Raw genomic sequence first — 72,089 nt, forward strand, 5'->3', positions numbered from 1 at the left:
AGGAGAGATTTTGGATTGCCTTGGTTTCAAGAGGGAATTTTAATGCCTAGAGTCTAGACGCCTTAGCTAAATTTAAAATTCTGAATTTACTGAAGTAGAGCACATCTATTGGTCTCCTCTCATCAAAACATAGGGCATCGAACAGTACAGCAAAGTGCAGGCCCTTTGGCTCATGCTGTGTCAACCTAACCCTATCCTCCCACACAACCCTCGATTTTTCTATCATGTGCTTTATCTAAGAGTTCATAAATGCCCTCTGCCACCACCCCTCGCAGCAGGTTCCACACATTACCACTTTGTTAAATTTTGTTACCTCTTCAAAGAATTCCATCAGATTAGTCAAGCCGGATCTGTCCTTGAAAAAGCCTTGCTGGCTTCTCATTGCTCCCTATCTTTCCAAGTGATCATTAATTCTCTGCCTCAGGATTGTTTTCCTTGTCTTTCTGACCACTGATTTCAGACTGAGATGTCCTCAGTTGCCCGACTTTTCCCAGCCACCCTTCTTTAAAAGTGGGACCATGTTTGCTGTCCTCCATTCATCTGGTACCTCAGTGTGTCCAGTGAAGATTTAAAAATCATAAGCATCTCTTCCCTTGCCTCCTACAGCAGCCTGGGATAAATCCCATCCGGTACTGAGAATTTACCCACCTTTAAATCAGCCAAAGAATTAAATATCCCCTAATTATTTAGAATAAAGAACAGTATAGCACAGTAGAGACTCTTTAACCCACAAAGTTGTGCGGATCTTTTAACCTACTCCAAGTTCAAGCTAACCCTTCCCACGCAGCCCTCAAATTTTCTTTTATCCATGTGCCTTTACAGGCTCTTAAATGCCCCTAATGTATCTTCCTCTGCCACCATCTTGACATTGCGCTCCACACACGCACTGCTCTGTATAAAAAAATGTATTTCTGATATCCTTTCTTCCAATACCTTGAAGTTATGCCCCTGGTATTAGCCATTCTGGGAATAAGTCTCTGACTGTCCCTGTCTATATTTTATCACCCTGTACACCTCTATCAGTTCGCCTCTCATTCTCCATTCTCCTTAGAGAAAAGTCCTAGCTCGCTCAACCTTTCCTCATCAGACATGCTCTCCAATGCAAGCAGCATCCTAATAAGACTCCACCACACCCTCTCTAAAGTTTCCACATCCTTCCTGATGCACCATCAATAACTCACACTGAGACGTAAGGCGAGATATCGGCTTTTATTGACTGGAAGAAGGAACCAGGAGTGAGTGACCATCATACTATGTCCTGGAGACTGAGGCCGAGCGTCAGGCCTCAGATCGCCTTTATACAGGGGTCTGTGGGAGGAGCCACAGGAGCAGTCAGCAGGGGGCGTGTCCAGACAGGCACACGTAGTTCACCACACTTCCCATAATGAGGCGACCAGGACAGAACACAACACCCAAATAACCTGCAGATACTGGGATCCGCAATAGACCTTCTCCTTCACCTTATCCTTCATCAACAAAGCCTGGTTTGTTTGTGAACACCAAGGAAAATTATTCACTTTGGACCTCTTTTACACCATGCACTGATTTAGAGATTAGTTTAATTTGTCACTCCAAAGTTCAAAGAAAATTTATTATCAAAGTATGTATATGTCACCATATACAACCCTGAGATTCATTTTCTTGTGGGAATGTTCATTAAATCCAACAACCCTAATAGTATCAATGAAAGACATCACCAACTTGGACGTTCAACCAGTGCGCAAAAGACAACAAACTGTGTAAGTACAAAAAGAAAGAAGTAATGATAATAAGCAATAAATATTGAGAACATGAGATGAAGAGTCCTTGAAACTGAGTCCATTGGTTGTGGAAACATTTCAATGATGGGGCAAGTGCAATTGAGTGCAGTTATCCCCCTTGGTTCAAGAGCCTGTTGGATGAGGTGTAGCAACTTTTCCTGAACTGGGTGGTGTGAGTCCTGAGACTACTGTACCTTCTTCCTAATGGCAGCAGTGAGAAGAGAGCATGACCAGGTGGTGGGGGACCCTGATGATGTATATAGGAAATCAAAACAAACAGTGAAATGCGTTGCTTGTGTCAATGACCCACACAGTTTGCCCTATCCTTACCATCACCACTTACAGGTTAACTAAATTCAAATTTCCTGACTGCACTGGTGGGGTTCAGACACACTCCTGGGGTACAAGTTTCTATGTTTTGTTACTTTAGCTGAATGTGGAGATGAAGAGTTCCACCCACAGTTCCCCCACACCCACAATCCCCCCACACCCACAGTCCATGCATCTAACAGAGATGTATGGCCAGTTAATTAATTTCTGTTACCAGTATTTCCTCATCATTAGCTCAAGGCCTCACTCTGCCCAGCCTGTGCTGTAAAATGGAGATAAAACAGATTTTCGTTACATGCAAAGTTCAAAGTAAATTTATAATCAAAGTATATGCTATAATACACTACCTCAAGATTTATTTTCTTGCAGACATTTACAGGGGAAAAAGAAATACAATTGAATTTATGATACCTATACATAAACAGACAAAGGCTGACAAACCACAAATGTTCAAATCAAGACAGACTCTGCAAATAAAAAAAATACTGAGAGCATGAGTTGTAAAATTTCCTTAAAGTGAGTCTGCAGGTTGTGGAATCATTTCAGAGTGGTGGTGAATGAAATTATCTGCGCTGGTTCAGGAGGCTGATGTAGTAAGTGTTCTGTTTTCAAACTGATTTATTGAGACACAGTGTGGAATAGGTCCTCCTGGCCTTTGAAGCCAGGCTGCCCAGCGGCCCCCTATTTAACCCTAGACTAATTACAGGACAATTTACAATGACTAATTAACCTACCAACTGGTACGTCTTGGAGTGTGGAAGGAAACTGGAGCACCTGGGGGAAACCCACGTGGTCATGGGGAGAATGTCCCAACTCATTACAGACAGTGGTGGGAATTGAACTCAGGTCACTGCTACTGTAAAACCACTTTGCTATCGTGCTGTGGGACCTAAGGCTTCCTTACCAGGGCATTTTCAAGGAGTGATTCCTTAAAAAGGCGGCATTTATCATTGTACACCTGATAGAAGTGTACAAGATGATGAGAGGCATTGATCGTGTGGATAGTCAGAGGCTTTTTCCCAGGGCTGAAATGGTTGCCACAAGTGGACACAGGTTTAAGGTGCTGGGGAGCAGGTACAGAGGAGATGTCAGGGGTAGGTTCTTTACTCAGAGAGTGGTGAGTGCGTGGAATGGGCTGCTGGCAACGGTGGTGGAGGCGGATACGAAAGGGTCTTTTAAGAGGCTTTTGGATAGATACATGGGGCTTAGAAAAATAGAGGGCTATGGGTAAGCCTAGTAATTTCTAAGGTACGGTCATGTTCGGCACAACTTTGTGGGCCGAAGGGCCTGTATTGTGCTGGAGGTTTTCTATGTTTCTAAGGACCCCCATCCCCCAGGACATGACCTCTTCTCATTGTTACTGTTACAGAGGAGGCACTAGACCCCGAAGACACACATTCAGTGATTCAGGAACAGCTTCTTTCCCTCTGCCATCTGATTTCTGAATGGACATTGAACCCGTGAACACTACCTCACCACTTTTTTATTTCGACTTTTGCACTACTTATTTAATTTAACTGGTGGTGGTACTGAGAAGGGGGCACGTCCTGGATGTTGAGGGTCCTTGACGATAGATACTGCCCTCTTGAAGACGTCCCCGATGGTGCGGAGGCTTCTGCCTGTTTGGGAGCTGGCTGTGTCTACAACTATCTTCAGGCTCTTGTCTCGGATGTTCGCCACACGTCGGGAAGTGAGTGAGGCCAGTAAAGGGTTAAGCAGTGATCCTCGACTTGTGGTTTTAGACAGGATATGTGTGAGGGTACGTGTTCTGGACAAGAGATACTCACGTAGTTTATGATAACAACCTAACACGGTGAACACTAGACAGAAGTATTAGGATTAAATGCTGAAAGACATTGGCATACTCCAGATGCATTGCATAACCCTGGTTTTGACACTCCTGACATTTTCTGTGTTACATCCTTGCTAATGTTGGCAAGTCTGAAATCACTCAGATTCAGATCAGTTTATTATTGTGTACAATGAAGTGCAATGAAGTTTGTGTGAAGCATTGAGACGGGTTTGTTGGCCCTTTGAGTCTATCCCTGTGCTGGCTTTCAAAGTCATCTGTGATTTGTATTTTGTTTGTCCCAGCCTTGTTAGTTGACAATATCAGTCTAGGATCATGGGGTCATAGAATTATCGAGCCATAGTGACATAGAGACATCGTGTCATGGCGTTATCAGGTCAGTGAGTCCAGAGTCATGGGGGTCATGGGATTGGTGAAGGGTATCATCCTGACACGTCGACTGTTCACTCTTTTCCATAGATGCTGACTGGTCTGCTGAGCTCCTCCAGCATTTTGTGTGTGTTGCCAGTAGGTAGGTGAAACTGGGTGGGTGGGGGGGGGGGGATGATGAAGTAAGAAGGTAGGAGGTGATAGGTGGAAGAGAAAAGGCTGGAAAAACAGAATCTGAGAGAAGAGTGAACTGTGGAAGAAAGGGAAGGAGGAGGGGAACCAGAGGGAAGTTCAGTTCCCTTGGTTGCCTGGGTAACCTCAGGAATTCCCTCCCTAAACCTCCGTCTTTCTCCTCTCAGACTTCCCTTCAAAACGCTTTCTTTGGCCAAGACCATGTAATCTGTAATATAACCTTCTCAGGACTCTGAATGTTATATCTAGTTTGAGAAGGCTCTCGGCTTGTTGGATGGTTTATTTGGTTAGAGACACTCGATAGATTCAGCCTAATGCTTGCAGAATGAACTATCCCATCTCGTTCAACTAACTAGACAATTTGCTGCCTGTGCCTTGAGTTTTAGACTAATGTGATTATCCGTTAATGGAAATAGGCTCCAGTTCGTGACACACAACTAAACAGAGGGTGACAAGCCAAACGATTCTACCAGCCTCACTACAGAGATACATTCCCCAGCAGCTCCATCTTCCGTTACCGGAGCCTGTGCTGATTTACCAAAAAAGTAGAATCTAAGAGCATCATTTGGTCTCCATTTCCTAATTCCTACGCGATATGTTGGGTTAACGAACCTGCTCCCAACCTCACAACTATTTCACAAATGGAAGGAGAGAAGCAACACTTCACCTGCAAGTCTGTCAGGGCCGTCTACTCTATCTGGTGCCCCCCCCCACGTAGAATGAGCACCTTCACTCCATCCATAACAGGCAGGGTTTCCCGGTGACCAGCCATTTAAATTCAACTCTCCTTTCCCATTCTGACATGTCAGAATCAGATTTACTATCACTTGCATATGTCCTGAAATTTGTTGTTGTGTGGCAGCAGTATATTGCAAAACATAATAATAAAAACCATGAGTTACTTTGCGATGTGCGACTCAAACAACCAAGTCCAGCCCCTGGCCTTCATGTGTGGCTTAGCTACTAAGCCTGGCAGAACCATTTCTACCGACAGGAGAAGGGGCAAAGACGGGTTACTGGTGCCATAAAACCAGTCTTTTTGGGCAGATGGGGCACAGCAGCTGTGGTTGGCAGCTCATCTTAGAGAAGGAAAACTCTGATATTGAACCTCTGCTTCCTTGCAGCTATATCCACTCATGGGAAGGTTTCAGGAGTAAATCCCGAGGAAAAATCCAGAGCTGGGGTCCCTAAGGCAGTCTTATGTTGAGTTCTACGCTGATTGGCAACTCCTGCAATGCTGACCATACCTAACTGAATCGGCCTCTGCCGTTCCTTCGGGTTCATCAGCTGCATGGAGAGGGGAGCTTGTTACATGGCAGCAGCTTGCTCTCCATATCGTTCTGCCCAGGCTTGCGTATCTAGACAGCTAGGATGCAACATCCATGGTCAACACTGACTGACAGAGGGTTGTTATATATATCAAGTTAAATGAAATAAGAAGTGTAAAAAGAGAGAAAAAAACTAGTGAGCTAGTGTCCATTCAGAAATCAGATGGCAGAGGGGAAGAAGCTGTTTCTGAATCACTGAGTGTGTGTCTTCAGACTCCTGTAACTCCTCCCTGATGATAGCAATAAAACGAGGAGATCCCATGGCCTTCTCTACTGCCAACCACCTTCCCCCTCACTTGGCTTCACCTGTCACACTCCAGCTTATCCTTCTTCCCCTCTTCCCACCTTCTTATTTTGGTTCCCCCCCCCCCCCCCCCCGTTCAATCCTGATGGGTTTCGGCATGAAAAATTGACTCTGTATTTCTTTCATAGCTGCTGCCTGACCTTCTGTGTTTCTCTAGCATTTTGTGTGTGTTACTCTGAAGAAGAGAGTTCAGGATGGCATTGCCATCACTGAGCCCCTGACCATCAAAATACTAGTGGAATCACCGCTGACCGGAAACTTAACTGGATCATTTGTATGAATATCCTGACTAGCTGATCAGTAGCTGGGCACCCTACGGTGAGTCACCCAAGTTCTAATACCACAAGGACGTTCCACTATCTACAAGGTATCTCCGGAGAGTGATAGGACGCTTGATAATTGCCAGGACAAGTTCAGAACCAGGTTTGTTATCACTGACGTACATTATGACTTTGACTATGGAATTCTGGAAAGAAATTGATCCTCCAGGTAGACACAGCAAAAGGCAGGTCCTGTTTGACAAACTTACTGGAGTTCTTTGAGGGTATAATGAGCGCAGTGAATAGAAGAAAACAGGTGGACATTACTTACTTGGATTTCCAGAAGGTGTCTGATAAGGTGCCGCATAAAAGACTTATCCATAAGATAAGGATGTATAGAGTTGGGGGTGATGTATTAGCATGGGTAGAGCACTGGTTAACCAATAGAAAACAGAGAGCTAGGATCCATGGGTGTTTCTCTGGTTGGCAATCAGTGGTGAGTGGTGTGTCACAACTGTTCACGATATACATTAACGATCTGGAAGAGGGGACCGAGTGTAGTGTATCTAAGTTTACTGCTGACACTGAATTGAGTGGAAAAGCAAATTGTGCAGAGGATATGGAGAGTCTGCAGAGAGCGATATGGGTAGGTTAAGTGAGAGGGCAAGGGTCTGGCAGATGGAGTACAATGTGAGGTCATCCATTTTGGAAGGTAAAATGGAAGATCAGATTATTTAAATGGTAAAAAATTGCAGCATGCTGCTGTGCAGAGGGAATTGGGAGTGCTTGTGCATGAATCACAAATGGTTGGTATGCAGGTGCAGCAGGCCATCAAGAAAGCAAATAGACTGTTGGCCTTCGTTGCCAGAAGGTTGAATTTAAGGACAGGGAGGTTATGCTGCAATGGTACAGGGTACTGGTGAGGCCGCACCTGGAGTACTGCGTGCAGTTCCGGTCTCATTACTTGAGGAAGGATATACTGGCTTTGGAGGCGGTGCAGAGGAGGTTCACCAGGTTGATTCCAGAGATGAGGGGGTTAGACTATGAGGAGACATTGAGTCATCTGGGACTGTACTCACTGGGATTCAGAAGAGTGAAGGAGATCTTATAGAAACATATAAAATTATGAAAGGGATAGATAAGATAAAGGAAGGAAAGTTGTTTCCACTGGTCGGTGAGACTAGAACCAGTGGACATAGCCTCAACATTCAGAGTACAGTCCCAGGCAACTCAAATTTAGGGTGGAGATGAGGAGGAACTGCTTTTCCCAGAGAATCTGTGGAATTCTCTGTCCAATGAAGCAGTGGAGGCTCCCTCAGTAAATATATTTAAGAAAAGGTTGGATAGATTTTTGCATAGTAGGGGAATTAAGGGCTTGGGGAAAAGGCAGGTAGGTGGAGATGAGTCCATGAACTTACTAAATGGCAGAGCAGGCTTGATGTGCCAGATGGCCTAGTCCTGCTCCTTTTTATTCTGTTCTTATGATTGTTGGTGCCATACGGGTGATTTGAGGAACTGCTGATCTCCTGGGGTTTTCACACACAACAGTCTCTAGAGTTTACAGAGAATGGTGCAAGAAGCAGAAAGCATCTAGTGAGTGGCAGTTCTGTGGGTGAAAATGCCTTGCTAATAAGATAGGTCAGAGGAGAATAGCCAAACTAGTTCAAGATGACAGGAAGGTGACAGTGACTCAAATACCCAACATTATAAAGGTGATGTGCAGAAGAGCATCTCTGAATGCACAACACTTTGAATCTTGGAGTGATGTCTACAGCAGCAGAAGACCATAAACAGGTTATATTCCTGTTCCAATAAAGTGCCCACTGAGTTTAAATTCCATTAATAATTCCCCTTGCTCTCGCTAAGTCTGACCAATTCCTTCCCTTCCTACATTCATAGAGAAGTGTACAGAAATAGTCCACACCAAAACCATTTAAACTATTCACCTAATTCCTTTCGAAGGAGCTCATGGAATCCGTTCCCACTCCTGTCAGATAGCATGCTCTCAGTCACAAGCTGCTGATGGGGAAACTCCTCCTTCTGATTTTCCATAATTTCTAATTGCTCCTCTCCTTTGGTTTCCAACACGTCCTGCCAATGGGGGCGAGCACTCCCGAGAGTTTTCAATGGCCTCCATCAACGCACACAGAAAGTGCTGGAGGGACACCAAGGCTCAGGCAGTATCTATGGAGAGGAATTAATGCTCAATGTTTCGGGCAGAGAGACTTCATCAGGACTAGAGAGGAAGAGGGAAGATTTCCAGCCCCTGCAGTTTCTCTTGCATCTCCATACATCTCCACGAGTAGTGAGGTAAACGTTATTCCATTCTGAATGGCAGCCGATGGTTTCCTTCTAATTGACGGAACATCATAGAGTCATGTCAGTGAGTCATGCAGCCCAGCTGGTCCATGTTGACCAAGATGCCACGTTCAAGCTAATCCCATTTGCTAGTGGCTCATAACCTTTTAGACCTTTCAAATCAGTACAACACTCTCGGTCGTTCGAAGGAGAAGATAAGTCAGTGAATTGTGTGTGCAGCAGGTTCCATTTTCAGGAAAGAGGATTGGTTGACTTACAGGAGGGAAGAGCGGGAATAACGTAGCATCACTATGGTAACTGAGAGATAAGCACGTTGCTATTGCAGCTCTGGGCAATCCGGAGTTTGGAGTTCAATTCTGGTGCCATTTTGTAAGGAGTCTCTGTAGGCCTCCCCATGGGATGCGTGGGTTTTCTCTGGGTCCTCCGGTTTCCTCCCACAGCCCAAAGATGTACCAGGTAGCTTAATTGGTTATTGTAAGTTGTCCCGTAAATTGGTTAGGGTTAATCGGGTTTTAGGTGCATATAAGGTACGTAGCCAGGGTGATTATATGTATTGCACTGTACTACTGCTGCAAAGAACAAATTTCATGACAGATGTGAGTGATGATAGACCTGATTTGGATATGGTTCTCCATTGTGGACTGAGATTGGGAAGTGGGCTGGGAGAGGGGTATTATAGTTGGGAAAAGCAGAAGAGAGAGGGCAAGAGAGAAGGGAAGGGAGAGGGGAGGGAGAAGGAAGCACCAGAAAAACATTCTGTAATGATCGATAACCCAATTGTCAGAAATCAAATGGCCTTGTCTGGTGTCTCTGGCACCTGCACAACCCACTGCACCAACACTCTTCTCTGCCACCTGTCTCACACCCCTCCCGTGGCACTCCATCCTCGCCATTCCCAACGTCCTTTGCTTCCGCCTGATTTACAAACTCACTCTCTGCTCCACATTGACAAATGCAGTATAGTACAAATGTCTCAGGCACCCTAGCTGTCTATCTGTATCGGTACCTAATTGAGCTATACATATATATCACACGGTATATAGATATATACAGTATATACATTTTTTCTCACCTCTTATGTGCGGTGTGTATATGTATTTTTCCCTCCATCTCAATTCCTTAAGCCTGGGAGCTTCAGGGTACGGTGCAGTATTCTTGCTGTTCCTTGTAGTGCACCCTTCTGGACTGAGATCTCAGATGTTGTTCCCAGGATTTGTTGGAGTCACTCTCCCAGTCCAGGTGTCACGGCTCCAAGTGCTCCTGTCACCACCGGGATTACTCTGGCTTTAACCTTCCACATCCTTTCCATCTGCTCTTTCAAACCCAGGTATTTCTCCAGCTTCTCATATTCCTTCTTCCTGATGTTGCTGTCATTCGGGATTGCCACATCTATCACTATTGCTTTCTTCTGTTCTTGTCCAGTGTTACACTGCCTGGTTGGTTGGCCTGTACCTGCTTATCAGTCTGTATCTGGAAGTCCCACAGGATCGTAGCTCTGTCATTCTCCACTACCTTCTCATGTGTCCAATCCATATGCAGCACAGATGTTCCTGTACACGATTCCTAAAGCTTGCCCGTGCTGTTCAGTGTGCTCTGCCCCTGCCTGCATCTTGCACCCACACCTTGCTACCATGTGCTGGATGGTTTCAGTGGATTCTTTGCACAGACAGCATCTTGGGTCTTGTCTGGTGTGATAGACCCCTGCTTCTACTATTCTTGTGCTCAGCACCTATTCTTGTGCAGCCATGAGCAGTACCTCAGTGCTATCCCTCAGCCCTGCCATTTCCAGCCATTGGTAGGACTTACAGTCAGCCACCTCTGATATCTGACGATGGTACATCTCGTGCAGTGGCTTGTCCTGCCATGGCCTCTGGTCCTCTAGCTTTGCTACACGTACTTCCATTTCCATGTCCCCTGCCTGCTGTCTGAGGTATTCTTCAAGCAGGCTGTCGTTAGGGGCCATCTTCCTGACATACTCATGGATGTTTCACATTTCTTCCAGTACTGTGGCCTTGTCACTTCCAAGTCCCCGTCCTCCTTTATTCCATGGGTATACGGTCACTGGATGTTGGACTTTGGATGGAATCCTCTATGTACTGTTAGCAGTTTCCGGGTCTTGTTGTCAGCAGCTTCCAGCTTGTTCCTTGGCCAGCACACTATAGCAGCTGGGATGACTGGTGGGGCAAATGTGTTGATGGCTCTGAGCTTGTTCTTCTCATGCAGCTGGCTTTCAAGGACCTGTCTCACTCTTTGGAGGTACTTGGAATTTGTAGCCTTCCTTGTGTTCTAATCGTGGCTTCCATGCACCTGCGGGATCCCCAGGTATTTGTAGCAGTCTTGTACATTTCGTATATGGCCTTCAGGTAACTCGACTCCTTCAGTCTTGATGAGTTTGCCTCTTTTCACTGCCACCCGGTCCAAATGGCATACCCGATGTCTCTGCTGTACACCCTTGTCAGGTGGATTAGTGAGTGAGACGTTTATACAGTACTCTACATGTCACCACATACAACCCTGAGATTCATTTTCTTGTGGGCATTCACAGTAAAACAAAGAAACACAGTGGAATCAATGAAAGAATGCACACAACAGGACAGATAAACAACCACTTTGCAAACGGCAACGAACTCTGCTAATACAAAAAGAGCAAAAACAGAACAACAATAATAAATAAATAAGCAATAAATATCAAGAACATGAGATGAAGTGAGTCGGGGTGTTAGTTTGTTTTTGTGGGAACCAGTCAGTGTTGGAGTGTGTGAAGTTGAGTGATGTTTTCTCCTCTGGTTCAAGAGACTGATGGTTGAGGCCCCTGTACCTCTATCCTGATGGCAGTAGTGAGAATGGCCTGGGTGGTGGGGGTCCCTGACGGCAGAGCTTCATGTGGATGTGTGCCAGATGATTAAAGAAAGGTGTGAGCTCGGACAGTACTCAACAAGGGAGCACCTTCACTGATGGTCTGCCGTGGTTCAGCAAGGAAGGTCACCTCTTCTCAGGGGGCAATAGGGGACGTGCGATAAATGCTGGCCCTACCAGGGATGTCCGTGTCTCCTAGTCCATTTAGATAGCTGTGGCAGCGATTATTCTTCTTGTCACGAACACTGTGCGCTTTAGAAATCTGGGTTCCAGCCCTGCTGAATAATGAAAGGATGTATCGTAGGGGCGATGAAACAAATTCTCTGGTCTCTGGGTCCTTCGAGTAGAGCTTTCCCTATGAATAATTGAAAAGTGCATTAAGGGACGGATACAATGATCTCAGCATTCTGAAGACAGCATGTGTTTCAGTACTGCCTTAGAGGAAGACAGCTCTGTCTCATTTGTGAAAGTACTGTCCAAGTTCACATCAATTTTCAAACATCTTGTCAGCAAAACAGTCCTTAGAAAAATTCCACTAGGATGTTATCCATATTTAGGGAAACATGTTTTTCTCTCTGTTGTTAGATTGATTGGCAGAACACTGTTGGTGTCCATGAAGAGAATCGCAACATCACACAATTATGCTTGAGAAGGAGTGAATTGTCCATGCTACAGCAGTAACACCATTGGCAACTTCTCCCATCACCTCTCTCTGGTGCCCCTCCTCCTTCCCCTTTTTCCTGTGCTACACTCTCCTCTCCTATCAGATCCCTTCTTCTTCTTCAGGCCTTTACTTCTTCCAACTATCACCTGTTGGCTTCTCTCTTCATCCCTCCCCCCTCACCTGGTCCCACCTATCACCTTCCACCTTGTACTCCTTCCCCTCCCCCCCCACCTTCTTATTCGGGCTTCTTCCCCCTTCCTTTCCAGTCCAGATGAAGGGTCTCGGCCTGAAGCATTAAGGTTCAAAGGTCAAATTTAATGTCAGTGGAATGTATACAATATATATCCTGAAATGCTTTTACTTCGCAAACATCCACGAAAACAGAGAAATGCCCCAAAGAATGAACGACAGTTAAACGTGAGAACCCCAAAGTACGCCCCAGCTCCCCTCCCTTGCACGTAAGTGGCTGCAAACAACAATCCCCCGTCATCCCACCAGCAAAAATAAAGCATAGCCACTACCAAGCTCAAGTGTGAGCTGAGTGATAGCAAAGACACAGACCAAAGTTACCCCAAAGGCTTCACATTTCATCTGGATTTCAGCAACAACTGGCAAGGGAGAGGGAGGTGTCCCCCATTTTCACAGCAAGCGGGAGACGTAACAACAACCCGCCGGTTTACGATGTTAAAAGTCCGTATTGTTGCTTTTCTCGAGCTCTGTGTCCGAAGATCGCAAAGACCTGGGATCTTCGCGCCCACGGTGACAGGTTTTCTGACCTCCCTGACGACCCTTGCTGTGACACCGACCCTCGAGAGCCCCGAGATCTTCGGCTTCCAAACACGATCAGGACTCTCAGGCCAAACCCTTGGCATGTCGATTAGCAGCCAGTCGTGGAACCCCAAGAATGAGCCCCATTCTTGCAAAGAACCAAAGCCTGCATATAACTCCATGTCAGGGTCTTCAAAAGAACCCTGAAAAGGAAAAATAAAGATATTAAAGTAGCAATAGAATTGTTCCCAAGATGTAAGCAAAGGAGTGGCCGTCATTCCTCCCAAGCTTCCCCTCCCCCCCATACAGTTAATAAACATTAACTGTTTATTCCTCTCCATCGATTCTGCCTGACCTGCTGAGTTACTCCAGTACTGCGTGTGTGTGTGTGCTACTCTGGATTTCCAGCATCTGTAGAATGGCTTGTATTTATGATTTGTGGCACCTTCCCACTGCTGTTTCTCCATACCATGACAAGCTCCCTTCTGACAGACCTGCTTAATGCAGGTTCCACAACCCCTACGGACTATGAGAAATAGTCTCAGTATTATAGAGTTGTTACAGTACGGTAACAGATCCTGCAGCCAACCACATCTCTGATCCCTGTTGCTTTTTATTTAAGTTTATTGCCATTGGCATTCATACCCGGGGTAGAAACGTCATGAAAACTCGCTTTCTTGCACGGAACTTTACAAATATAATACACATAAAATGCATAAATTTAAATTAATATAAATTATACACAACTTGCATCAAAGAATAACCAAAAATAAATATAGAATATAAAATAATCAGAATCTGAATCAAAATCAGGTTTAATATCACTGGCATGTGAATGTGAGGAACATGGAGGGGTATGGACATTGGAGGATTAGTGTTTGGGGGCATTTGATTTACTTTTAGCTGGTTTGGCATAACATTGTGGGCTGAAGGGCCTGTTCTTGTGCTGTACTGTTCCATGTTCAATATTTGTCTTGAAGTTTGTTGTTATGTGGCAGCAGTAAATTGCATACATGATAATAATAAACTATAAAGTATGGTAGGCAGTGTAGATACATATATATAAAAAAAGTTAAATTAAATTAAAAAAGAGAAAAAAGGGAAAAATATAGTAGTGAGGGAGCCTTCATGATAGTGACCAACAAGTGTAGGCAAGGGTTTGTCGGGGGTATGCAGGCAAGTGTTGGTTGGGGTGTGTGTTAGGTTTAGGGTTAGGATGTAATTATGTGGGCAATGGGAAAATTATCCCTCTTGTGTTTCTTGATCTCATTCTAGGAGATTCAGTGTGACTTGACCCTGACCCACGCCTTTCATTAACCTGGTTCAACACTATCTGGCTTTATTAGCTTGGTGTGCACTGGGACACACCATTGTTATAACTTGGGGTCCTCAGCTGTTTTGGGTCTTTAAACAGCAGACATCCTCACCCAGGTGACCCAGCCAGGGTTGATCAGGCCCGGCCTGTGTTTCTCCCATGGACCTAGATAATAAAGGGTTTCAAGGGTCAGGGAATTTTAGATTTCATTGTTTGGTTTTATTTTGACCACTTGGGGAGTAGATTATTTTGAGGCCTAGTTATTAGGCTTCATCTCAAAATAAGGTGTAACTTCCCTACCTTTAGATTACGTTGATCTTTATTTTGTATTTGGGTGTGTGAGGATCCCAGGATTAAATTAAGAGGGTTTACTGGAGATTCCACGTCACTCAGCCCTGCCACTTTGAGCTTAGTGGTGGCCTGGTTTCTGTGGTCCCAGCTTGGGTTTAACTTTCTGCTTTCTTCTTGGTGTGTCGGCCTTTAATTGTAGATTCGTGGACCGAGGTAATATGTGGGCAGTGGGAAGGTGTTCCCTCTTGTGTTCCTTGATATCATTACCAGAGATTCAGTGTCACCCAACACTGCCATTTTGTTCTGGCCCATGCCTTCATTAACCAGGTCCAATCCTTCCCCAGGCTGTGAGACTGAACTCCCTGCTACCATCCAGTTCTCATCCCATATGCAGCACTAGTAGCGTTATACTGTTTACTTTTTATGTTGTAAATGTACCTTATTAGACTATAGAACCTTAAGACCTTAGATATAGGAGCAGAATTAGGCCATTTCTGCTCCACCATTTCATCATGGCTGATCCATTTCCCTCTCAGCCCCTGTCTCCTGCCTTCTCCCCGTATCCCTTCATGCCCTGACCAGTCAAGAATCTATCAACCTCTGCTTGAAATATATCCAATGACTTGGCCTCCACAGCTGCCTGGGGCAATGAATTCCACAGATTCCTCACTGGCTGGCTAAATAAATTATTTGTTAATTTATTTGTGGTAGTATTACCCTCGGCGTTGTCTGTGAATTATATGTACTGTGTTGATCCGGAGGGACACTGTTTTGTTTGGCAGTATACATGGATTTGACTGAATGGCAATAAACTCGAAATTGAATTTGAATTTGAGGAATTCATTCTCACCACTCCAAGCACTTCATCTCAGTAGATGTAAGCGCTACATCCCCTCATCCCATTTCAAAGTTCATAGGCAAGTTATTCCAGTCCTGAAGAAAGGTCTTGGCCCAAAATGTTGACTGTTCATTGACATAGATGCTGCCTGACTTGCTGAGTTCCTCCAGCACTTTGTGAGTATGGCTTTGCATTTCAGGACCTGCTGAATTTCAAAGGTTCAAAGGTTCATTTATTGTCGATGTACAGTACAACTCTGATATTTGTCTTTTCCAGATAGCCGTGAAATACACAAGAAAAGAAAAAGAAACAAAACTCTCAGACCCACGCCCTCCCCTGCAAAAAAACAGTGACCATAGCAACAAATATCCACCTCCTCCCTGCAGAAAAAATGTGACAATATAATCCCTGACCCCCTCACCCGCAGAAAAAAGACAGCGACAATAGCAAAACATCCCCAGCCTCTCCCCAGAAGGAAAACATCAACAATACCAATCTCCAACCCCCTCACTCACAAAAAAGAACAGTGACAGTAGCATCAAAAAATCCCCCCCCCCACCCCCACTCACACACAGCAAACCAACAGGTCACCCACCTGGTAATCGGCCACGAGAAAGAAAACACTGAAAAACTGAAAGAGACCAACATAAAGTACAGTCCAATCACATAAATCTCAGAGCATTGAACTGTCTTTCTGTGACTCAGATCTCAAGCCTGGTCCAAACAGTGGCCCCCATTGGAAACAATCACTGATCGTTTAGCCTCCATTGTGTGCGATCACCCACTGGGTCCAAACACCACCAACCCAGTGGTTTCTGTTGGGAGCGATTGCTAACCCCCTCCCCCCTCCACATTTACTTCAATGCTTCAATCTTCTTCATCGCTTCAAGATGGAGTTGTTCTCATCTCTGGTCTTTTCCATGAGCCAGCTCAAGTTCTCGCTCCTTTTCAGGCCCCCTTCCTCTCCGACCCTTTACCTTTCCCGCCCACCTGGCTTCACCTATCACCTTCTATCTATCCTCCTTCCTCTGCTTCGCCCCTTTATTCTGGCATCCTTCCCCCTTCCTTTCCAGTCCTGATGAAGGGTCTCTGCCCAAAACACTGACCATTCATTTATTTTCATAGATGATGCCTGACCTGCTGAGTTCTTTCACCATTTTGAGTGTGTTGCTAAGTAACTCTGAATTGGATTTTAGTGTGGGGGTGAGCTCTGATCACCCTAATGGATAATGAGCTTGAGGAAAGCTTTGAATCTGTCTCCAAGGCTCCGCTCTGTCTGCCTCTCTATTGCTTCTCTGTCCCTGAACCAAAAATATTCCCTCATCAATCAATATTCCTGCATGTGGTCAGTGCCACCTTCTCTTGCTAAAACCTCTCTGACCTTTGAGCTCGGACTGAATGCCTGGCCCAGTGAGTATTGTGGATTTGGATCTTCCTGGGGTTGAAGGTCAGCTTGGCTAACCTTACCATGATTATCTGCTCCGTGTCCCAAGAAGAATTTTAGCCGTGCGGAATTGGAATAATAAAGTTTTAATGGAGGTGATTGAGGCTCTAACTGGTTTCATGTAGACAGGGGTTCAAGATTCAAGATCTAAGATTGCCATATGTCATTCCTAGTGCACAAGTGTGAAGGAAATCAAAATAATTGCTACTTCACATCTAATGCAGCACAAAATAATGCAATAGTAAAAACAATAAATTAAATCCATAAGATATCTTATATACATGGATCAATTATATGTCCATAAAGTGATGCTAGGCACAAGAGTGTCTGTATGTAAGGTGACTGACAGGAAATGATAAAGTAGTGGTGGTTGGGGGTGTGGAGGGGTGGGCTGGTGGGTGGAGGTGTTGGTTAGCCTGATTGCTTGGGGAAAGTAACTGTTTCTGAGTCTGGCGGTCCTGGTGTGGATGCTACGTAGCCTTTTCCCTGATGGGAGTGAGACAAACGGTCCACGAGCAGGGTGGGTGGGATCCTTCATGATGTTACTGGCCCCTTTCCTGCAACTTTCTGCATATATCTCCTGATGCCAGGTAGACTGGTGTTGGAGATCCACTGGACAGTGTGAACTACTCGTTGTAGAGCCTCCCTATCTGCCACAGTGCATGTTCTGTACCATGCAGTGATGCAGCTTGTTGGCACCTGTAAAATGACATGAGTACTGATGTACAAATTCCAGCTCTCTTCAGCTTCCTCAAAAATTAGAGGTATTGGTGAGCTTTCCTGACTGCATAGAGTGTGTTCCGTGACCATTAGAGGCTGTGTGGGATGTGCACTCCCAGGAGCTTGAAGCTGCTCATGGCTTCCACTTCTGTCCACCGTGAATAGTGTGAGTTCTCCTCAAGTTCATAACAATCTTCCTTTGTCTTGTTGACACGGAGGAAGAGTTTGTTTGTCTGGCAGACACGACCAAGGCCCATGGGAAAGAATAAAGCATATACGGCAATGGACATAACTCAGGTAAATGCTTCCCATCGTGGACAATCGATGTGACATTGCAGGTTGTGATGAAGGGTCAACATGCAGGATTTTGGCCTGAATTGTCAGCTGTCTAATTCCCTCCGACCCTCAGAGTTCCTCCAGCATCTTGCGTGTTTGCTTTAGATTCCTGCATCAGCAGTCTCTTCTTTCCTTCTTTCTTTATTCAGAGATACGGCGCAGAACAGACTCGCCCAGACCAACAAGCCACACCGCCCAGCGTCCCACCTATTTAATCCTAGGCTAAGTCACTGGACAATTTGCAATGACCAATTAACCTATCACTCTGGATGTCTTTGGAGTGTGAGATGAAGCTGGAGCACCTGGACGGAAACCCACGCAGTCACAGGGAGAATGTACAAACTTCTTACAGTCAGAATTGAGCCCCGAACTCTGACGTCCCAAGCTGTAATAGCATCGCCAACCCCATTATGCCATCCATCACAAACTGGCGTGTTTGGATGGTGGCAGTTTCTGTTCTGTACGTTTTACAAAATCCTGTGAAAATGCTGGGGGTACTTGGTAGGTCCATGGAGAGAAAACACAGAACTCTCTTCAGGTTGATGGAAGGTAATTAAACTGAAATGTAGTCTCCATTTCTATTGTGAATAATACTAAGGTAGGTGATGTTGTAGATAGTGTGGAAGGTTATGAAAATTTCCAGGGGAATTTTGATCAGCTGGGTATGTGGGCTGAGAATTGGCCAGTTCAGAGAAATGTGTGGTATTGGATTTTGCAGATCAAACCAAAGTAGGCTTTGCAGTACAAAAGTGCAAAAGTCCTGGGCGCATCCTGTATATACTGTACAGCTAGGGTGCCTAAGACTTCTGCAGAGTGCTGTATTTGTCAATGTGGAGAGGAGAGCGAATTTCAGAATCAGAATCAGGTTTATTATCACCGGCCATTGTTGTGAAATTTGTTAACTTTGCAGCAGCAATACATAATAATATAGAGAAATAAGTAAGTAAATCAATTACAGTAAGTATTATATGTATATTAAATAGATTAAAAATTGTGCAAAACAGAAATAATATATAAAAAAGTGAGGTAGTGTTTATGGATTCAATGTCCATTTAAGAATCAGATGGCAGAGGGGAAGAAGCTGTTCCTGAATCCCTTCAGGCTTCTGTACCTCCTTCCTGATGGTAACAATGAGAAGAGGATATGTATTGGGTGATGGGGACTCCTTAATAATGGATACTGCCTTCCTGAGGCACCGCTCCTTGAAGATATCTTCCATACTCCAGAGGCTACGACAGAGCTGAATAATTTTACAACTTTCTGTAGCTTCTTTTGGTCCTGTGCACGAGCACTCCCGCAGCCCCCACCTCCCTCCACCCGCCCACACCAGACACTGATGCAGCCTGTCACAATGCTCTCCACGGTACATCTGTAGGAGTTTTTGAGTGTTTAGGTGACAAAACATATCTCCTCAAACTCTTAATGAACTATAGCTGCTGCCTTGCCTTCTTTATAGCTCCACTGAAGTTACAGTAGATCCTCAGAGATCTTGACACATAGGAACTTGAAATTGCCCACTTCTGACCCCTCAATGAGGATTGGTTCATGTTCCCTCGACTTACCCTTCCTAAAGTCCACAATCAGCTCTTTCATCTGTTATGAATGTGCCACAACTCTGAGGGGCCGAAGGGTACAAAGTAGCCGCCTCCTTTGTGAGAATCGCAAGATCGCTATTAATTCGGGTCTGGGACCCAGGAAATGAGAGAGAATCCTAAAGGTTTTTGGAATGTGTCCTGGCCCCTCAGCAAGACAAAGCCACAGATAACGGCCATTGTCTCTTGGAGACGGAATTGTGTATTGAGTACTGTACGTCATCGAAGCCCTCAGGGAATGAACAGAGTGGTCTGGTTGAGGGATTGCATCATCCCAACCTGATTGACATCTGAGACCCCGTGAGTAAGGATAAAAGAGGGGTCTGGGGGAACAACCCCTTCAGACGCACCAGGAGAAACGCTAGAAATCCCGTGACAGCGTTTAATAACGACAGCCGGTGAGGGGCCCACGCGTGTCCTTTTCCTTTGCTTAGGAATTGGCAGGTTACCACGGAAGAACGGCTTAGCTAACGAAGAGGCCACCACCAACGAAATTTCGAAGGATTGATATCACAAAAAGGAAAAGCTGGCAAGTTTCTAAAATCTGTCTCTCTCCAACAAAAAAGCTGCAGCCTGAATGAACTGAGTGACTTTTATATTTCCATCGGACAATACATTATCCCCTAGACAACGACAGAGCTATTTCTTATTGATTATTATTATACCCGCGCTGTTAGATTTAGTATTGATGACATATATTATCTGTATGTCTGCATTGATATTATTTTTGTGTATTTTTATCAATAAATACTATTAAAAATAGTACCATCAGACTTCAACGGACCTCTCTATCTTTGCTGGTAAGTGACCTAGTTACAGGGTTCGTAACACATCTTACTGACATTGAGTGCTAGGTTATTGCTGCGACACCACTCTACTAGCTGGTATACCTCACTCCTGAATGCCCTCTTGTCTCCACCAGAGATTCTCAACAATGGCTGTATCATCAGCAAACTTAAAGATGGCATTTGAGCTATGCCTAGCCACACAGTTGAGAGAGAGTGGAGCAGTGGGCTAAGCCATAGCCCTGATGTGTGCCAGTGTTGATCGTCAGCGAGGAGATGTTATCAGTGTTGATTGCCTGTGAGGAGATGTTATTTCCAATCCGCAGAGACTGTGACCTTCTGGTTAGGAAGTTGAAGATTCAGTTGCGGAGCAAGGTACAGAGACCAGATTCTATAGCTTCTAGATCAGTACAGTGTGAATGATGGTGTTAAACGCTGAGCTATAGTCAATGAAAAGCACCCTGATTAGGTATTTGTACTGTCAAGGTGATCTAAGGCTGTGTGATGAGCCATTCAGGACTGTGTCTGCCGTTGACCTATTGTGGCGATAGGCAAATTGCTGAGGGTCCAGGTCCTTGCTGAGGCAAGTTTGTTAATCTGGTGGGAGCAAAAGGTGTTGGGAATGGTGAGGGTGGAGTGCTGTGGGAGGGGTGTCGGCCAGGGTAGAGAAGGAATGCCAGGGGCAAGGGTGGTGTGGGTTCAAACAGCAGGCAATATCACTCGATTCCAAACAAATGGTTTATTGATCATTACCGAATGCCTCTCTGGTGCTGCCTGCTGCCTCCCCTCTCCCTTCCCCCTTCCCACTCTCAGTCCACAATAGAGACCCATATCAGAATCAGATTTATCATCATTCACATCTGTCATGAAATATGCTCTTTTTTGTGGCAACAGTACAGTGCAACCACAGTCTTAGGCACTATAGCTATGTATACAAGACTTTAGCACAGAGCCCTGGAAGATGTTAAGGAACAGGGGGATTTAGGAGTACAAGTTCATGGTTCAGTGAAGGCAGTGTCTCAGGTAGACAGGGTGAAGAAGGTGCCTGGGACGCTGGGCTTCATCAGTCAGGCTATTGAATATAGGAGCTGGGAAGTTACACTGCTGTATAATAAGATGTCGGTGAGGCTGCTCTTGGAGTATTGTGTATAAATTTGGTCACACTATTATAGGAAAGATGCTATTAAGCTAGAAAGAATGTAGAAAAGATTTGCCAGTATGTTGCCCAGACTTGGGGGCTTGGGGGTATGGGGGGGATTGAAATAAGCTGCAGAAAGTTGTAAACTCACCCAGCTCCATCTTGGGAATTAGGTCCCCAGCAATGAGGATGCTTCGAGGAGCATTGTCTCAAAAAGGCAGCGTCCATCATTAAGGACTCCCATTACCCAGGACATGCCCTCTTCTCATTGCTACCATCAGGGAGGAGGTAAATGCATGAAGACACACACTCAGTGAGCTTCTTCCCCTCTACCATCCGATTTCAGAATGGACATTGAACCCATGAACACTACCTCACTACTTCTTTTTAATTTTTGCACTATTGATTTAATTTAACTTTTTAAATATATAGAAACTACTGTAATTTACAGTTTTTATTATAATATATTGCAATGACAAATTTCATGGCATGCCAGTGATATTAAACCTGATTCCAATGCTCAGTTACAACGAGAAACACAAAGTACACTGCAGTGCATAGTAAACACAAAGTACACTGCAGTGCATAGTAAACACAAAGTACACTGCAGATGCTGGGGTCAAAGCAACACGTACAACACGCTGGAGGAACTCAGCAGGTCGGGCAGCATCCGTGGAAACGAGCAGTCAACGTTTCGGGCTGAGATCTTTCATCAGGACTGACGAGGGAGGGGGCAGGGGCCCCATAAAGAAGTTGGGGGGAGGGGGGAAGGTGCCAGGTGAAGAACCAATCAGAGGGAAGATCAAGGGGTCGGGGAAGGGAAGCAGGGAGGGGATAGGCCGGAGAGGTGAAGAAGGCATCTAAGGGAAGAAGGCAGAATCATGAGATAGGTGATAGGCAGCTGGAGGAGGAGGCAGAGTGAAACTGGGATGTGGGAAGGGAGAGGGAGGGAATTACCGGAAGTTGGAGAATTCATTGTTCATGCCAAGGGGCTGGAGACTATCCAGACGGTATATGAGGTGTTGCTCCTCCAACATGAGTTTGGCCTCATGGCAGTACAGGAGGCCATGTATGGACGTATCCGAATGGGAATGTGAAGTAGAGTTGAAGTGAGTGGCAACCGGGAGATCCTGTTTGATGTGGCGGATGGAGCGGAGGTGCTCGACGAAGCGGTCCCCCAATCTGCGTCGGGTCTCGCCAATGTAGAGGAGGCCGCACCGGTTGCAATAGATTACCCCAACAGACTCTCAAGTGAAGTGTTGCCTCACTTGGGAGGACTGTTTGGGGCCCTGAATGGTGGTAAGAGAGGAGGTGTAGGGACAGGTGTAGCACTTACGCTTGCAAGGATAAGTACCAGGTGGGAGATCTGTGGGGAAGGGTCTTGGCCCAAAACATTGACTGCTCATTTCAATGGATGCTGCCCGACCTGCTGAGTTCATCCAGCTTGTTTGTACGTATTGAAGTTGCATAGACTAGGATGCCTAGAAGATGGCATGGTAGCGTAACGCTTTACAGTGCCAACTATTGAGGGTTCAATTCCTGCCGCAGTCTGTAAGGAGTTTGTACATTCTCTCTGTGATCTCTGGGTGCTCTGGTTTCTTCCCACAGTCCAAAGGTGTACAGGTTAGAGTTAATAAGACAGACAAACATACTTTATTGATCCCAAAGGAAATTGGATTTTGTTATCAACCAAGAATAGTGAAGAAATATAGCAATATAAACCCATAAATAATTAAATAATAATGTTAATCATGCCAAGTGGAAATAAGTCCAGGACCAGCCTATTGGCTCAGGGTGTCTGACACTCCGAGGGAGGAGTTGTAAAGTTTGATGGCCACAGGCAGGAATGACTTCCTTTGACGCTCAGTGTTGCATCTCGGTGGAATGAGTCTCTGGCTGAATGTACTCCTGTGCCTAACCAGTACATTATGGAGTGGATGGGAGTCATTGTCCAAGATGGCATGCAACTTGGACAGCATCCTCTTTTCTGACACCACCGTCAGAGAGTCCAGTTCCACCCCTGATGCACCATCAATAACTCACACTGAGACGTAAGGCGAGATATCGGCTTTTATTGACTGGAAGAAGGAACCAGGAGTGAGTGACCACCATACTACGTCCTGGAGACTGAGAGAGAGCACAGGCTTCAGATCACCTTTATACAGGGGTCTGTGGGAGGAGCCACAGGAGCAGTCAGCAAGGGCATGTCCAGACAGGCACACATAGTTCACCACAACCCCCCACAACGTCACTGGCCACAACATCACAATAATAAGCTGTGGGCATTCTACGCTGGCACCAGGACTGCGGCAACACTTGTCAGCTGACCAGCACAACCCTTAGAATGTGTTGGTTGTTAACGCATTTCACCGTATGTTTTGACGTTTCTGACAAATGAAGCTTCTCTCATCTTCGAGGCCTGTGGATACCTACTCATTCAGTGTATTGCTTGATAGACAGCTAAATCCTCAGGGGGACAAGGCAATATGGGGAGTGGGGTATGTGGATCGTGAATAGTGGTGGGAATTGAGGTCCAGGATCTGAACAAATGGTGAAGTAGACTGAAGGTGTCCTGGGTTGATTTCTGGCTCCCGTCCTAATGACTAAACCTGTGGATTTTAAAACTGTGTTTTAATTGATCTTTAATTGTCGGTGAGATTGCTTCAGGGAGTGGAGTGATAGCGCTGGGCACAGCTACACACACAGGCAAATCAAACAGAAAAGGAATGTGTGACAGAGCATGAACGGCCCCAAGGAGAAGAAATCTAGGCAGGGAAGCTGAACAGTGATTGCATCTCGTAAATTATTAGTCCACATCTGAGCATCAGATGATAGTGTCGGCCTTCACACTCAGTGGCCAGTTTATTAGGTACACCTGCTCGTTAATACAAATATCTAACCAGCCAAATACGTGGCAGCAACTCAGAGCATAAAATCATTCAGACACGGTCAAGAGGTTCAGTTGTTGTCCAGATCAAACATCAGAATGGGGAAGAAATGTGATCTGAGTGGCTTTGACTGTGGAATGATTGTTGGTGCAAGAAGCGGTGTTTTGAGTATCTCAGAAACTGCTGATCTCCTGGGATTTTCACGCACAGCAGTCTCTAGAGTTTACAGAGAATGGTGCAAAATACAAAAAAAAAAATCCAGTGAGCGCCAGTTCTGCAGGTAAAAGTGTCTTGTTAATGAGGGAGGTCAGAGGAGAATGGCCAGACTGGTTGAAGCTGACAGGAAGGTGACGGTAACTGAAATAACCACACGTTACTACAGTGGAGTGCAGAAGAGTGTCCCTCGGTGCAGTGCAGATCGAACCTTGAAATGGCAGAAGACCATGAACATACACACACAGTGGCTACTTTATTAGATTCAGGTGGGGCCCAATAAAGTGGCCACTGAGTGTATGTTTTGTTTAATAATATATTGAATTTCTCCTTGGTTTTCTGTCTCCATGGCATTTATACAAAGGACAGTCAGAACTTCTATAAAATGTCATAGAATGGTAGATTTCTACAGCATGGAAACAGGCCATTCAGCCCACAATTTCTACCTTGTGTAGCCGTCCATACTAATGCCCTTTTCCAACAGAATGCCATAGAGTCAGAGGTGAAATATCGAAGATCAGTTTTATTTGTCACTTGTATGTCGAAACACAGAGTGAAAATAGTCGTTTTGAGTTAATGACCAGCTAAATCTAGGGACGCGTTCGGGGCAACCCGCGTCTGTTGCTAAGCTTCCGGCGCCAACATAGCATGCTCACAACTCACTAAGCTGTACATCTTTTTGAAGTGGGAGGAAATCGGACCGCCCAGAGGAAACTCTCACCACCACAGGGAGTACTTCGAAACACCTTACTGACGGCAGCAGGAATTGAATCCTGATCTTCTCATCACGAACTGTAAGCTATTACGCTAACTACTTTGTACTCTTTATAGAGTCATGGGTGTAGGGTCATAGAGAAATCCAGCACAGAAACAGGCCATTTGGCCCATCTAGTCCATGCTGAAACCATTCAGGGACCTGCAATGGGACCATAGCCTTCCATACCCTTATTATCCATGTACCTATCCAAACTTCTCTTGCACGTTCAATCGAGCTCACATGCACCACTTGTGCTTGCAGTTCACTCCACACTCTCTTGATCCTCCTGGTGAAGTTTCCCCTCATGTTCTCCTTAATCTTCTCACCTTTCACCCTTAACCCATGACCTACCCAACCTCAGCGGAAAAAGCCTGTTTGAATTAATAGTGTCTATAGCCTTCATAATTTTGTATACCTCTATCAAATCTCCCCTCAATCTTCTGTGTTCTGAAGAATGAAATCCTAACCTTTTCAATTTTTCCTTATAACACAAGTCCTCTTGGCCTGGCAACATTCCTGTAAATCTTCTCTGCACTCTTTCAACCTTGTTTACATCATTCCTGTAGGTAAGTGACCAAAACTGCACCCAATACTCCAAATTTGCCCTCACCAATGTCTTATGCAACTTCAACATAGCTGTTCTCTATGTGCTTTGTATTCCATGCTAGAGTTTATTATGATAACGAGTCACATGAGTGGCGGCATGGTAAAAGCGAAGGGGATAAGTGACATATTCCTGCTTATTTTGTGGCAGTTTTGTGGTGGTCATATTTTCTTTGGCAGTTTAACGGGGGCATGACCGCGCAAGCACATGTAAGTCGGACCGTGAGGCAGAGGGAGTATTTAAAGGGAGAAGTTAGATGGAGTGGGCGACGGAGTAGAGGGGGACAGAGAAGGAAGGCTTTGTCTTGAGAGGCTGAAGACGAGCTTCACTCCAAGTGAGGTAAGGCCGGGTAAGTTTCTTTCAAAGAAGAAAGTTTCAAAAGTTGAGGCAAGTATTGGGTAGGTCATGGCAGCTGAGATCAGCCCCATGGTTTGTTCATCCTGCAGCATGTGGGAAATCAGGGATACTCCCAGTGTCCCTGATCACTATGTGTGCAGGAAATGCGTCCAGCTGCAGCTTCTGGCAGACCGCACTGAGCGTCTGGAGCTGCGATTGGATTCATACTGGAGCATCCGCGATGCTGAGAAAGTCGTGAATAGCACGTTCAGTGAGTTGGCAGGTAAAGGCTACACAGGCAGAAAGGGAAGGGGTGGCCACTAGACAGCGTAGCAGTAGGCAGGTAGTGCAGGAGTCCCCTGGGGTCATCTCCCTCCTAAACAGATACACTGTTTTGGATACTGTTGGGGGAGATGTCTCACCAGGGGAAGGCAGCAGCAGCCGAGTTCATTGCACCATGGGTGGCTCTGCAGCACAGGAGGGAAGGAAAAGGAGTGGGAGAGCTATAGTGATAGGGGATTCGATTGTAAGGGGAATAGATAGGCGTTTCTGCGGCCGCAAACGAGACTCCAGGAGGGTGTGTTGCCTTCCTGGTGCAAGGGTCAAGGATGTCTCTGAGCGGCTGCAGGACATTCTGGAATGGGAGGGTGAACAGCCAGTGGTCGAGGTGCACATAGGTACCAACGATACAGGTAAAAAACAGGATGAGGTCCTACAAGGTGAATTTAGGGAGTTAGGAGATAAACTAAAAAGTAGGACCACAAAGGTAATAATCTCTGGATTACTACCAGTGCCATGTGCTAGTCAGAGTAGAAATAGGAGGATATTTCAGATGAATACATGGCTTGAAAAATGGTGCAAGGGGGAGGGATTCAAATTCCTGGGGCATTGGAACCAGTTATGGGAGTGGTGGGACTGGTATAAACAGGACGTTCTGCACCTGGGCTGGACTGGAACCAATGTCCTAGGGGGAGCGTTTGCTACTGCTGTTCAGGATGATTTAAACTAATGTAGCAGGGAGATAGGAACAAATGCAGAGAGACAGAGAGGTGTAAAATGAGGGTAGAAGCAAAAAGTAGTAAGGTGAAAAGTAAAAGTGGCAGGCAGGCAAATCCAGGGCAAAAAGCAAAAGGGCCACTTTTCAACATAATTGTATAAGGGCTAAGAGTGTTGTAAAAACAAGGCTGAAGGCTTTGTGTGTCAATGCGAGGAGCATTCGTAATAAGGTGGATGAATTGAATGTGCAGATAGTTATTAATGATTATGATATAGTTGGGATCACAGAGACATGGCTCCAGGGTGACCAAGGATGGGAGCTCAACATCCAGGGATATTCAATATTCGGGAGGGATAGACAGGAAAGAAAAGGAGGTGGGGTAGCATTGCTGGTTAGAGAGGAGATTAATGCAATAGAAAGGAAGGACATTAGTCTGGAGGATGTGGAATCGATATGGATAGAGCTGCATAGCACTAAGGGGCAGAAAACGCTGGTGGGAGTTGAGTACATGCCACCTAACAGTAGTAGTGAGGTTGGGGATGGCATTAAACAGGAAATTAGAAATGCGTGCAATAAAGGAACAGTAGTTATAATGGGTGACTTCAATCTACATATAGATTGGGTGAACCAAACTGGTAAGGGTGCTGAGGAAGAGGATTTCTTGGAATGTATGCGGGATGGTTTTCTGAACCAACATGTCGAGGAACCAACTAGAGAGCAGGCCATTCTAGATTCGGAATTGAGCAATGAGGAAGGTTTAGTCAGCAATCTTGTTATGCGAGGCCCCTTGGGTAAGAGTGACCATAATACGGTGGAATTCTTCATTAACATGGAGAGAGACATAGTTAATTCAGAAACAAAGATTCTGAACTTAAAGAAGGGTAACTTTGAAGGTATGAGACGTGAATTAGCTAAAATAGACTGGTAAATGATGCTTAAAGGGTTGACGGTGGATATGCAATGGCAAGCATTTAAAGATCACATGGATGAACTACAACAATTGTTCATCCTAGTTTGGCAAAAGAATAAACCAGGGAAGGTAGTGCACCCGTGGCTGACAAGGGAAATTAGGGATAGTATCAAGTCCAAAGAAGAAACATATAAATTAGCAAAAAAAGCGGCACACCTGAGGACTGGGAGAAATTCAGAGGCCAGCAGAGGAGGACAAAGGGCTTAATTAGGAAAGGGAAAAAAGATTATGAGAGAAAGCTGGCAGGGAACATAAAAACTGACTGTAAAAGCTTTTATAGATATGTGAAAAGAAAAAGATTGGTCAAGACAAATGTAGGTCCTTTACAGTCAGAAACAGGTGAATTGATCATAGGGAACAAAGACATGGCAGACCAATTGAATAACTACTTTGGTTCTGTCTTCACTAAGGAGGACATAAATAATCTTCCGGAAATAGTAAGGGACCGAGGGTCTAGTGAGATGGAGGAACTGAGGGAAATACATGTTAGTAGGGAAGTGATGTTAGGTAAATTGAAGGGATTAAAGGCAGATAAACCCCCAGGGCCAGATGGTCTGCATCCCAGAGTGCTTAAGGAAGTAGCCCAAGAAATGCATTAGTGATAATTTTTCAAATTAGTTCCTGAGGATTGGAGGGTGGCTAATGTAACCCTACTTTTTAAAAGAGGAAGGAGAGAGAAACTAGGGAGTTATAGACCGGTTAGTTTGACATTGGTGGTGGGGAAAATGCTAGAGTTGGTTATCAAAGATGTGATAACAGCACATATGGAAAGAGGTGAAATCATCGGACAAAGACAGCATGGATTTGTGAAAGGAAAATCATGTCTGACGAATCTTATAGAATTTTTTGAAGATGTAACTAGTAGAGTGGATAGGGGAGCCAGTGGATGTGGTATATTTAGATTTTCAAAAGGCTTTTGACAATGTCCCACACAGGAGATTAGTGTGCAAACTTAAAGCACACGGTATTGGGGGTATGGTATTGAGGTGGATAGAGAATTGGTTGGCAGACAGGAAGCAAAGAGTGGGAGTAAACGGGACCTTTTCAGAATGGCAGGCAGTGACTAGTGGGGTACTGCAAGGCTCAGTGCTGGGACCCCAGTTGTTTACAATATATATTAATGATTTAGACGAGGGAATTAAATGCAGCATCTCCAAGTTTGCGGATGACACGAAACCGGGCAGCGGTGTTAGCTGTGAGGAGGATGCTAAGAGGATGCAGGGTGACTTGGATAGGTTAGGTGAGTGGGCAAATTCATGGCAGATGCAATTTAATGTGGATAAATGTGAGGCTATCCACTTTGGTTGCAAGAACAGGAAAACAGATTATTATCTGAACGGTGGCCGATTAGGAAAAGGGGAGGTGCAACGAGACCTGGGTGTCATTGTACACCAGTCATTGTAGGTGGGTGTGCAGGTACAGTAGGCGATGAAAAAGGCAAATGGTATGTTGGCATTCATAGCAAAAGGATTTGAGTACAGGAGCAGGGAGGTTCTACTGCAGTTGTACAAGGCCTTGGTGAGACCGCACCTAGAGTATTGTGTGCAGTTTTGGTTCCCTAATCTGAGGAAAGACATTCTTGGCATAGAGGGAGTACAAAGAAGGTTCACCAGATTGATTCCTGGGATGGCAGGACTTTCAAATGAAGAAAGACTGGATCGACTAGGCTTATACTCACTGGAATTTAGAAGATTGAGGGGGGATCTTATTGAAACATATAAAATTCTAAAGGGATTGGAGAGGCTAGATGCAGGAAGATTGTTTCCGATGTTGGGGAAGTCCAGAACGAGGGGGTCACAGTTTAAGGATAAAGGGAAAGCATTTTAGGACCGAGTTGAGGAAAAACTTCTTCACACAGAGAGTGGTGAATCTGTGGAATTCTCTGCCACAGGAAACAGTTGAGGCCGGTTCATTGGTTATATTTAAGAGGAAATTAGATATGGCCCTTGTGGCTAAAGGGATTGAGGGTATGGAGAGAAAGCAGGTACAGGGTTTTGAGTTGGATGATCAGCCATGATCATACTGAATGGCGGTGCAGGCTCTAAGGGCCGAATGGCCTACTCCTGCACCTATTTTCTATGTTTCTATGTTTCTATATCTTTTGCCGACCATTGAGATAACACTCAATAATGCTTAATTGTATGTTTAACTAGCTGCTAATAAAGGACTGACTAAAGCGTTTGACTTTCAGAGCAATCATTGAAGATGTGGGTGTGTCACGCAAGTATAACAGCCTGTATGGTGGCAGGCAAGTGGCAAATGATATTGGATTAGTTTTGCTAGTACTATGGATACATACAGCATGGAAAAGGCACCCACTCACAGTCCTTGAACTGCAAGACGGACCTCCAGCTCCAGCCTTCTGCCTTATGTAGACTCAGGCCTTCACATACCTTCTTCATTGCCTTGTCTATCCGTGGCTCTACCTGTACTCCACGGTCCCACTGTTCTGCGACACTCTTCAGAGCCCTACCATTCACTATGAAAGTCCACACTTGATTTGACTTTCCAAAATGCAATACTTCACAATTATCCTGTATAGATGAAGAAAGCATTGGTGTGTTGGCCTCCATATTGAGAGCATCTCTGTTCACCTACCTAAAGGAAAGATATCGATAAGATTAAAAGATTACAAAGAAAATTTACAAGGATGTTGCTGGGACTTGAAAACCTGAGTTATAGGGGAGGGTTGAATAGGACAGGAGAATGAGGGGAGATTTGATAGAGGTATGCAAAATTACGAGGGGTATAGATAGGGTCAATGCAAGCAGGCTTTTTCCACTGAGGTTGGATGAGACTAGAGCAAGAGGTCATGGGTTAAGGGTGAAAGGTGAAATGTTTACGGGAATCATGAGGGAAAACTTATTCACTCGGAGGGTGGTGAGAGTGTGGAATGAGCTGCCAGCGCAAGTAGTGGATCTGGGTTCGATTTCAACATTTAATATAAATTTGTATAAGCTCATGGATAGGAGGGTAATGAGAAAAATGGTCCAGGAACAGGTACACAACAACAGTTCAGCATGGACTGAAGGGCTTGTTTCTGCACTGTAGTGTTCTATCACTCTGTGATTCTATTAGTCGGGGGGGGGGGCGGGGTTGAGTTAAATGCAAGGTAATGCAACACACACAAAACACTGGAGGAACTCAGCAGGTCAAGCAGCATCTCTGGAAGAAATGAACAGTTGATGTTTCTGGTCGAGATCTTGCATTTGGTTTGGAAAGGAAGGAAGAAGAAACCAGAACAGGAAAGTAGGGGGAGGAGTAGGAGTACAAGCTGGCAGGAGATAAAGTGAGACCAGGTTAGTCCAATGTAACATTGCAGCTCTATAAAACTCCACTTGGAACACACACCCAACACACAACAGCACAACACACGCTACACACTCAGCAGACCCACACGCTTGGAGTATCGTGTTCATTGTAGGAAGGATGCATAAGCTTCAGAGAGGGTTCAGAGGTTTGCCAGAATGCTGTCCAGATGTCTTATGAGGAGAGGACGAGCAAGCATGGGCTTTTCTTGTTGGAGTGAAGGAGGGTGAGAGATTCTGCACTGGGATTCTACGGAAAGTTGGTAAATTGAATCAGGTATTGGCTGGGCAATAAGAGGCAGAGGGTGGTTGTTAACTTCTGTATTTGCAATTGGAAGCCTAAGCCAGGAACGTATTGGTTGGTGCTGCTTTTTATACATATTAACAGTATGGATGTGATCATAAAAGGTTTGCAGACAACACGGAAATTGGTGGTGGTGTTGATAGTATGGTACTCTGTGTCAGAACAACTTAACCCTGAAAATCCCTAAGGAAAGGTTTGAACTTTCAGGCTGACTGTTACACTGCTAGAGGGGATGTCTCACGGGCAAAACTGGTGTTGTACTGGCAAAGTTAGTGCTGTGCTCTCAGTGAGAGTGTTGGACTTGGAATTGGTTTATTATTGAGATAGAGTGAAAAGCTTGTCTTGCTTACTGCTCATTCAGTTAAGATCATTAGATAGTGCCTAGAGGTAATGTTGCAGCCCTTGTCAGACCGCACATGGAATACTGTGTTCAGTTCTGGTCACCTCATTACAGGAAGGATATGGAAGCTTCAGAGAGGGTGCAGATGAGATTACCACGATGATGCCTGGACTAGAGGATATGTCTTATGAAGATAGGTTGAGCAAGCTAGGGTTTTTCTCTTTGGAGAGAAGTATGAGAGGTGACTTGATAGAGATGTACAAGATAATAAAAAGCATAGATAGAGTGGACAACTAGATACATTTCCCAGGGCAGAAATGGCTAGTACATGTTGGCATAATTTTAAGGTGGTTAGAGGAAAGTATGGGGGGGGGGGATGTCAGAAATAAATTCTTTACACAGTGAGTCATGGGTGCATGGAACACCTTGCCAAGTGTGGTGGCAGAGGTAAACACATTAAAGCTATTTAAGAAACCCTTATATATGCATATGGATGATAGAAAAATGGAGGGAAGAGTAAGAGTAGATCTTAGAATAGGTTAAGAGGTTGATCTGTAATGCCCTATGTTCTTTGTTCTTTGCATCAAGTTAGTACAAGGTAAAATAATAACAGAATGCAGAATAGCTACAGGGAAAGTGCAGTGCCGGTAGGTGTACAATCATACCAGGGTAGATCATGAGATCAAGAGTCCAATTTATCCAATGTTATAACAGTGAAGTAGAAGCTGTTTTTGAGCCTGGTGATCTGTGATTTCAGGCTTTTATATCTTTTGCCTGATGAGAGAGAATGTCTGGGGCAGGTAGAGACTTTGATTATTTTCTGAGACAGCAAGAACTGTTAATAGAGTCCATGGAAGGGAGGCCTGGGTGATTTGCACAGCCATTCAGTATCTCCTGCTCTTCATCCCCACTTATTCTATTGACCTCTCCATACCCTCTCTGAATTTGAAACTTGTTTTAACTCCAAGGAAGATCGGTGACTTGAAAAGTTAACTCTTGTATCTCTTTCTACAGATGCAGGCTGGCTTGATGAGAGTTTCAAGCATTTTGTTTTTGCTACTTTTGATTATTTTGTTTGCCCTTGCAAGAGTGAAGGAGGATATACTATTTTGATCAGTCTTTTTCTGGGCAGAGTACATCCCAAAGCATCTTTGAGCCAAAAGAGTATTCAAAGCTGCAATGTTTCCAGCTCCACAGATGCTGACTTCCCTGCTCTGCCTTTTAACATTCTGCTTTATTTCAAATTGCATGCAACAGCAGTATTTTGCCAATGGCTCACTCTGCTCTTTACAACTTTTGTCCTTGATATTATTTTTATTTGCATATTTGTCTTTTAACCAGTTAGTAGGTTAATAATTGGTCATTATAAATTGCCCTGTGATTGGGCTAGCGTTAAATCACGCGTTGCTGGGTAGTGCAGTTTGAGGGACTGGAAGGATCTATTCTACGCTGTATCTCAATAAATAAGTACATAAATAGACAAAGATTCCTTAAGGTTGTTATAGCTGGGAGTGGTAGTGGGGATAAGCTCCCACTACTGATTAAATGCTCCCAGTAGCGTGCAACTCAAATAGCCTCTGACAACCAAGTCCAGCTCCTGGTCTTCACGTGTGACTCAGCTACTAAGCCAGGTGGAACCATTTCTACTGACAGGAGAAGGGGCAATGGTGGGTCACTAGCCCCTTAAAATCAGTCACTTTGGGCAGATGGGACTCCTCAGCTGTAATTGTTAGCTCATCTAGAAGGAAACTCTGACCTCAAACCTCCGCTGCCTTGCGGCTACACCCACTCATGGTGAGGGCTTCGAGAGTAAACCTGGGGTCCCCAAGTCAGTCCTACGTTGAGTTCAACACTGACTGGCAACTTCTGAAACGCTGCTGGTGCTAAACTGTATCAGTCTCTGCCGATCCTATAAGTTTGTCAGATGCATGGAGACGGGGAGTCTGCTCCATGGGCATCATCTTGCTCTCCATATTGTACTGCCCTGGCTTGCCTATCAAGATAGCTGGGGTGCAACATCCATGGTCAACCCTGACTGACGGAAGCCTCAAATTGAAGAAAATGAATCTCAGGGTAGTATATGGTAACAGATATGAACTTTGATAATAAACTTATTTTGAAATTTGAGCTTTGAACTGTAGATTGCTTGATCGCTATCAGATTCTTGTCTATGGAAGCTTGCTGTGTTGTAAGTGATGCACCATCAATAACTCACACTGAGACGTAGGCGAGATATCGGCTTTTATTGACTGGAAGAAGGAACCAGGAGTGAGTGTCTATCATACAAGGTCCTGGAGACTGAGGCCGATCTTCAGGCCGCAGGTCTCCTTTATACAGGGGCCTGTGGGAGGAGCCACAGGAGCAGTCAGCAGGGGCGTGTCCCGACAGGCACATAGTTCACCACAGTAAGTGGCTGCCATAAGTTGTGTATCACAATAGTAACTAGGCTTACTGAAAATAATCGGTCTATTCACTGTCCTTATTTGTCACATGTACATCGAAACATCCAAACACACAGTGAAATGATTTGCTTGCACCACGACCAACACAGTGCTGGTGTCACGGAGCTTGCTCGCAGGACTGGGCCGAAGTGCGGAGGAACAGCAGACTCTCTCACGGTGAGCACTGGCAACGACTCGACGCAGGAGCAGAGGAACGGCAGACTTCCTGGGAAGAGATGGAGCCAAGAGGTTAGTCATAGGGATAGGGATATCAGAGGTGTGACCAAGCAACACTGCGGGACAAATTATTCTCCACAAACACAAGGATTCTGAACCAGTGCTAAACGAGGCCCTCTTTAAATAACCATAGAATGCTGGAAACCCGAGCCAGGTGCAGTTAACACAGACAAAATGTGTGAGGAACTCAGCAGGCTAGACGGCATCTATGGAAAAAAGTAAACATTTGATGTTGACTACACTCTTTTCCATAGATGCTGCCGGGCCTGCTGAGTTCCTCCATCATTTTCTGTGTGTTGCTTGGGTTTCCAGCACCTGCAGATTTTCTCTTGTTTGTGGCAGGCACAATTAACTAGACCAGATTAAACAGAAACCACTCGGCTCTAACAATTATTAAATACAGGTGCTCGAGAAGCCTATCGGCCCACCACCGTATGGCAGGCCGCAGAGGCCTACAGGGCTCAAGACAGCTGGAGCCAACCCGCAGGAGTCGCCATACATCTGGCGCCAACAGAGCCTTCCCACAATTTATTAACCAGAAACCGGAGAGCCCGGATGAAACTTATGCGGTCACGAGGAGAATGTACAAACTCTGTATTTCATTAGGAATTTGAGCAGATTTAGTCTGTCACCTAAAACACTCGAAAACTTCTACAGATGTACCGTGAAGAGCATTCTGGGAAGCTGCATCACTGTCCAGTGGTGGTGGTGGTGGTGGGGGGGGGGGGGGGGCTACTGCACAGGATCGAAAGAAGCTATAGAAAGTTGTAAAATTAGTCAGCTCCACCATAGGTACTAGCCTTCGTGGCATCCAGGGCATCTTCAAGGAGCGATGCCTCAGAAAGGTGACGTCCTTCATTAAGGACCCCGTCAACCAGGACATGCCCTCTTCTCACTGTTACCATCAAGATGAAGGTACAGAAGCCTGAAGGCACACACTCAGCGATTCAGGAACAGTTTCTTCCTCTCTGCCATCCGATTCCTAAATGGACATTGAACCCATGAACACTACCTCACTTTTTAAAAATTATTTCTATTTTTGCACCATTTTTAACTATTTAATATACACGTACATACTAACTGTAATTCAGTTTCTTTACTATATTATGATGTATGGCCTTGTACAGCTGCTGCAAAGTTTACAAATTTCATGACCTATGCGGGTGATAGTAAACCTGATTCCGATTCTCCTTACAGACCGCGGTGAGGTTTGAACCCCAATCGCTAGTGGTGTAATGCACTATGCTAACCACTGCACTACCCGGCTGCTCCTGACAACACATCTCAGATATTAACCACTCTCTGCAGGTAATGCCTCAGATTTTCTTTAAAGCTCCTTGCTCTCACCTTAAAACTATGCCCTCCTGATTTTGATACCCCTAGCATGTGCTTTCGAGCATTCTAAGCTGAGACATAATAAAAATGCAAATTCATTCTTTCCATCAATATCTTCTCTGTTTGCTGGCTCTGTGAATAATTGCACAGTCATCACCTATGCTGTTTTACCTCTCTGCAATTCATCTTGCTATTTAATAAAACCGTATTTGGCAATCATTTGGCCTAATTGATGTATTGCATCTTCAGACGTAATCTTCACAGAGTGAAAATGCAAATGTATAGAAACCAGACCAGGAGATCAATTAATCAGAATCAAAATCAGGTTTATTATCATTGACATACACAGTGGCCACTTTATTAGGTACACCTGTACACCTGCTTGTTAATGCAACTATCTCATCAGCCAATCATGTGGCAGCAACTCAATGCGTGAAAGCATGCAGACGTGGTCAAGAGGTTCGGTTGTTGATCATCAGAATGAGGAAGAAATGTGAACTTTACAGTGGAATGATTGTTGGTGCCAGATGGGGTGGTTCGAGTATCTCAGAAACTGCTGATCTCCTGGGATCTTCACGTACAACAATTTACAGAGAACAAAATACATCCAGTGAGCAGAGGTTCTGTGAGCGAAATCACCTTGTTAATGAGACAGCTCAGAGGAGAATGGCTGGATTGGTTTAAGCTGACAGGAAGGCAACGGTGGCTTAATTAACTACGTGTTACAACAGTAGAGTGCAGAAGAGCACCTCTGGAAAAGTTTCCTGGTGCTGCACCGAGGGAGGGGTGTTAAACTAGAGTTGCAGGGGGATAGGAACCAGAGAGCCAGAACAGATAATGGAGTGATATGGAGAAAGATGCTGTTATGCCTGCATACAAAGTCAGGAATCAAAAGGTTGAGCATGGTGGATCTAATATTCTGAGCTGTGTATTGTCAGAAAGGTGGTCGAGCTCAGGGCATGAAGCAGCATGTGGAATTACGACATTGTAGCCATTAGTTGGACTTAGTTGCAGGAGGGGCAGGACTGGCAGCTCAGTGTTCCGAGGTTCTGTTGTTTTAGATGGACAGAGTGGGAAGGATTGAACGGGGAGGAGTGGTATTACTAGTCAGAGAAAATGTCACGCTAGTGCTCAGCAGGATATACTGGAGAGCTCATCTACTGAGGTTTTATTGGTAGAAGTGAAGAAAAAGAAAGGTTTGACCATGTTAAACGGGTTATGTTATAGAACATCCAACAGTCCATGGGATTTAGAGGAACAAATCTGTACTGCTATTGCAGACTGTTTCAGGAAACATAACGCTGTTATAGCAGGTGATTTCAGCTTTCCAAATATTGACTGGGACTCCCATACTGTAAAAGGGTTGGACGGGAAAGAGTTTGACAAATGTGTTCAGGAAAGTTTCTTTAATCATTACATAGAAATGAGAGTGTGTGATACTTGATCAGCCATTAGGGAATGAGACAGGGCAGGTGACAGAAGTTTTTGTAGGGGAACATTTTGCACCTTGTAATCATAATGCCCTTAGTTTCAAGGTAATTATGGAAAAGGATAGGTCTGGTCCTTGTGTTGGGATTCTAAATTGGTAAAAGTCCAATTTTGATGGTTTCAGAAATGATCTGACTATTGTGATTTGGGACAGGCTGTTTTCTGGCAAGGGTGCATTTGGTAAGTGGGAATCCAGAATTTGTATGTTCCTGGCAGAATACAAGACAAGGATAAAAGGTTTAGGGAACTTGGTTTTCAAGAGAAATTGAAGCTTTGGTTAAGAAACGGAAGGACGTGCAGAGCAGGTATAGGCAGGCACGAATGAGGTACTTGAGGAGTGTAAGAAATGCACGAGAACACTTAAGAAAGAAATCAGGAGGACTAAACGAAGGCATGAGTTTGCTCCAACAGACAAGGTGAAGGAGAATCCGAAGGGATTCTGCAGATATGTTAAGAGGAAAAGGATAGCAAGGAAAAAAGTTGGTACTCTGGTAGATCAGAGTGGTAATCTATGCATGGAGCTGAAAGAGATGGGGGAGATCTTAAATGCATTTTTTTTTGCGTCTGTATTTAGTCGGGAGACAGACACAGAATCTATAGATGTGAGGCAAAGCAGCAGCAAAGTCATGGACATTGTACAGATTATAGAGGAGGAGGTGTTTGCTGTCTTGAAGCAACTTAGAGCAGAATTATCCCCAGGGCCTGACAATGTTTCCTCAGACCCTGTGGGAGGCCTGAACAGAAAGTGCCAGGATCCTAGCAGAGATATTTATATCATCCTTAGCGACAGGTGAGGCACGGGAGGATTGGAAGAGAGCAAAAGTTGTTCCGCTGTTTAAGAGAGGGTGTAAGGATAAACCAGTGACCCTGGACATCAGTAGTGGGAAAGTTATTGGAATGTATTCTAAGGAACCGGATATATACAAGTGATTTGGATAGACAGGGACTGATTAGGGAAAGTCAACATGGCTTTGTTCATGGCAAGCCATGTCTAACCAATCTTATACAGTTTTTTGAGGAAGTTACCAGGAAAGTTGATGAAAGCAAGGCAGTGGATGTTGTCTCCATGGACTTAAGCCAGGCCTTTGACAAAGTCCCACATGGGAGGTTGGTCAAAATGACTCGGTTGCTTTGCATTCAAGATGAGGTAGTAAATTGGAAGAGACATTGGCTTAGCAGAAGAAATGAGAGAGTGGATGTAAGCGGTGGCTGCTCTGACTGGAGTCCTGTGTCTAGTGGTCAGCCGCAGGGACTGAGTCCATTGTTGTTTGTCGTCTGTATGATAATGTGGTAGATGGATCATCAAATTTGCAGATGACAACAAGATTGGGGGGGGGGGTGTAGTGGACAGTGAGGAAGACTATCAAAGCTTCCACTGGGATCTGGACCAACTGGTGAAATGGGTTGAAAAATGACAGATGAAATTTAAAGCAGACTGGAGTGAGGTTGCACTTTGACAGGACCAGCTGGGGTGGATCTTACGTGGTGAATGGTAGGGCACTGAGGAGTGTGGTAGAACAGAGGGATCTGGGATACAGATCCACAATGCCTTGAGAGTCGTGACACAAGTAGCTAGGGTCACAAAGAAAGCTTTTGGCACATTGGTCTTCATAAATCAATGTATTGAGTACAGGAGTTGGGGTGTTGTGTTGAAATTGTATAAGATGTTGGTGAGGTCTAATTTGGAGTTTTGTTTGCAGTTTTGTTCACTTCCCTGCAGGAAATATGTAAATAAGTTGAAATAATGCAGAGAAAATTTACAAAAATGTTGCTGGGACTTGAGGACCTGAGTTATAGAGAAAGGTTGAATAGGTTAAGACTTTATTCCCTAGAAGGTAGAAGATTGAAGGGAGATTTGATAAGAGTTTGGGAGGGATATGGAGTACTATGGTCAGGGTGCAGTTAGAAAGGACCTGGCAGATTAATGGCTTGGCACATCTTAGATGGGACAAAGGGTCTGTTTATGTGCTGTAGTGTTCTATGACTATGAACACACAACATGTCAAACCCTGAATTGGTTGGCTACAGCAGCAGAAGACTACAGATAAACACACAATGGCCACTCTATAAGGTACAGGAAGTCACTGAGTATATGTCATGAAATTTGTTGTTTTGTTGCCACAAGTGAGGACTTGGATGTTGATACTGACTTAAGTTCTTCTTGCATACATACTTCACATCAGTCGAAATCCATTGGTCACTGGCTAGGAAGGGAGAAAAAAATAGTGTGGAGAAATTTCCTCTTATAAGCCGGTGAATCACTGGGAACAATTCTTGTCCAGTGGATGGTGAGGACAGGATTGGACATTATTTGAATAGAGGGTCCTAATGAAAATAAGGATGTGAAGGTGAAAGGGATGGGTAGTCTGGACCTGTGCTCATTGGAGTTTAGAAGAATGAGGAAGGATCTTTTTGAAATCTATCAAACATTGGAAAGGCAAGACAGAGTGGTTGTCAAGAGGATGTTTCCTATATCGGGGGATTCTAGGACCAGAAGGCACATGCACAGATGTTCCTTTAGAACAGAGATGAGGAGGAATTTCTTTAGAGGGTGGTGAATCTGTGGAATTCATTGCCACAAATGGCAGTTGAATCCAAGTCATTGGGTATGTTCACAGCAGAGGTTGATAGGTTCTTGATTAGTCAGGGCATCAAAGGTCTTAGGGAGAAGGCAGGATAATGGGGTTGAGAGGGGTAATGAAAGAATGGCAGAGCAGTCTCAATGGGCCACATGTTCTAATTCTGTTCTTATGCCTTATGGTGTTAAGACGTACAAAAAAATTACTGAAACTTACCAAAAGAGGAACAGTACAGTGGTGTTCATGGGTTCAATGTCCATTTAGAAATCTGATGGAGGGGAAGAAGCTGTTCCTAAATCATTGAGTGTGTGTCTTCAGGCTCCTGCACCCCCTCCCTGATGGTAGCAATGAGAAAACGGCACATGCCAGATGTTGGAAGTGATGGCTCTAAGGTTACGTAGACATAAGGAGATTCTTGCTTGGCATAAACTACGTTGTAGGTTTCTTTAACCATGATCCAGTGGGTGTGCGTTATCATAATTCAGAGTTGGTGTCTCGCCACTACTTGTGTGGTAGACTTCAACTGTGTGTTCTGACATAGAGGAGTCAGCGTATAGAAAGAGGGAGCACTGCCTCACTTTTTTTGTTCTCTTTTTGCATTACTTATTTCTTTTTATAAATATATGTATTTCTTTTATAATTTGCAGCATATTTACAGTTAGGGTGGTGGGGTGGAGGTGTGTCTCTATCAAAGTATGTGTAAGGTGCTCCTTCCCTTCACTAGCCTGCAGGTCGCCCTTGGGCAAGGTGTAGATGCACTTTTGAAAGTACTCTGACTGGGTATATCACTGGCTTGCTACAGAAATTCCAATGCACGGAGGCCGGGGAGAGCAGTGGACAGAGCCTAGCCTATCGCAGATGCAGGCTACCCACCACTGACAACATCTACAGGAGGCACTGCCTCGAGAAGGTGATACTTATCATCAAGGAGATATTCCCAAATCCATCTGCTCTACCGCGCTGCTCACTGTGTGAGACCCACCTTGGTTTGTCCTCCCGAGGTGCAACACCTCACACTCGTCTGCATGAAACTCTACCCGCCACATTCCTCAGTGCTGCTCACCATCAACATCCGAGGCCTCACTTAGACTGCGCTGCAGCAACGAGACACCAACTTTCATGACATACGCTCAATGGCCTCCAATACTTAATAAAGTGGCCGCTGAGTGTGTGTCTGTGATCTTCTGCTGCTGTAGCCCGTCCACTTCAAGGTTCGACGTGTTGTGCATTTAGAGTCACAGAATAGTGCAGCACAGAAATAGGACTTGCAGCCCATCTAGTCTGTGCTGAACCATTAATCTGCCTAGTCCCATAGTCCCAGACCATAGTCCTCCATACCCCTCCCATCCATGTAACAACACAAATTTCTTTAATATATTGAAATCAACCCCGCATGCACTACTTGTACTGGCAACTTGTTCCACACTCTCACCACTCTCTAACTGAGGAGCTTCCCCCTTAAACATTTCACCATTCACTCTAGATCCAATGTCCTCTAGATCTAGTCTCATCCACCCTGTGGAAAAAAAGGCCTGTTTGCATTTAACCTCTCATAATTATGTATGAATCTATCAAATCTCCCCTCAATCTTCTATGCTTGAGAGTATAAAGATCTACCAATTCAACCTTTCCCTATAAATCTGGTCCTCAAGTTCCAGCAACATCATTGTAAATTTTCTCTGCACTCCTCCAATCTTATTTACATCTTTCCTGTACATAGGTAACCAAAACTGGGCATAATACTCCAAATTAGTCCTCACCAATGTCTTATACAATTTCTACATAACACCTCAACATTTGTATTCAGCCCTTTGATCTATGAAGGCCAATGTGCCAAAGGCTTTCTTTACAAACCTATCTACCTGTGAAACCACTTTCAAAGAATTATGGATTTGTATTCCCAGATCCCTCTGTTCTACAATACTCCTCAGCGTAAGACCCACCCTGGTTGGCCCTCCCAAGGTGCAAATCTTCACCCCTCTCTGCATTGAATTCCATCTGCCACACTCCTCAGTGCCCTAACATTCACTGTGTTAGTCTCCCACCAGGCAGGAGGTACAGAAGCTTGAAGTCCCACAAACCAGGTTCGAAAACAAATACTTCCTTACAGCCATTGGCTAGGTACTTCAAAGTTCATCTCGAAATTCACTTTCTTTCAGGGAGTTACAGGAAAAGAGAAATACAATAGAATTTACAAAAAAAAAAGAAACAAAAACAGTCAAAGGCTGAGTAGTGTGCAAATGCGCACAAGAAGACAAATTGTGCAATAGAAATGCTGAGATCACGGGTTCTAAAGTTACAAGTATATTTATTATCAAAGAATCGATCTGAAATGCAACCTTGAGATTCATCTCTCTACAGGCAGCCCCAAAACAAAGAACCCATTAAAAAAAGACCATCAAAAACCCAATGTGCAGAAGAAAACCCGAATATTGTAAAGAATAAAAATGAGTAAATAACATTCACTAAAGTGAGTTCACAGTCGCGAAGCCAGTCTCAGCCGCTCCAGGTGCCTGTTACTTGCAGACCACAGCCTCAGTTCAGTGCAGGGATGAGTAAAGCTCCCGGAGCAGCGAGCTGAGCACAGACGGGCCTGTCCCTCGCCTCTGGCTCTGATCTGGCACGGCGCTTAAACCAGCCAAGCCTCAACTCAAGTGACCCTGTCACTTCAATACACTCTGAGGCCCAGGCCCCACCATCTCAATTCTGCCTGTGCCCAACTTTTCCAATCTGGCTCGATGGCCAGATTCCTCACTCTCGAACCTGGGCACTTCGGTACACGCCAGGGGCCTGGTCCAAGAGCAAGGAACAAAAATCTGTTTTTACTTTTGAGGCAGCAGGACAGTGCCATGCATGAAATGACTACAGTACTGTGCAAAAGTCCTAGGCACCCTAGCTATATATATCATGCCCGACTTTTGCTCAGTACTGTACGTGTCTGTGATGCTGCTGCACCTCCCTGTGCTTCTGCAGGATGACAATTAAACTTGACACGACATTCCATTTCTATTCCTTGTTCCTTGCTGAGCCATCACACCTCTGGCAGCGGAGAATCCAAATCCATTTGAACATCTGTAATCATTCGTCTCCCCAACTCTGCTACCTTCCTGCCTGCTGCATTAAGCTCCCCGTGATGCTTTCCGCACGATGATTCCTTCTGGTAAGACGGCGGTGTGCTTGAACTTTTTTAAAGCATATTTTTCATGATTCGAGGCCCTCCCGGACATTAAGAATTTAACGTACTGCTGGTCTACTCCATCAGCGAGTTGCTTGTTGGTGAGAAACTGAAGGAGCTAGACGAGGGAAGAAGCCATGTTGTAGCTATTTAAGACTTTGGAAGGATGTGGAGGCTTTGGAGAGGGTGCAGAAGAGGTTCACCGGGGCAACACGCACAAAATGCTGGAGGAACTCAGCAAGTCAGGCAGTATCAATGGAAAAGCATAGACAGTTCTGGGCTGAGACCCTTCTTTAGGACTGGAAAGGAAGGGGGAACGTCCCAGAATAAAATGGTTTGGGGAGGGGGGGGGTCGGGAGGAGGATAGCTAGAAGGTGATAGGTGAAGCCAGGTGGATGGAAAAGGCAAAGGGCTGGAGAAGAAAGAGTGTGATAGGAGAGGAGAGTGGACCACAGGAGAAAGGAAAGGAAGAGGCAAGAGGCATGCCAGGCTGCTGCGTGGATAGGCATGTTTGAACTCCAAGGAGAGGTTTGACAAGCAGCTGAGAGGGGAACTGAAAGAAGTTTATAAAATTATGGGAGAGGTAGATAGGGTAGACGATCAGAATCTTTCTCCCAGGGTAGAAATGTCCAGCACTAGAGGAGACGCATTTAATGTGCGCGGTGGGGGGGGGGGGGGGGCGGTGTTTAAAGGAGGTTTTTACACTGAGAATGGTAAGTACCTGGCATAGTGCTGGAAACAGATACAATAGCTGTGCTTGAGAGGTTTTTAGATAGTTACATGCGTGTGCAGCGAAAGGAGGGATACGAAGCGATTTTGTTTAATTCAGCAAAATGGGGCGACAGTACCGTAGCGGTTAGCTTAAGGCTTTATGGTGCTAGTGACTTGGGATTCACCCCCTGCCGCTGTATGTAAGGAGTTTGTACTCTCCCCCCACAACCACGGGTTTCCCCCCGCTTCCCAAAGACATGGGTATAATTATACATGTAATTATACATATATTTATAATATTTAAATATACATGGGTATATCTCATTGGGTCTGTTACAGTGATGTATCTCAGAATAAAAATTAAATTAAATGTTTGGCACCGATATTATAGGTCCTGTGATGTATTGTTCTATGTGCCAAGATAGAAGTTAGGTTAGTTTCTCAAGCAGCGCAGTACAATGTGAAATTATAAACTGCCCACCAATCACTACACTGCAGTGCAAAATGCAGCCACAAGATCCCATTTTTTATTTTTTATATCGAGATACAGCGCGGAACAGGTAACCCACTTATTTAAGCTCAGGACAATTTAATATGACTAATTAACCTACTAACGGGTACGACTTTGGACTGCGGGAGGAAGCTGGAAGACTCGGGACAAACCCACAAACTCTGTCTCGGAGAGGACACAGACAAACTCCGAGCCCCGGGGCGCCCCGGCCTCTGATAGCCTCGCGCTAACCGCGGCACCCAAACTTTTACAAAGTTTTCCCATTGACCGGCCAGCGGAGTGAAACTCGCTCTTGCAGACTGATCAAAAATTCATCAATGGGTCATTAATGCGTTGGTAGCTGGAATTGATTATATGATTACAGACTTAATAAAAGAATAAATAGCGCAGGCTGACGCTACAATAATCTTCGTGGTGGGGGAGGCACACGATAAAGTTTGTCCGTTGCTTCGATTCAACCCAGGCTGACGTTTTAAATAAACTAATTATGATTTGATTTTGGCTCCGATCCATTCTAAAGAGGTTGCCTACAGGAATCATTAGTAATTTAACTAAATCGATTTAGGGTTTTGACTCTGGCTGACTTAATGCTCCAATTCACAATTCCCATTGCGTCTCCTGCCATGCAACCTCTCCATATCAAATCAGACCTGAGCATGCAGACACTACAGCGCAAATAGCTTTTTTATCAATTGATAGCAGAATTGATGACATGATTAAAGTCTTATTATGAGAGGAAATTATAAACAGGGAGGTTGCAATGGAACCCTCAGTGATAGCTTTCCCTTGGCGAATGCTCTGCTGTGTGCAGATCAGTCCCATTCACTGGCCGTACAGCATGAAAAAAGGGGGGCTCTTTTGTTCCTTTTACAGATGACCTGGGCCCTGTTTCAGTTGGACGTTCCCAGAGGCTGACGAGGACCCCACATCCTCACATTGCCACACCTACGCTACTGCACCACCCACCGCACGAACACACACACACACACACACACAACATTCATACCCTCCATCCAGCTTACACATGTAAATACACAGAGCCCAACTATATAACCTAAGACCCATTCTAATTCATAACTCAGCTCACACTGAACGTTTAAGGAACATCTGCACACACATTCAGCGTTTTGACACCAGCTTCTTCCCCTCTTCGTATGTTCTGTGACTTCAAAACATTAAACCAATTCAAAGGAAGACACGGGAGCCCGAAATGCGGGTCTAACTTTTGAGTTTACTTTGAACTAGCTCTGTACGTATCATGTGGCAGTGGTGACGTATCCAATTAATGTATTTTATATATAATTACGTATTTTACATATAATCCATAATTGTTTAAACAAACAATAATCGGAATCAGGTTTAACATCATTGGCATATGTCGTGAAATTTGTTAACTTTGTAGCAGCTGTACATGCAATACACGTTAAGAGAGTGAAAAAAACTGTGAATTACAGTATATTTATATAAAATAGCTCAATTAAATAAATAGTGCAAAAGATATAAATAAAAAAGTAATGAGGTAATGTTCATGGTTTCAATGTCCATTTAGAAATCGGATGGCAGAGGGGAAAAAGCTGTTCCCGAATAGCCCAATGTGTGTCTTCAGGCTCCTGGACCTCCTTCCTGATGGTAACAATGAGAAGAGGGCATATCCTGGGTGCTGGGGGTTATTAATGATGGATGCCATCTTTTTGAAGATATCTTGGATACTCTATGGGGGCTAGTGTCCATGATGGAACTAACTAATTTTGCAACTTTCTGCAGCTTATTTCCATCTTGTGCAGTAGCCCCCCATTCCCCCCCCCCCCCATACCAGACGGTGATGCAGCCAGATTGAATGCTCTCCTAGGTACCTAGAAATTTGCTAGTGCCCTTAGTGACATATTAAATCTTAATCGATCAATATATGTACAAGATTACTCAAATATAATTGAAATTTTAAATACATAACATTTCCTCCGTCAGATTTTTGAACAGTCCATAGCCATTGAACACAGCCTTCTCACTATTTTGCTCACTTTTTACACTATTTATTTATTTTTATATTTTAAATGATAATCTGTATTATTGTTTGTATGTATTGTGCTGCGCTGCTGCCACAAATCAACAAATTTCATGACATATGTTAGTGATAGTAAACCTGATTCTGATTTTAAATCTCCACAAGTCAGACAGATAGACAGACACACACAGACTCGTACCCATTCCCCTCATAACACATATACTCCAACACAAAACATTGAAACACAAGCACGCACACACACACACACACACACACACACACACACACACACACACACACACACACACACACACACACTCACACACACACACACACACGCACACACACACACACACACACACACTCACACACACACACACACACACACACACACACACACGCACACACACACACACACACACACACACACACACACACACTCACACACACACACACACACACACACACACACACACACACACACACACACACACACACCCGTACACATACCCACAGATGGTCACACACCAGCTGAAGACAGGCTGCTCCCTGTGTGCCTCTGTGTGAAGAACTCCAAAACCTTTGTGGCTCCATCAGCAACTCAGTTGGATGAACTTATTCAACACAGTTGGGACGACTCAGGATTGTGTAGCAAGGCTGTCTGTTGGGCTCATGCCTGTGGATCTATTCTGGAGCAAGCAACAATCCGTACAGAAATCATACAACCAACCCCCCCCCCCACCCCACACACTCCTTTGCTATCCATCCAGGGTCAATCACAATCCACCTGACAGATGACTGGTTTACTATTCTCTGCTGTCGGCCTTTAGAAAATTCCCAGAGATAAGTTGAGACGTTGTTGACTTTAAACAGATTGATATATAGCTCAAGATGATAAATTGCACCTTTTCACGCCTTGGACAAACAAACCAAAAGAACTGTGCCTTATAACAAGGCTACATCATGTGGAATCAGAATGGGGAGACATACAGGAGATATACTTATGCATGCAAAGCTCCCATTCCTGCTTTGTCAAAGCTATTTAGAGATTACATTTACCATCTCACCTTCTTCATTCTGTCCGCACAAGGAGTAAATTTGTCAAAACTGACAGTATTTGGAAATAATATTTATCCAACAAATGACTTTTACAGCAGAAGGACATGAGGGATCTGTCAGAAAGAAGGAACATTGTTCTCTGCAGAAGATTTTTAAATTTAGAGATGCAGTGCAGAATAGACCCTTCTGGCCCTTCAACCACCAACCAAGGGACGATTTACAATGACTGATTAACCTACTACCCAGTGCGTCTTCGGCCTGTGGGAGGAAACCAGAAGACCCAGAGAAAACTCATGCATTCCACGGGGAGGACATACAACGACTCCTTACAGAGGACACGGAATTGAACTCCAGATTGAACTGCTACACGCTTCTTCCCCTCTGCCATCTGATTTCTAAATGGACATTGAAACCACAAACACTACCTCATTACACTGCAGTAGCTGCTATGCTACTGTGGCACCCCTACAGATTAATAAATTGATAGGATTGTTATTCTAAAACTAACAGAAGTTTAGAAGTCCACTCAGTGGCTGCTTTATTGGGTAAACCTGTACACAAACTCAGTAATGCAGATATCTAATCACGTGGCAACAATGCAATGCATGCAGTCATGGCCAAGAGTTTCAGCTGTTGTCCAGACCAAACATCAGAATGTGACCTAAGTGACTTTGGCTGTGGAATGATTGTCGGTGCCAGATGGGGTGGCTTGAGTATCTCAGAAACAGCTGAACTCCTGGGATTTTCACACACAACAGTCTCTGGAGTTTACAGAGAACGTTGCAAAAAACACAACAAAAATCCAATGAGTGGCAGTTCTGCGGGGGGAGAAAAACACCCTGTTAGTGAGAGAGGTCAAACGAGAATGGCCAGACTGGTTCAAGCTGACAGGAAGGTGACAGTAATTTAAATGGCCACACATTACAACAGTGGTGTGCAGAAGAGCATCTCTGACTGCATAATATATTAAACCTTGAAGTGGACGGGCTACAGCAGCAGAAGACCATGAACAAACACTCAGTGGCCACTTTATTAGGTATAGGAGCTAGCTAATAAAGTGGTCACTGAGTGAATATCAACACCATTTTGTGTAATATTTTCCTATTTTGTGTAGTATTTTCCCTGATACCCTAAATGGTGGTGTGGTGTGCCCCTTATCTCAGAGATCCTCCCCTGTTCAATATCAGGATAGCATAGATGGCCCAGAGTCGGTTCTGCCTGATACTGAGAGAGTCCTGTCTCCACTAATTCAACCTCTATTTATTCTTCCAGTCCAAGCCTGTGGGAGCAGTGATTACATGGCAGTAGATTTTTATTGAAATCAGTAAAAGGCTTTGCAGGCTCTGATGCCGCAAGTTCCCACGGCAATCATTTGCAAATCAGTCAGGATCATGAAGGTTTCTGGATGTGAGTGTGATTGTAGGAAGAGATGTTATAGAAAACCTAGTCAGACTCTTTACTCCGAGGTTCTGAGTAATAGAACATATTTCAGAACACTACAGGCCCTTTGGCTCACAATGTTGTGCTGACCTTTTAACCTACGCTAAGATCAATCTAACCCTTGCCTCCCACATAGTCCTCCTTTTTTCTATCATCCATGTGCCTAGCTAAGAGAATATGCCTATTTACACGAGGAGATGTTGAGAACAATAGACTGACCTTTTTGGACTATGCAGTACTTATCGAAGAAAATGGACATCTAGATACTGAAGTTTACAGGGAACCAACCCGCACAGATCAGTACCTCTCATCACCCATTAGAACGTTAGTTGGGGGTTATCAGAACACTGCATCACAGCGCTGAGAATGTGCCCCCCAACATTACAGCTAAAGGCAAGGAACGCAAGCATTTGAGAGAAGCCTTGGAAGCTTGTGGTACCTGACTGGACCCTCATCAAGACAGCAACAGAAACCAGCAGGGACATCAGCCCAACAGACAGAGGTAAAGAGCAAAGCAGGTGGAAAAACATAGTCATCCCATAGGGAGCTGGAGCTTAGAAGAACCTCTGAACGATTTTCAGCAAACACCAAATCCTGTGTTCTTCAAACCTACAAACACTCTCAGACAGAAACTCGTCCACCCCAAGGATCCTACACCCAAACATAAACACAGCAATATCGTATACGCAATCCAATGGAGTGAGAACTGCACAGATCTGTAAAACGGCGAGACAAAACACCCACTTCACAAATGGGTGGCCCAACACAGGAGGGCTAACACCTCAGGTCAAGACTTGCAGTAGACATATATCTACACCGAAAGGATAAGGGACACTCCTTTGATGATAACAATGTGCACATTTTGGACAGGAAGGACATGTGGTTTGAAAGAGGGGTTAAAGAAGTTGTCTTTGTCAAACTGGAAAATCCATCCCTGAACAGAGGGGCTGGGGCACAACACCACCTATCAGCTACTTACAGTCTTGTACACCTCTATCAAGTTACCTGTCATCCTACCTCACTCCAAAGTGAAAAGCTCTAGCTTGCCCAACTTATAAAACATGTTCTCTAATCTGTAAGACCATAAGACTCAGGAGCAGAATGGGATCATTCAGCTTATCACGTCTCTCCAGCATTCAGTCATCGCTGGTTTATCATTCCTTGCAACCCCAAAGGGAAGGTGTTGCCGAACAAAAGAAAAGATTAAAACTACAATTTACTTTATTTGTTGCATGTACACCAAAATACAGAGTGAAATGCTTCATTTGCGAATCTCCTCTGTACACTCTCTAAAGCTTCCATATCCTTCCTATAGTGAGGTGACCAGAACTGAACACAATGCTACAAGTGTGTGCTCTAACCAGTTTTACAGAGCTGCAACATTACCTTGTCTAGACTGAGAATTGAACTGGGGGACAAGGAGTAAAAGATGAGATGGGTTGTTTCACCAAAACATCTCAATCAGCAGTGAATTTCAAAGCTGATGGGGATGCACAGTAACATAGCCATTAACATAATGGTATTATAGTGCCAGTGGCACAGGTTCATTTCAGCTGCTGTCTGTAAGGAGTTTGTACGTATGTCCTCCCTGTGACTGCAGGGGTCACTCTTAGTGGTCTGGTTTCCTCCCACAATCCAAATGTGTTGGGTAATTTATCTATAGGTCCAACACAGAACAGGCCCTTCTGGCCCAACACACCAGTCCACTTATGTACTTAACACCAACCTAATCACAGGACAATTTACAATGACCAAGGAACCCACTAACCGGCACATCTTTGGAATGCAAGAGGAAACTGAACCACCCAGAGGAGACAATACGAGGAAATCTGCAGACACTGGAAATTCAAACAACACACACAAAATGCTGGTGGAACACAGCAGGCCAGGCAGCATCTACAGGGAGAAGCACTGTCAACGTTTCGGGCCGGGACCCTTCGTCAGGACACCCAGAGGAGACCCACGTGGTCATGGGGAGACTGTATAAACTCCTGACAGATGGCGCAGGAATTGAACTCCAAACTCTGGAGCACCCCAAATTGGAATAATGTCATGCTAACCACTATGCTGCTGTGGCATCCTAAAAAAAAATCTATTAATCCGTACGTCTTTGGACTGTGGGGGGAAACCAGAGCACCCAGAGAAAACCCACAGTCATGGGGAGAGCGTAGACACTCCGTAAGACTGCGGCAGGAATTGAACCCAAGTCACTGGTACCATAATAACATTACCAAGCAGTAACTCTAGGTCTCAACGTATTGAAAACGCTGCCAGGAGAATGAATGAGATCAGCCAGTTCTGAAGACAAGCACACAAGTAGTGAGGCAAGGTAAGATCCATTCTCTGACTACACTGCACCGATGCTCCCAACCATCTGTCAGAGAAATCTGGCTGGCAATGGTCCCATTTATTAATAAAAGTGAAGCTGGAATATAAATTCTAATTTTATGCAGGCAACTGCAATAGTTATTAAAAATTAACTTGAGAAGATTGAAGTGTGTAGTGGGAATTCCGTGCTGCTTGCAGGATTAATGGGATCTTTCTCTTCCTGCTGCTTTTGTGCAGCTGTGGGCCCAAGTTAGAATGTAGAGCGTAGACTGCACAGCGCAGTGTGGGCGCTTTGGCCCACAATCAATCTACTCGTTAACCTACTCTGAGATCAATATAACTCTTCTCTCCCACGTTACCCTTCATTCTTCTATCATGCATATGCCTGCCTAAGATCCTCCTAAATGTCCCTCATGAAATTGCCTCTCCCAGCACAATCCACAAGCCTGCCACTGTCTGTGTAGAAAACCTAGTCCAACCATCCTGGGTGTTCCATCTTCTCCCCTTCCCCATCGGACAGAAGATACAAAAGCCCGAAAGCACGTCACCCCAGGCTTAAGGGCCCACTGTTATCAGAATCATGAACGGACCTCTTGTACAGTAAGGTAGACTCTTGGCCTCACAGTCTGTCTCGTTCTGACCTTGCATACCTTATTGTTCACCTGTTCCACATATTTCTGGTAGCTTTTGCACTCATTTTGCATTGTTATGGTTTTATCTCATTCTAGCTTATTCCACAGAGATTTATATCTTTTATCTAATAAATAAATGCACAAACTACCAATTTATTAACTAATCAATCAAATTATTTATTTATGTGTATACATATCAGTGTGAGAATCAAACACAGCATGCTGGAGGAACTCAGCAGGTCAGGGAACATCCCCTCAGAACTAATTAATAACCTTCAAGACCTAGACCTCAATACCTCCTTGTGCAACTGGATCCTCGATTTCCTCACCTGCAGATCCCAGTCAGTTTGGCAACAACATCTCTTCCATGATCTCCATCAGCACAAGTGCACCAGAAGGCTGTGTGCTTAGCCCCTGCTCTACTCAATTCATGTTTATGACTGTGTGGGTAAGTACAGCTCCAATCCCATATTTAAGTTTGCTGATGACGCCACTGTGGTTGGCTGAATCAAAGGTGGTGACATAGGAGGGAGATTGAAAATCTGGCTGAGTGGTGCCGCAACAGCATGAGAAGGAACTAATTATTGACTACAGGAGGAAGTAACCAGAGGTCCGTGAGCTAGTCCGCATTGGGGGATGTGGAGATGGTAGCAACTTTAAATCTTTCCGTGTTGTCATTTCAGAGGTTCTGTCCTGGGCAGGTAAGTGACATTACAAAAAAAAAGCATGGCTGCACTTTTGCTTTCTTAGAGCGATGGTGGAGCGTTAGGACGATGGCACCTAACGGCGACTGCTTTGCTTGCATCTCCGGTAACAGATTTCCATCTTTAATATCTCTATTTTCCCCTTTCAGGGTTCTTTTGAGGACCCTGACCCGGAATTACACATGGACTTCGGTTCTTTGCCGGAACGGGACCCGCTCTCGGGATCTCAAGACTGGCCGCTATTCGATATGCCAAGGACGCGGCCTAGAAGACTATTCTGCCCTGGGGGTTCCGGGATTTCGTGGCTCTGGAGGCGGGTGGACTCGAGGTCGGTGCCGCCGCAGAAAACTGGAGAGTCGTGGGAGACAGAAGATCGCAAGCAGTGAGCTGGCTGCCGGCTGCGTGCCCAGAGTGCCGTGCTCTTCGGGCATAGAGCTCAGATGAGGCGACGCAACAGACTTTTAATGTGATAAACCAGCGAGTTGTTTCTTATGTCTCCCCTCTCGCTGTGAAACGGGGACACCTCTTTTTCCTTTACTGAAGAGAGAGAGAGCCTGCGGTATGTTGAGTTACCCGGTGAACGAGTAGTCTTTGGGGTGCTGCGTCTGTGTCTTTATTGATGCTTTGCTGCACGTTTGAGTGCTCGGTGGGAGGTGCCGATGCTTTTATGCTGATGGGGAGGGGGGCTTGTTGCTTTGCTGCTGCTTATGCATGGGAGGGGGAAGCTGGGGGGTGGTTTGGGGTTCTAACATTTAACTGCCATTTATTCTTTGGACCACTCCTCTGTTTTTGTGGACGTTTGCGAAGAAAAAGAAGTTCAGAATGTATATTGTGTTCATTTCTCTGACATTAAATGTACCGATGGGAGTTTTTGAAGATTCGGCATGCCATCTAAACCTGACAAACTTTTATACATGTGCGGTGGAGAGTATATTAACAGATTGTATCACGGCCTGGTATGGAAGCACTAATGCCCTTGAATGGAAAAGCCAACAATAGGTAGTGGATACAGCCCAACCCATCACAGGTAAAGCCCTCCCCACATCTACGCGGAGCCTTGTCACAGGAAAAAGGACCCCCGCCATCTGGGTAATGTCCTCTCTTGCTACTGCCATGAAGAATGAAATACAGGAGCCTCAAGACACTCCACCAGGTTCAGGAACAGTTATTACCCCTCAATCATCAGGCTCTCGAACCGGAGGAGATAACTTCACTTGAGTTATCAGAGGAGAGAACTGTTCCCACAACCCATGGACTCACTTTCAAGGTCTCATCATCGCATGTTCTTGATATTTATTGCTTATTTATGTATTATTAGTACCTTCATTATTTACTTCTCTCTTTGTATTTGCACAGTTTATTGTCTTTTGCAGACTGGTTGCTGTCTGTTTTGTTGGGTGCGGGCTTTCGTTAATTTAATTTGTTTCTTTGTACTTACTGCACATGCCCGGAGCAAATGAACCTCATGGTTGTACGTGGCAAAATACATGTACTTTGATAATAAACTGACTTTGAAATTTCAGATCAAGCTCCCCATCTGGACAAGAGATAGAGTGGAGGTGGTTGGTATAAAGAGGTGAGGAGGGAAGGGGCGGAGCAAGAGTTGGCGGTTGATGAGTGGGCGCAGCTGAGGGTGGAGGGAGGTGTAGTTGTCCATTTCACTCCACAGACAGTTCCTGACCCACTGAGTTTGTGCAACACATCTTGTGTTGCTCTTTTTTCCAGCAGAGTGTCAGCGCACGCGCGTGTGTGTATATAATGTAGTGCTGTAGGGATGACGGTGATGGGCTGGCTTGCAGAAAAGGCTCTGTGAAACAGGCAGGAGAGCCGAGGAAAGATGAGTCCTGTACTCCACACTTTATTCAGACAGTCCCAGTACCACCTCAGTGACTCTGAACAGCAGAGTGTTTACTAATGTGCCTGCTGCTGACAAGCCTCGAAGATCATTCAACTCCTAATACAAATTACTTGCATTATTAAATATGTTAAACAGTTTTAAAATAATTAATCACATAATATTTAAAATAATAACCATTTAATAATTAAATAACTAACATTTATTAGAAAAAATTGAACCATTCTAATGTGCCATAGATCACACAATAATTAAATGCTATTTTGAATTAACTCACAGGAGTACAACTTCCCTCAAGCCTGACACAGTTTAGGCTAACTGCTCTGAATCTTGCTGATTCGTTTTTGAATGAAGAAGTTGAATTCTTTTTGCTGTTAAATTTGCAGTTTTCAGATCTGTTGTAACTTGGCACGGACCGAGGAGATTTTGGAAAGTTCGGTCAATGCATCAACTGCATCGTTAGCCATGGCATTTAAGAGCATGGAGTTTGTCAGCTGGTAACTCCAACCATTTGTTCAGTACCACAGCCCGGTGAGTGTAATTTGCTCGTGCTACTCCCTCCCTTCGAATTCCCAGTTTACAGCTATTTCGAGGTTGTTACTTGTATTCTCTGTAATGAAACTTCCTGCAAAATACCTGGTTAATTGATCTGCTTTTTGCTTGTGTTTTTTTTCATTATTAATTCCCCAGGCTCACTCTCTGCAGCGCCAACACTCACTTTGTTAGCCCTTCCCTTTTTATTAATTTTAATTATCTTCCTTTCCATTTCTAGTCAAAGCATTTTCTATTACTGATTAACCTTCCAATAGTTATTTGCAAACACTAGAGATTGAGCAGATGCTGGAAATCTATACACTGGTCGACTCTCATCTCCTATCAAATTCCTTCTTCTTCAGCCCTTTACCTTTTCCACCTATCACATCCCAGCTTCTTCCTTCATCCCCACCCACCTGGCTCCCTCTTCAACTGGCTTCGCCCCATCCTTCACACAAGAGATTCTGCAGGTGCTAGAAATTCAGAGCAGCACACACAAAATGCTGGAGGAACTCAGCAGGTTCTGTGGAAATGATTAAGCAGGTCCCGATGAAGGGTCTTGGCCTGAAACGTTGACTGTTCATTTCCATAGTCGCAGCCTGACCTGCTGAGTTCCTCCAATATTTTGTCTGTGTTTCACCTAACAGCTGCTAGCTTGTACTCCTTCCCCTCATTCTGGCTTCTTCCCTCTTCCTTTCCAGTTCTGATGAAGGAGCTCGGTCCAAATCATATTTATTTCTCTCAGTGGATGCTGCCTGACCTGCCATTTTGTGTGTTTGTGTGTGAGTGTTACCCAGTAATTATTTGCTGTTTTTCATTCTGTCTAACCTCCCATCTGCTGTTACACAATCAAGTGCTTTGTCTTGCAGTGTGGAACTTCCCATGAATACCCATGACCTACAGAAACCTATCAGCCACTGCTCTGAAGGCTCAGAACCTGATCAGAATTTTAAGAGGGAGAGCTCCACATTCCCACAGTTTAGTCAGTGTGTCAATGTCTTAGCGACAGAAGGTCATTCTGGGCTTCTCCTTTGAGAGGTAACCTGTCTCTCTCCACCTCATCAGCAAATACACAGTTCCCACCAGTCGTGTCTCAGTCTGAAAGGCTGATGGCTGTGGGTTCAAATCCCACTCGAGGGATTTGAGCACTTCCCCACACCACTGCCATTAAAAAAGATCTCACCAGGTAGAGTGGGGGGGGGGGGGGTGGGGGGGTGGCTGAAGTTATTAATGAAACCCTTCCCTCAAGGAGGTTTGTGTCAGTGGGAGAGTATAGGATCCAAAGGTACAGAGTCAATAGGGGGCATTCCTTTAGAATTGAGGAATTTCTTCATGGCGAACCTATGGAATTCATTTCCGTGGAGGGCAGGAAAGGCCACGTTGGATGCATTTAAGGCTGAAATTAAGGGAACGCATTCCTTAAGGTTCCAAGGAGCTCAATAAATGAGTAATTAGACCATAAGATATAGGAACTGAATTAGGCCATTCTGCCCATCAAATCTGTCCTGTCATTCAATCATGCCTGATTTGTTTTCTAACCCCATTCTCCTGTCTTCTTTATGTAACCCTTAACCCCTTTACCAATGAAGAGCCTATCAATCTCTATCTTAAATACAACCAATGACTTGGCCTCCACAGCTGACTGTGGCAATGATTCATCACCTTCTGGTTGAAGAAATTCCTCCTCATCTCCAGTTTCAAGGGTCTCCCTTTGCTCTGAGGCTGTGCCTCAGATTTTGGACTCTACTACTGATGCAAACATCCTTGAGTGAGGGGTTTGCTTGATTGTGGAGTGGGTTTATGTATGTTGGCACAATATGGTGGGCTGAAGGGCCGGTACTATATTCTAGCCTTTCCTCATCAACTCTATCCAGGCCTTGTGGCCCCCTCTTGTTCCAAGAAGAGGCCACCTTCAGGGTGGAGGAGCAACACATTGGTAGTCACAATCCCGATGGCTGGATTCCTGTGGAAAACAGAAAGTGGGGAAAGGGACGTGAAGGTTAGGAGGGTGGTAGGTGAGGACAAGAGGAACCCTATCTCTGTGGGGTGGTAGGTGAGGACAAGAGGAACCCTATCCCTGTGGGGTGGTAGGTGAGGACAAGAGGAACCCTATCCCTATGGGGTGGTAGGTGAGGACAAGAGGAACCCTATCTCTGTGGGGTGGTAGGTGAGGACAAGAGGAACCCTATCTCTGTGGGGTGGTAGGTGAGGACAAGAGGAACCCTATCTCTGTGGGGTGGTAGCTGAGGACAAGAGGAACCCTATCTCTGTGGGGTGGTAGGTGAGGACAAGAGGAACCCTATCTCTGTGGGGTGGTAGCTGAGGACAAGAGGAACCCTATCTCTGTGGGGTGGTAGGTGAGGACAAGAGGAACCCTATCTCTGTGGGGTGGTAGCTGAGGACAAGAAGAACCCTATCTCTGTGGGGTGGTAGGTGAGGACAAGAGGAACCCTATCTCTGTGGGGTGGTAGCTGAGGACAAGAGGAACCCTATCCCTATTGGGGTGGTAGCTGAGGACAAGAGGAACCCTATCCCTAGTGGGGTGGTAGGTGAGGACAAGAGGAACCCTATCCCTAGTGGGGTGGTAGGTGAGGACAAGAGGAACCCTATCTCTGTGGGGTGGCAGGTGAGGACAAGAGGAACCCTATCCCTAGTGGGGTGGTAGGTGAGGACAAGAGGAACCCTATCCCTGTGGGGTGGTAGGTGAGGACAAGAGGAACCCTATCTCTGTGGGGTGGTAGGTGAGGACAAGAGGAACCCTATCCCTAGTGGGGTGGTAGGTGAGGACAAGAGGAACCCTATCTCTGTGGGGTGGTAGGTGAGGACAAGAGGAACCCTATCTCTGTGGGGTGGCAGGTGAGGACAAGAGGAACCCTATCTCTGTGGGGTGGTAGGTGAGGACAAGAGGAACCCTATCTCTGTGGGGTGGTAGGTGAGGACAAGAGCAACCCTATCCCTAGTGGGGTGGCAGGTGAGGTCAAGAGGAACCCTATCCCTGTGAGGTGGTAGGTGAGGACAAGAGGAACCCTATCCCTGGTGGGGTGGCAGGTGAGGACAAGAGGAACCCTATCCCTGTGGGGTGATAGGTGAGGACAAGAGGAACCCTATCCCTGTGGGGTGGCAGGTGAGGACAAGAGGAACCCTATCTCTGTGGGGTGGTAGGTGAGGACAAGAGGAACCCTATCTCTGTGGGGTGGTAGGTGAGGACAAGAGGAACCCTATCTCTGTGGGGTGGTAGGTGAGGACAAGAGGAACCCTATCTCTGTGGGGTGGTAGGTGAGGACAAGAGGAACCCTATCCCTGTGGGGTGGTAGGTGAGGACAAGAGGAACCCTATCCCTGTGGGGTGATAGGTGAGGACAAGAGGAACCCTATCTCTGTGGGGTGGTAGGTGAGGAGAAGAGGAACCCTATCTCTGTGGGGTGATAGGTGAGGACAAGAGGAACCCTATCTCTGTGGGGTGGTAGGTGAGGACAAGAGGAACCCTATCCCTGTGGGGTGGTAGGTGAGGACAAGAGGAACCCTATCTCTGTGGGGTGGTAGGTGAGGACAAGAGGAACCCTATCCCTGTGGGGTGGTAGGTGAGGACAAGAGGAACCCTATCCCTGTGGGGTGATAGGTGAGGACAAGAGGAACCCTATCTCTGTGGGGTGGTAGGTGAGGACAAGAGGAACCCTATCTCTGTGGGGTGGCAGGTGAGGACAAGAGGAACCCTATCTCTGTGGGGTGGTAGGTGAGGACAAGAGGAACCCTATCCCTGTGGGGTGATAGGTGAGGACAAGAGGAACCCTATCTCTGTGGGGTGATAGGTGAGGACAAGAGGAACCCTATCCCTGTGGGGTGATAGGTGAGGACAAGAGGAACCCTATCTCTGTGGGGTGGTAGGTGAGGACAAGAGGAACCCTATCCCTGTGGGGTGGTAGGTGAGGACAAGAGGAACCCTATCCCTAGTGGGGTGGTAGGTGAGGACAAGAGGAACCCTATCCCTGTGGGGTGGTAGGTGAGGACAAGAGGAACCCTATCCCTGTGGGGTGGTAGGTGAGGACAAGAGGAACCCTATCTCTGTGGGGTGGTAGGTGAGGACAAGAGGAACCCTATCTCTGTGGGGTGGTAGGTGAGGACAAGAGGAACCCTATCCCTGTGGGGTGATAGGTGAGGACAAGAGGAACCCTATCTCTGTGGGGTGGTAGGTGAGGACAAGAGGAACCCTATCCCTGTGGGGTGGTAGGTGAGGACAAGAGGAACCCTATCTCTGTGGGGTGGTAGGTGAGGACAAGAGGAACCCTATCCCTGTGGGGTGATAGGTGAGGACAAGAGGAACCCTATCTCTGTGGGGTGGTAGGTGAGGACAAGAGGAACCCTATCCCTGTGGGGTGGTAGGTGAGGACAAGAGGAACCCTATCTCTGTGGGGTAGTAGGTGAGGACAAGAGGAACCCTATCCCTGTGGGGTGGTAGGTGAGGACCAGAGGAACCCTATTCCTGGTGGAGTGGCAGTGAGGACAGGAGTAACCCTATCCCTGTGGGGCGATAGGTGAGGATGAGGAATGCTATCCATGGTGGGATGGTAGGAGCATGTAGTGACTCCAATCTCTGTTCCAAGCCTACACTGGTGTGCAACCCCCACTTTTCCTATGCGACATCAACAACTGCACTGGTGCTGATTCCCGCACCCATTCAGAGCTCATCGACTTCATCAACTTTGCTTCCAACCTCCACCATGCCCTCCAATTTACCTGGCCCATTTCCGACATCTCCCTCCCATTTCTCGATTCTCTCTGTCTCAATCTCTGGAGACAGGTTATCTACTGATGTATTTTATAAACCCACTGAATCTCACTGCTACCCGGACTGTAACTCTTCCCACCCTGTTACTCATAAAAATGCCGTCTCTGAATTCCTCCATCTCTGCCGCATCTGCTCTTCATTTCAGGGGATGAGGTTTTTCATTCCAGAATGAAGGAGATGTCCTCCTTCTTTGAAGAAAGGGGCTTCCCTTCCTCCACCATCAATGCTGCCCTCAACCGCATCTCTTCCATTTTGTGCATGTGTGTCCTCACCCCATCCTCCAACCATACTATCAGGGATAGGGTTCCTGGGTTCCTTTTGTCCTCACCCACCACCCTACTAACCTCCTCATCCGGCATATAGTTCTCTGGAACTTCCACCACCCCCAAAGGGATCCCACCACCACGCACATCTTCTCCTCACTTTCTGCTTTCCACAGGGATTGCTCCCTATGCTACTCCCTTGTCCATTTGTCCCTCCCCATTGATCTCCCTTCTGGCACTTACCCTTGCAAGTGGAACAAGTGCTACACCTGCCCCTACACCTCCTCCCTCACTATCATTCAGGGCACCAAACAGTCCTTCCAGGTGAGGTGACACTTCACCTGTCAGTCTGCTGGGGTCATCTACTGCATCCGGTGCTCCTGGTGTGGCCTCCTGTATATTGGTGAGACCCCAGGTAGATTGGGAGACCGCTTCGCTGAACACCTACATTTTGTCTGCCGGAAAAAGTGAGATCCCCCAGTAGCCACACATTTTCATTCCACTTCCCATTCCCATTCCAACATGTTAAGCCACAGCCTCCTCTACTTGCAATGAGGCCACACTCAGGTTGGAGGAGTAACATCTTATATTCCATCTGGGCATCCTGCAACCTGATGGCATGAACATCGATTTCTTGAACTTCTGGTAATACCCCCCACCCCTTCAACATTCCTCATCCCCTTTTCCATCTCTCACCTTACCGTCTTGCCTGCCCATCACCTCCCTTTGGTGCTCCTCCCCCTTTTCTTTCTGCCAAGGCCTTCTGTCCTCTCCTATCAGATTCTCCCTTCGCCAGCCCTGTACCTCTTCCACCAATCAACTTCCCAGCTCTTTATTTCATTTCCCCCCTCCCCCCCACCTTCTAATTCCTCATCTTTTTTCTCTTGCGTGTGTTTCTCCTGCACACCACGCATTAGGGTAATCTGAGTTACCATAGCCTTCCTGTCAGCCTGAACTAGTCTGGCTATTCTCCTCTGAGCTCTCTCATTAACAAAGCAATGTCTCCTCACAGAACTGCTCCTCACTGGATGCTTCTTGCTGTTTGCTCTATAAGCCCTAGAAACTATTGTGCGCGAAAGTCCCAGGGGATCAGCAGTTTCATCCCCATTAAGCTGGAAAGTGTGCAGAGGAGATTTACGAGGATATTGCTGAGATTTGAGTGACAAGAGTCCTGGAGGGAGGTTGAACAGGTTAGGTCTTATTTTAGATCATGTAGGAGAATATTTTAGAACAGGGGTTCTTAACCTACAGTCCATAGACCCTCGGTGGGGGGGGGGGGTCCTTGGACAGATTCCAGGGGGTCTGTGAACTTGGATGGGAAAAAATTTACATCTTTATTTTCACTAAGCTCTAACTGAAATTCATCATTTTGTTCAATGATGAATGTAGGCAACAAAGCACAATAGTTTTAGTAGTACCCATGACTTTGTCACCAATAGAAATCACAGATCTTTTCATATCATATTAGTTGTTACAAGCATAGAACCATAGAACATTACAGCACAGAAACAGGCCTTTTGGCCCTTCTTGTCTGTGCCGAGCCATTTTTCTGCCTAGTCCCACTGACCTGCACCTGGCCCAGATCCCTCCACCCACCTACCTGTCCAAGTTTTTCTTAAATGTTAAAAGTGAGCCTGCATTCACCACTTCATCTGGCAGCTCATTCCACACTCCCACCACTCTCTGTGTGAAGAAGCCCCCCCCCCCACCACCATGTTCCCTTTAAACTTTTCCCCCTTCACCCTTAATCCATGTCCTCTGATTTTTTTTTCTCCCCTAGCATCTTAAAACATTGTTCACAGCATGCTCATCACTACTTGGAAATTACAGTCGTTATTAGTCCTGCCACTGGATTGGATGTGGTCACAGTCTTCTTGTCTGCAGACGCAAACAAATTATCAGGGAGCCCTGCGATTGGACATCCAACATGACAAATGTGTTGGCTTGTCAAAGATCACCCCATGGTTTAATGTTCTTATTCAAGTGAAGCAACAATAGTCTTCACACTGATATGTCTTTAAAAATAAAATTTAATTTTAACTTGCTTATATTTTAAATGTATAGTCTTGTTATTTGATGTGTTAATAAAGAAGCACCTGTATTGCTTTATCACAAATTTTAAAGTATTTTGATAACGGTATTTCAATGTAATTCATTTCTTTTGTAATCCATCAGCCTCACTGGACTGCCACAGGGGTCCATGGCGTACAAAGGTAAAGATCTCCTGTGCTAGAGATTCATAAAGTTCGGCAGTGCATGCATAGAGTGAACGCACACAGACTTTCTCCCAGCAACAACCTGTTGGAGGAAATCTGAAGGTTGAGCAGCATCTGCGGGACAAAAAGAATTTGTCAATGTTTTGGGTTGAAGCCCTGATGCAGGGTTTTGACCTGAAACATTAACAATTATTTTCCTTCCACAGATGCTGAGTTCCTCCAGCAGATTATGCATGTAGCAGATTTCAGCATCTCCAGTCTCTTGTATCCCTGCCTTTTCCCCAGGGTTGGGGAATCACAAATAAGAAGGCCTTGGTTTAAGGTGAAAGGGAAGAGAATTTATAGGGACCTTCTTCTTAGCTCATCACCCATGCAAAGGCATACACTGTTGGCATCAGCTCACTAGAGTTCTCTGTTCAGGGCCTGTCTTTCAGATTGACCCCAGCCATAGCCCATTTTCAAATATCCTTTCTCTCCCAAGGATTGGGCCTTTGGACCTTTACTTGGTGTTTTTGTAGCTCTGGATTTTTAGGGAGTGAAGTTGCTAGCCCCATTCCCAATCCTCCTATCACAGCCGGACTTGGGACTGTCCATGGCAAAGTTAACGGGATCCTGGGGAGTATCCTTTTTCAACCGGAGGGTGGTCGGTAAATGGAACAAGCTGCCAGAGGAAGTGGTTGAGGCAGGTGTACATTATGATCTACATCTTTCAAAGGAACTTGTACAGAAGGGTTCAGAGTCACGTGAGCCAAATCCAGGCAAATGGGACTAGTTCAGATGTGAATATTGGCCGGCATGAACTAGTTGGGCTGAAGGGCCTTTCCCCTTGTGACACGAATAATACAACATTGCTCCTTTTATTCAGATGTGTTAGTTAGTTAGCAGGGGGGTTGGGGTAAATTGGGGGTGGGGGGAGCATGATTGTGTACTTTTTGTTCTGGCCTGACACTCAACAGTCTGTTTATTGTGAGTCCAGACACTTCCCTGTCTTCTTCCAATCCGTTGACTTGAAAGATTTAAAGATTAGGTTTACTTGTCACATGTACTTCTAAAAACATACAGAGAAATGTGTCATTTGTTTCAAACCAAATTGGCAAGCGTTGTGCTGGGTAGCCCACACATCACCAGGCTTCTCCCCATATCCTTTGACGCCCTCACTAATCAGGAACCTATCAACCTCCACTTTAATATACCCAATATCTTGGCCTCCACAGCTGTCTGTAGCAATGGATTCACCACCCTCTGGCTAAAGAAATTCCTCTTCATCTCTGTTCTAAAGGGGCACCTTCTATTCTGAGGTTGTGTCCTCAGATCCGAGACTGCCCTACTATAGGAAACATCCTCTCTATGTCTACTCTATCCAGGACTTTCAATATTTGATGGATTTCAATGAGATCCCCCTTCATTCTTCCAAACTTCAGCTAGGCCCAACGTTATTAAGCGCTCCTCATTCATTAACTCTTTCGCTCCTGGAATCATGCATGTGAACCTCCTCTGGACCCTCTCCATTAAAGTTTACAGGGAGATGGCCGGGGAGTGGGGCTGAGGAGGGGAAAAAAAGGATCAGTCATGATTGAATAGCAGAGTGGACTGGACGGGCCAAATAGCCAGATCTGCTCCTCTGTCTTATGGTCTGTAACTGCTGAAACACTAGATGCTGAGCCTCAGAGTGAAGATATTGATAAGAGGTAAGAGAAATGCACATTCACCAAGGTTTTAAATAGTTTAATATATAAATTCAGCTGAGCAGATTCAGGTACTGATAAGTTAAATTAATTGCAGCTGTCTTCTCTTCTGTACCAACTCATTTCTCATCGGCTACACTCAGTGGCCACTTACTTAGATACACCTGTACATCTGCTTGTTAACGCAAATATTTAATTAGCCAATTATGTGGCTGAAACTCAATGGGTAAAAGCATGCAGGCACTGTCAAGGGGTTCAGGCCAAATATCAGAATGGGGAAGAAATGTGATCTAAGTGACTGATGGTGGAATGATTGTTGGTGCCAGACGGGGTGGTTTGAGTATCTCAGAAACTGCTGATCTCCTGAGATTTTCACACACAACAGTCTGTAGAGCTGATAGAGAATAGTACAAGAGACAAAAAAAAAATCCTGTGAGCAGCAGCCCAGTGGGCAATAACACCTTTAAAGAAAGGAAAATGGCCAGACTGGTTCAATCTGACAAGAAGGTGTCAGTAACTCAAATAACCACACATTACAACTGTGTTGTTCAGAAGAGCATCTCTGAATGTACAACACATTGAACCTTGAAGTGGACGGGCGACAGCAACAGAAAACATACACTCAGTGGTCTCTGCATAGTTTGAATGCTTAACACTCAATAGCAGGTGAGCCGATTAATGCACTTGTATGAATATTTTTGCCTGCTGTTTAACATCATTGTTCGTAGTTCTCCACAGGCTGTTAGGAACAGAGTGCAGAGACCACCTCACAGTGGAAGTTGGATGCCTTTAAAGCTCTTTGCTGGAGGTTCAGTGATGAAACCAGGGCCCTCAGAAGAGCAGATGGTTGGATTGTGACTTACAGAATGGCAGAGTAAAGAATACATCCAGTGGCCATTTTATTAGGCACCTCCTGCATCTAATACAGTGGCCGCTGGGTGTATGCTGGTGGTCTTCTGCTGCTGTAGCTCATCCACTTCAAGGTTCGACATGTTGTGTGTTCAGAGATGCTCTTCTGCACACCACTGTTGTAATGTGTGGCTATTTGAGTTACTGTTGCCTTCCTGTCAGCTTGAACCAGTCTGTCCATTCCCCTCTGACCTCTCTCATTAACAAGGCGTCTTCACCCACAGAACTGCCACTCACTGGATTTATTTCTGCTTTTTTTTTTTTTGCACTGTTTTCTGTAAACTCTGGAGACTGTTGTGCATGAAAATCCCAGGAGATCAGCAGTTTCTGAGATACTCAAACCACCCTGTTTGGCACCAAGAATCATTCCACAGTCAAAGTCACTTGGATCACATTTCTTCCCCACTCTGATGTCTGGTCTGAACAGCAACTGAACCTCTTGACCGTGTCTGCATGCTTTTATACATTAATTTGCTACCACCTGATTGGATGATTAGATATTTGCATTAATGAGCAGGTGTACAAGTGTACCTAATAAAGTGACCACTAAGTGTACACTGCCTCTGCTTGACATTGCTTGCATTCAAGGGGTGAATACTGGTCCTCAATAGGCTATTAACATCTGAGTTGTGTACATCCCATACAAATTGGTACTGTAATTGGTTTTCTCCCTGTCCTGGTTAAGGTAAGGGTGGCCTTTGGGGCTGGGGTAGGGGGTGGCAGGGCAGCTGGGAGTTGCATTCGAACCAGCTGCCAGGGTTACAAATGTGTCCAGGTGTCTGAGCTTTATAATGTATTTTCAGACCACATTTGGAATACTGTGAGCAGTATTGGCCCACTTACCTGGAAAGGACATTGGAGAGGATCCAGAAGAGGTTCACGAGAATGATCCCAGGAATGGAAAGGTATGAGGAGCGTTTGAAGCCTTGAGATTAGAAGAATGGGGGGGGGGGGGTGAATCTCAGCGAAGCTTTTTGAATATTGGAAGGCCGAGGTAGAGTGGATGTGAAGTGGATGCTTCCATTATTGGGAGTGTCTGAGACCAGAGGGCACAGCATCGGAATACAAGAAAGTCTCTTTAGAACAGAAATGAGGGTGAATTTCTTTAACGAAAGTGTAGTGAATCTGTGGAATTCATTACCACAGATGGTTGTGGGGGTGAAATCATTGGGTGTATTTGAAGCAGAGGTTGATAGGTTCTTGATTAGTGAGGGCATCAAAGATTATGGAGAACAGGCAGGATAATGCATTTGAGATGGTGGAGCAGATGTGATGCCCTAATTATGGTTCTATGGTGTCCCTGGAGAAGGAGAATGCCATGTCCATGGGCACAGTGGGACAATTCAGGGACCAGTGGACACCTCGTGGTAACTGTGTTGTGGGCTGACTGTGAAACTGTACATAGTGTTCATCATGAATCCCTGTAATATTGAATAGTTTTGCATAATATTCTCTTTGAAGCAAAGGTGGATAAGAAGTAACTTGATAGAAGTATTCGGTTCTGGGCACATTATAGGAAGGATGTAGAAGCTTTAGAGAGGGTGCAGAGGGGATTTGCCAGGATGCTGCCTGGATTAGAGACCATGTGAGGATAAGTTAAGTGAGCCAGGACTTTTCTCTTTGGAGGGAAGGAGGATGAGAGGTGTCTTGATAGTGATGTAGTAAATGATTAGCAGCGTCGACAGAGGGAACAGCCAGGGTGGAAATGCTAATATGAGAGGGCGTTATTTTAAGGTGTTTGGTTGAAAGAATGGGGGGGTGTTAGAGGTGGGTTTTTACACACAGGGTGGTGGGTGGCAGTAGAGGCATCTAAGAAACTCTTAGATAGGTGCATGGACAACAAACACTGAGCTGAACTGAATATGCTTGGACTCTTTTGATTTCGTGTTATATATTGTGTGCTTTTTACTGTCTTCGTTCGTTGCCGTTTGTGCGATTTGTTTTTTTTTTTTGCGTGGTGGGGGGGCAGGGTTAATGGTTTTCTTTGAACAGGTTTCATGGTGTTTCTTTGTTTTGTGGCTGTCTGTGGGAAGACAAATCTCAGGGATGAACACTGAATACATACCATGATAATAAATGTACTTTGAATCTTTGAATGTTAGAAATATGGGGGGGGGGGGGGTTACGTGGGAGGGAAAGGTTAGATTGATCTTAGAGCAGGTGAAAAGGTGGGCACAGCAGTGTGGGCCGAAGGGCCTTTACTGAGCTGTACTGTTCTATTTTCTATTCACTGTGTCTTGGTAGGCATGACAATAATGAACTTACCAGACAAAGCCACAGAGAGTACACGCAAACTCTACCTGAGGTCAGGAATGAACTCAGATCTCGGCGCCGCGAGGCAGCGGCCCCACCCAAGTCACACACATTGGCTCAGAAGGAGGTGATGTGGCCCATTGTATCCTTGGCTCATTGTCCACTTGGTTTTCCTACTAAGCTACATTCCCTTGATATAGAGGGCTTGCATTCTCAGAAAACCTTCCGTACAAAGTTCAAAGTAAATTTTATTATCAAATTACATATATGTCACCATATACTACCCTGAGATTCATTTTTTGTGGGCATACTCAATAAATCTATAGAATAGAAACTATGACAAATCAATGAAAGACCGTCCAACTAGGGCGTTCAGCCAGAGTGCAGAGCCAAGGAACTGTGCCAGTACAAGAAACAACAATATAAATAAGCAACAATCATCAAAAACAGGAGGAGTCCTTGAAGGTGATTCCAGTGGGTGTGGGAACAGTTCAATGCTGGGGCAAGTGAAGCTATTCCCTTGGTTCAAGAGCCTGATGGTTGAGGGCTGTTCCTGAAGCTGAAGGTGTGAGTCCTGAGGACTTGCACAAGCCATGGGCGTTCCCCCCCGCCACACACATTTTGTATCTATTTTGTCATAATTCCATAAGGGCATGTTTTAATTCTGTTTCTCAACCCCTTTGACAGTGATCTGTGCATTCTGTGAGGGCGAATCTCTGTCACCCAAACCGCTGTAACACTGCGGTACGCTGTAGTCTGAATTTCATTTCAGATCACCGAGCTGGAGAAGTGCAGTCTGTGGTTATAAAGTGAACAATATCAGGGCAACGGAGACTGTTCTATACTCAGTATAATGGGCCTCCATGGAAATAATGGGTATCAATAAAGTGAAAAAGCCATCATGAAAGCTGACGATTTATGACTGTGTTCGTACAGCACTCTTCGGCTTGGTAGGTCTGGGAACCATTTCTACTAACTGCTTAATACTTTCTTATCCTTACATACAGGAGATCATGTAGTAATCTCAAGTGGCCACACTCTCGCACATTTTTTTTGCTTCGAGGCACAACTTAACGAGCGCCTGTTTTTAGTAAAAGCTGAAAGCACGATTTAACAAATGATTGCTCATAACAAAGAACAGTCAAAGGCGGATGACATCAAATGAGAGCTCCCTCAATGTCTCATTAACTAACCTGGCCGCTTGATGTGGATTTAAATTGTGTCCCAGGATTAATTCCCAATGGGGTGTTGAGTTAGTTAATTTGGGGGAGTAATGTAATTGGCTTAAAACTGGATGAGACAAAGAAACGTGGGGCAACTGTAGAGAATTATCAATCTTTCAAATGTATTCAGCAGTTTGAAATGTGTGATGGGTAAATATGAGTCAAAATCCGGTTTCTTATCACTGACATTTGTTGTTTTGCAGCAGCAGTACATAAAAATGACTAAAATTTGCAACTAAAAATATAAGATATAAATAGAGGACCTTCTTTGGCTGGGGTCAACCATGGATATTGTGTCCTAGCTGTCTGCATGATACACTTACTGCCGGTTACGTTGCTGGTGTTTAGAGCAGTAATGAAGGTCCTCCATCCCTGGCACTGTCTAGGGCTTTCTTCATCGTGTCAGTAGCTTCCCCTCGGTTTTCACTACTGTCAGTCATGCAAGTCCCAGGTGGAAGCTCAGGAATACCGTCACACTCAGCCGGAGAAGGACTTTTCACTGCTGTTTCCGTAACGGCTTTCTTTTACCCTGAAGCTGGAGGACGGATGGACCACTCTTGACCTGGCCTCTACCCTTTGACCTGTTTGGAATGGTGACCCTACCAAGAGGCAAAGCATAAAGCCCCGACTCCAGTCAACATAGCTGTCTGGGTCATTGAGGCACTCAATGCTCCAACCCACAAAAAGGTTGTGATCCTCCTGGAGAACATGATACACACTCCATAATAAATAAGGAGGGCAAAGAGTAAGGCAGTGTTTAAAATTTTATTATAAAAATCATTTATTATTATTATTTGATTTTTTTTGTGACTGTATGTTTTGCAGCCTGTGTAGCTTTATGGTGGTTTGTGCCTCATGTGACTATTAGTTCTGTGTTTTACACCTTGGCCCCGGAGGAATGCTGCTTTATCTGGCTGTATTCACGTATACAGCTGAATGATGAACGTGGTCTATTGAGAAATTTGATGGTGGAGGATGCAAGATGCATGATGCACCATCAATAACTCTCCGAGACATGAGGTAAGATATAGGCTTTTATTGGCTGGAAGAAAGAACAAGCAGCAATTGACCACCACACTACATCCTGGAGACTGAGGGCAGGGCTCAGGCCCCAATCGCCTTTATACTGGGGTCCGTGGGAGGAGACATGGTCAGTGGGAGGAGCCACAGGAGCAGTCAGCAGGGGGGGCCTGTCCAGACAGATATATGTAGTTCACCACAATGCATTAAATAACAAAAAACAGTATATCTTTAAAGTCGAGTCTTTCTTAGTCTTAGCGGTGGGATGGGGTGGCAAGGTGTAGATACCAAAGGAGGGGTAAGGCACTTCTTCCCTCTTCTAGCCTGCATCACCACGGGCAAGGTGTAGCATCTGTTTAGCTGCACCCGCCCCCCCCCCCACCCAGTCAAGGTCATGTGAAACCATGGGAGCAGCTGGTGGATATCACTAGTCCTGGTTATGCGATCAAGGATATTGATAATGGCTGGGGTCAACCATCTTGTAAAGACAGCACCCAGAAGAAGGCAATGGTAAACCACTTCTATAGAATTTGCCAGGAATAGTCACGATTACCTACATCAGATGATGATAATCTGGGGTAGAAGCTGCCATTGGGTCTGGAGGTGCGTGCTTTAAGGCTTTGTAATTTCTGTATGATGGAAGAGGGAAGAAGATAGGCTGTGCGGGGTGGATAGGGTCTTGGATTATGCTGGCTGCTTTACTGAGACAGTGAAAGGACAGAGGCGGAGGCTGTTTTCTGTGATATGCTGAGTGGTGTCCACAGCTCTCTACGGTACATGAGGTACCTAATAGAGTGGCCACTTTTTCCCAGTATCTCAGTACGTGTGACAACAGATCAATACCAATAATGGTTGCTGAGCTATCAGTCAGGATAAGTGGCCAGAGAGATTCACCCTGGGCTAAAGTGGTATTGTACCCCCTTCTCAGAATCTGATTTATTTTCACTGGCATATGTCACGAATTTTATGGTTTTGTGGTGGCCGTCCTGTGCAGAACATAAAAACATTACTATAAGAAGTATTAAAATATAAATAAGTAGTGCAAAAAGGGAGCAAAACAGTCAGAGAGCACTCTAAACACAGAACAGGCCATTCTGCCCATCTAGACCATGCCAAACAGTTCATCTTCCTTGTCCCATTGACCCACGTCTGGACCGTAACCCTGCATACCACTCCCATCCACGTACCTATCCAAAATTCCCTTAACTGTTGAAAATGAACAACCTGCAGCCTCCACTTCTGCTGCCAGCTTGTTCCACACTCTCACTGCCCTCTGAGTGAAGAAGTTCCCCCTTGGGTTCCCCTTAAATATTTAACCTTTCACCCTTAACCCATGACCTCAAGTTCTAGTCTCACCCAACCTCAGTGGGGGGAAATACCTGCTTGCATTTACCCTATGTATACCCCTCATCATGTTGTATATAGCTACAAAATTTCCCCTTATCATCCTACAGCCCAGGGAATGAGTTCCTAACTTACTCAACCTTTCCCGGTAACTCAGGTTCTCAGGTCCCGGGCTTTGGCAACAACAGAACAGTTCTACATGGGAAAAGACCTTCGGCCCACGAGGTATGTGTATAAGTAATTCCTTTTGCCTGCACATGGCCCACATCCTCCCACTTGCCTACATGTACAAGTGCCTGTCTAAAAGCCCCTTGAATCATATCTGCTTTCAATGCTGCCCCTGGTAGCCCATTCCAGGCACACCCCATTCTCTGTGAATGTGGTGAACTACATAGACCTGTCTGGACACGCCCCCTGCTGACTGCTCCTGTGGCTCCTCCCACAGACCCCTGTATAAAGGCGATCGAGGCCTGGTGCTCGGCCTCTCAGTCTCCAGGATGTAGTATGGTGGTCACTCACTCCTGGTTCCTTCTTCCAGTCAATAAAAGCCGATATCTCGCCTTACGTCTCAGAGTGAGTTATTGATGGTGCATCAGTGTATAAACAACTTGCTCTGAACGACACACAATACTCCAGGTTAGGTCTCAACTATATCTTTTACAACTTCAACATGGCATCTGAACTCATGAGCTCAATACTTTGATTTATGAAGGCCAATGTACCAAAAGCTCTTTATGACCCTATCTACCTGTGACATGACTTTCAACCATATGTATTCCCACCTCTTGCTGTTCTACCAAGTAGGTTCTTGGACCGTTCAGAAAACTGATAGCATTGAGAAAGTGACTTCAGGCTCACGTGCCTCCTCCCTAACGGTAGTAATGAGAAGGGGGCAAGTCCTGGGTGAGGGTCCTCTCCTGTGCCCGTCACGCGCATGGTCGAGCTCCTTCTCTCCCCTCCACCTTGCTGAAAGGCCATTCCCGGGGCAGGAAAGTCAACCACTTCGCACAACCTGTCGAGCCGCAGAAAAAAAAGTTCCTTTCGACAGAAATCAAATCACAGCAGGCGAAAAGAGTAACCAGAATTTTAAAATCTGTGTCATCCCTCCAGTCGGTTCCCCCTCTCTACCTCCCTCACAAGCCATTCTCGTACACGGTTACAGGAGCTGGCCAGATTGCTGGGAGCTCAAAGATAAAAGTTTTGGCTGCTCCTTGGGCCTTATCT

This window comes from Hypanus sabinus, chromosome 9 (genome assembly GCF_030144855.1).
Source record: "Hypanus sabinus isolate sHypSab1 chromosome 9, sHypSab1.hap1, whole genome shotgun sequence".
NCBI lineage: Eukaryota > Metazoa > Chordata > Chondrichthyes > Myliobatiformes > Dasyatidae > Hypanus > Hypanus sabinus.